This window comes from Morus notabilis, unplaced genomic scaffold (assembly GCF_000414095.1).
Source record: "Morus notabilis unplaced genomic scaffold, ASM41409v2 Scaffold539, whole genome shotgun sequence".
Lineage (NCBI taxonomy): Eukaryota > Viridiplantae > Streptophyta > Magnoliopsida > Rosales > Moraceae > Morus > Morus notabilis.
In genome coordinates this window covers 141,165-197,814 of record NW_010360293.1, presented here as the reverse complement: position 1 = coordinate 197,814, position 56,650 = coordinate 141,165, and the positions used below count along the sequence as shown (strand labels likewise).

Below are 56,650 nucleotides of genomic sequence, written 5' to 3'. Positions count from 1 at the left end.
TGGAATTTTCATTGATATTCATAAAATATTCATAAATATATGCACATAAAATAATGAATAAACTCTTTTATTAAATAAATAATAAATATCCTATTACATCTCATGTTTCTAGGACACCATTCCCAACATTACTTTGTTCTTATGAGATTTAATTTCTTCTCTAGATGGACCACCACTTGTGTACAAGCCGGATATTAAGGTAAACTCATTGAGAGAGAACCTTAATGGTTTTCCCTCTGCTGAAAACCAAACCTTATGGTCCTTATTGTTGGTTGCCGAATCGAATCTGGCTGCGGAAGCGCGGTGGTGCGGGGGGAAGAGGCGGATCGTGTATAACAAAAATTTTCATAAAACTTTTGAGATACTTTATAGATTATATTAATTTATGCACGAATAAATTAATCTCATTAACTTATATATATATCAAGAACTCAATCAGGAAAAATACCTGGAAGCCGACTCGGATGATAACTTGAGTTCTTTGACCACGAACAGTCCTTGCTCCAATCTTTGTGTTTAGAAAACCAATGTCTTCCACGTCAATTCCTAGAATCCATGAAGACGTGTGTGTGGGCACACATGAGACAAAACGGGTTACAATAAACACTCAAATTTCTACAAACACCATCGCATGCACGATGTGGAATTTTTTAGAAAAATTTTTTTTTCTTCCTTTCTCTCTTAAGAATTTCGGCCAGCCTTAACTCTTAGGGCTGAAAAATTGTTTCCAAAATTTCTATAGAGAAATTTCGGCTACCTCTAAAATTAGGGCAAAAAACCATTCCGAAAATTGTCTCAAAAATAGTATTTATAGAGTAGAAGTCAAACTTCTAGAAGGCATCCAATCTCTATCTCCAATTTGAATTTTGAACCAAAATTCTCCTCTATCCCTTATCTCTTGTGGCCGGCCATGCTAGGGATTCCCATCCCTGTGTGTGGCGCCAATACTGGATAGGGAAGGAAGAGAAAATCATCCTTTATCCTGTAGTCCAATTTTATTTCAAATTCAAATTCAAATTTAAATAATCACATTATTTAAATAATAATTAATTCTCAATTAATTATTTTCGAGTATTTAATTTTAGAATTCCGTAATTCTAAAATTCCCATTTTGCCCTCTGTGTCTGGCAGAATTACTAGGACGACGCGGGGACTAATGGACTTATAATCCCGAGCTCCAATAAAATTAATAATTAATTAAACACTTTAATTAATTAATTAATTCTATTAATTCCAATAGTTACTCCACTATAAACTTGGAATTGCACTCTCGAAATTATAGATATTAATTACTTCTAAACTGTGAAGTGTCCATTTGATATAGTCATTGCATATAGATCAATCCTCCATAAATAATTCATAATTAGAGCTAGGTAAAATCTGTTAACCTCTCTAATTACTTCATTATCCTTGAGTACCATTGATTCTCTAATGGACAGTGATTCATAAAACACATTCATGAATTGGAGCTCCTACTGGTCCAAGTACCGAATCAACCTTCAAGAGAATTATTTATCTACTTCTTTCTTAAGAAGGAATGGATTCCATCTCATGTAATAACATTCCCGGCTACCTATTTCATCATGTCTCCAAAATACAAGGAATAGGATTCAGGATCTCAGAATCTGTACCGAGTAAATCAAAAGACACAAATCCATAAATAGGAGTCTGTTAAGAACTCAGGATTAAGATCATTCTATATATGACCATCGGTAGACTCAATTAGAATTTCTATACTTAACGGAATTATTAAAAATTCATATTGGATCAGTGTCCTTGTTCCACATAATCTCATTATGCGAAATACACTCATTCAATATCTCGCTATATTAACAGTGCGGATAACACCGTTCCATTCTAAATGGGAATGACATGTATTAATAATGTTTTAATTAAAGCTTCTGAACTTTAATTAAATTCACTATGAACATTGCTTTTTGGTTATTATCGTTCCACATTATCCTCTCATATATACCACTTATATACAGTGTTTAAGGTTACATAAATAATCATGGAATTTTTATTGATATTCATAAAATATTCATAAATATATGCACATAAAATAATGAATAAACTCTTTTATTAAATAAATAATAAATATCCTATTACATCTCATGCTTCTAGGACACCATTCCCAACACTTATGGCATTCCACTCGCCTCAACAGTAAATGATGCATTAGTGCTCCTAAAAATTTCTCATCAGTAGGCAAGTCTAATAAGCGGCCAAGTTAAGGGAACCTCCGAAACTTAGCTTGTTTTTTTTTTTTTGTTAGCCAATTCTGAATATTGTTTATGACATTAAGTTGTGATCGACTCGTGATTTTACCCGGAAAGTCTTCCACGGTCACTATACGTGGAGGTAGTTTAGGAAACTCTGACGTGTGAATTGTTCTCGGTATCTGTACTAATAGAAAGAAACAATTGGTGGGAGATTGTAAATATCAATCAAATTAATGAATTTTAGTTACTCCGTTGTCTAATGTCGCGCGACCGTCATTTAGATAGAACGACCATTGTGTTTAGCGCACGACCAGAGCTTAATGTGGGTCGTGCGCCTAGTGAGAAAGGAACAATCTTGAACGACCATCTGATATTGATTAGTCATTCGGGGTCGCTCAGACAACATCGTTGGATATTAACAGCTTTCATCTAAATGCAAAATAAGAATTCTGACATATTCTCAAATGCTTTATAGATTACAACAACAAAATTTTTAATGTCTTGCATATTGCACCACAAAATTTCTAATGTCTTCAAATTTGGGCATGCCTAATATAAAAGTTGGAAGCGTAGAGCAATTTCAAGGACAAGAGAAACAAGTTATTATAATATCTACTGTCTCATCAACAATAAAGCACAATGAATTTGACAAAAATCATTGTTTGGGATTTTTGACAAATCTGAGAAGGTTTAATGTGGCTATCACGCCTGTGATATCTTTGCTAGTCATAATTGGAAATCTGTTTATTATCTGTAAGGTATGCCTTTTCTTCTTACTGCTTTGCACCTTAATACTGATTCTTCAACAACATTATTCTTGCCATGCATGTTTCTTAGTTGAAGCATATTATCAGTGTAGTAAATTAAAAAACATAAAACACAAACACACAGAATATATTGCATTTGCGATTCTTTTGCATTCATCATTGTGTAACGCCCTCTAGAATTAAACATGTTTAATTATATTAATTGTGTATATTAGTGTGCCTCAAATTGATTTTTTCTTATTAATCTTGTGATTAAAGATTAAGTTTTTAAGTTATTTTAAGGAGTTATAAATTACTTTCAGTTTTTCAATTTTCACCTCAAAAGTTTTTAAAAATACACTTAATTTTAATGTATTTTTATTTATTTTTTTATTTTTTTTTTCTATTTATTTATTTTTTCTTTCTTTTCCTTTTCTTTTCTTTCTTTTCTTTTTCTTTTTTCTCCTTCCTTTTTCCTCCCGTGGCTGCCCAGACACAGCCCCCCCTCTCTCTTTCTTTTTCTTTTTTTTTTCTTCTTCTTCTTCTCTGGTTCTTCCAGCGCCCAGCCCTCTCTCTCTCTCTCTTTCTCTCTCTCTCTCTCTCCCTCTCTATTTTCTTCCACCGCCGGCCACCTTCTTCTCCGGGCTTCCTCCCGCCGGCGTTCTCTCTCTCTCCCTTGCTCTCTCTCTCTGGGTTTCTCTCTCCCTATCTCTCTCGGCAGTTTGGCCGAGAATCACCAAAAAAAAAATGAAAAAAAAACAGAGAAATTGAGAGAGACAAAGCTCGGGCAACTGATTTGAGGTAAAACCCTTTGAAACCCACTCTTTGATTCGGATTTTAAGCTTGAGAAAGTTTAATTTTGGTTAGATTTGAATAATTTTGAGTTAGGGTTTGAGTTTGAACAGTTATTGTTGGAATTGAATGAAATTTGGGGGTTTTTAATTATTGAACTTGTTTAATTGATTAGAAACTAATTTTGATGGATTCTGGAGAATATATATTGAAATTAGACTTGAATTGCAGGTTTGATATTTTTCCTATTTATGCCGGCATGCTGCCGAAATTTCTTTAAAAACTTGTTTTTAAACTGAAATTAAATAGGAAAACCAAACCTATGGATTGGATTCTAATTTTTAAAGAACCCCCAAATTGAATTATAAAATCATTGTGAAACTTGGATTTGAGTCAAGGCACACTGATAGGAAACAATTAAACATGATTGAACTTAATTCGTTTTAGGAATGAGAAATACTTCTTAAGATATTACTTTTGTGATGAAGCTAGTGGAGAAGGTCAAGTATTAAGGCTTTAAGGAAAGCGGAGGCTAGGAGAACTGAAGGCTAGCCCAGGTTTGACATTCGAGAGGTAGGATATTATTGTCCATATTCTTGTTAGCGTCACTTTAAATGATTTTGGCCAATGAAAATGTTTTAGAACAAAACATGTTTAAAGAAAATGATTTCAAAGGAATAGCATGAGAATGCTATTAAGTTTTCCAATGATTTTGGAAATGAGATTTTAAAGAGTATCATTTCTTAAAATGAAATACTTTAAGAAATGATACAACGCATGGTGGCCTCAGAGATCGGGATGTGGGAATCGCATCCTTGGGGGCAGGTCCCGAAACCCGTACGGATCCACTTCTTGCTCAGTGGAATTATGGCTTTGCACTTTTCACTAGACAGACATTTTACCGCTCCTTGTTCAATGGTATGATGAGCTGCACACTTTCATTATACATATATTTTCTACTATGTGAGTATTTCCTTTTCTAAAAAGGATGATCGGTTTTGGGTGTATGTCTTCGGACCGTGAGTACCTTTATTTAAAATGTTTTATAAAATTATATCTTACTGAGCATTCCGCTCACTTTTATTATGTTTTCAATGTTTTAAACCCCTCATCCAGAGTTAGCGGTTTAGATTTGCAGTGTGACAAGTGGATGCCAATGGATTGAAAATGCAAGATTCGAAGCGGTACGTTTGTTTCAGATTTATGATTTTAAATTCTGAGATGTACTGTATTTCTGTATGCAAACTGTATTGGTCGACATTGTCCCTGAGTTGTACTATTTTTCTTGGACTTAATGGACTGTTTTAAATATTATTTGTGAAAGAAAGTCTCCGGAGCAAATTATATTGATATTTATGTAATTATTTTGTGATTTAGTTAAACAGTCCAGTTTAATTAAGTTAAATTTTAAAATAATCACGGTCCTATCCTTGGGGTCGTGACACATTATACACTCTGTGTCATGAGCAAAAATCTTCACCTCCGAACTGGAGGAAGTTTGGTGTTCAAAACTACATTTTTGCACCTGGTTACGTTTGGTCAATGGATTAGAATCATAAGATTAGAATCATTTTTGATTTACGTGTATTTTTTTGTGAGAAAAAACACTGTAGTGTTAGACTGGCAATCGGGGTACGAACCATGATTCGAATCGGGTACGAATCTCCCAACCAAATAACTAGTGTTTCATTGTTTGGGTGTTAGACTGGCAATCAAAAACATTATATAAGGGTTCACTTCAAAAAAAAAAAAAACAAAAAAAAAAAACCTTACTTGTTCTTGGACTTGAGGTGATAGCGGCAGTGGCGGTGGTGCCGGCGAAGTCGAAGGTGGAGGCGGCAGCTGTGGGGAAGACGACGATGGCTGCAACGAAGGCGACAACAAATGCGGGGGTGAGTATGTGCGAAAAGCTCATTCCTTCGGCATGGTCGTGTTCTCTTATTCGACGGCTATGAACTCCGGCACTGGCGTCATAGGGGAAGAGGAGATCTCGGAGATTCTGAAGGGAGAGAGAGGAGGGAATAAGGATTTTTAGTGCTAGAAGTTCGGGTCGGCGGGCTGCCCGAAGCCTGAATTTTTTCGGGCTTGGACGGGTAAGCCCATTATCCACCCGCCCATAGTTGATTTTTGGGTTCGGGCTCGGGCAGTCCGAATTTTGCATATTCTCCTTTGCTCGCCACCGTCTAATCGCTGTTTACCACCGTCCACCGGAATTTTTTTGAATTTTTCTGACCATGCCCGAATTGCCCGACCCGAAAAATGCCTGAAAATGTCGTGTGCCCGAAAAATGCCCGATACCCGATTGCCTGAAATGCACGTAATGGCTACTTTTTTGAATTTTGCCCAAATTCTACCCGAAAACCCGAGGTGCCCGAACTGCCCGAGGTGCCCCGACTGCCCGAATTACCCGAAAACGGCTAGTTCTTTGAATTTTTACCCGAATTCTACCTGAAAACCCGATCTGCCCGACCTGCCCGAGGTGCCCGAGGTGCCCGACTGCCCGAATTACCCGAAATGACTAGTTTTTTGAATTTTTGCCCGAATTCTGCCCAAAAACCCGAACTGCCCGAGTTGTCCGACTGCCCGAAAATAAAAAATAGCCGTTATATCATGATTTTTTTTGAAAAAAAAAATCATTTTTTAACCCTAAAATTTCCCTATAAATACCCTCCATCCCCCACACATTTTTCTCACTCAATCCCTCTCAATTTCTCTCAATCTCTCTTAATTTCTTTCAATCTCTCAACCCTTCTCTCAATTTCTCTCAATCTCTCTCAATCTCTCTCATAATTTTTCTAAAAACTATCACATTATCCTAATGCTCTCTCTCTCTCAAATCCAACTTATTTTTTTATAATGGATCCTTTTGGTTATAGTGGTATTCCCGTTCATGTCCAACACAATGTAGAAGAAGGGTAATTTTCCACTAATGAGTTTGTTACGCAGGAATCTACTAATCCGAGCCCTGGTGGACATACTGGAGGTCGTGGTCGCAATAGTGGTGGTGGGCATGGAGAAGCGGCGAGTGCGACTTCGTCTGCGTCTGCGTCGGCAAGTGTTGCAACCTCCAGGAGGAAATGCAAGCGTACCTCGACAGTTTGGGATCACTTCGACATAATTGACGAGGTAGATAATGAAGGTAACACTAAATATATAGTTCAGTGTAAATATTGTTTATCTAAATTATAAGGTGACACTATTCAAGGCACCACACACTTGAGACGACACTCCGAAAAGTGTCTTCAAAAGCTTAGCCAATCTAGCGAACTCCCCCAAACACAATTATCTTTTGATCGCGCAACCGGTGGTCTAACCACTTAGAAATACGATCCGCAAGTAGATCGTATAGAAGTTGTGCGAATGATAGCTGCTTTAGATCAACCACTTAGTTTTGTAGAGCATCCTAATTGGCAACGATATATTAAGGTTGTATACAATCCTAATGCACAGTTCACTTCAAAAACTACTCTTAGGAAAGATTTATTAAAATTATTTAAAAAAGAAAAAGATGTATTAATAAACCTTTTACACTCAATTAGCGGGTGCGTTGCGTTAACGACAGATATTTAGTCTACCGTTGCCAATAAAGATTATTTAGTTGTAACCGGACATTACTTTAAAGGATTTGATTTAGATAAGAGAATATTAGGTTTTAAATGTGTTCTAGGATCACATAGCGTGGATTTAATATATAACACAATTTTAAATGTAATTGATGAATTTAGTTTAAGAGATAAAGTAATGGCTATAACATTAGATAATGCTAGTGCCAATACAAAAGTAATTGAGTTCTTTGAAAATGATTTAAGTTTATTCGGTGACGGTACTATTTTCCACCAACGTTGTGCATGTCATGTAATCAATTTAATAGTTAAATCCGGTTTAAAAGAAATGGGTAATCACATTAAAAGAATTAGAGATAGTCTTGCATGGATTCAAGGTAGTAACCAAAGACAAGAAGATTGGTTTAGGTTTTTACAAGCATTAAATACCTCTTAGAGCATTAGCGTTAGATATGCCTATAAGATGGAACTCAACTTATATTATGCTTCAACAATGCATCCCTTATAAGGATGCTATAACAAGCTATATGTGTGCAAAATTAGGAGTATGACATATAGATGAATTTGATTGGCAAATTGCCGAAATTTGTATCAATTTTTGGGTAGGTTTCATGAAGTTACTCTAAAACTTAGTGGAACATACTACCTAACATCACCTTTAGCTTTAGGAGAACTTGTAATAATTAGTATTTTATTCCACGAATATAGGGATGACCCAATCTTAAGAGTTCCTGTTCATTCTATGGAAAATAAATTTAAAAAATATTGGTCTAAGTTGCCTTTGTTATATGGTTTAGGTACAATTTTTGATCCTAGATTAAAATTAGACGGATTAGAAAGTGGTTTAGAAAACTTAGGTGAATTTTTAGGCATCACTTGTATAGACCAATTTTTAATAATAAAGGCGAAAATATATGAGATTTATAGTAAATATGAGATTAGGTTTAGAAGCACAAACTCTAGAGTACAGGAACCGCAACAACAAGATGAAAACTCACATTCATACTTGAATGTTTTCGGGTTAAAGAAGAAGAAGAAGACAACTCAAACGGAAGCTGTGAGTGGAAGTGGATCTTCATCAACAAGTGGCAGTAGCGGCAGCAGCTTCAACGAGCTTATGGCGTACCTCAGTGAAGGCTTAGTAGTCGGCAGTGCGTCAGAATCGTTTGACTTAGTTCAATGGTGGAGGGCATGGGCATTAACTTGGACAATACTAACTCGATTGGCAATGGATATATTTTCGATCCCAGTCTCTACTGTTTCATCCGAGCAAGCCTTCAGTACGACAGGAAGAATACTTGAGGAACGCTGGAATGCATTGCAAAGGGATATTGTTGAAGCCTTGGTTTGCATTAAGGATTGGGATCGAGCCGATCAACGTCTACAAGATACAATTTCACCGGCAAGCCAAGAATGAATCGATGAATTTAATCGATTAACATTTAATTTTGAAGACGATCCCTCAGCTTTAAATTAAATTGTAAATTTGTAATTTGTAAATATGTATTTACTTTTTACATTGTATTTGTAATTTAATAAACAATGTAAGTTTGTATAATTTGTAATTCGTCACAAAATGATTGCACTCTTTTTTCCTTGCCAAGTTTTTATTCCAATTAGGTTTTTCTTGATAAGGTTTTTAACGAGGTAATCATGAATTACAAATTTAAAAATTAATAAAGAAATAATTTTTTATATAGTTCGTGTGTTCATTTCAAATTGTAATATATATATATATATATAAATTTTAACACAAAATAACTTAGTATCAAAAAAAAGTTTAAATAATTCGGGCAATTCGGGCGGGCTCGGGCGGCCTAATACAAGCCCACGGCCCGTTCAAGGTGAAATTCAGGCTCGGGCGGGTCGGGCTCGGGCAAAAACTCAGGCATTTCGGACGATCACGAGCGGCCCGTCTAAAGTTCCAACACTAAGGATTTTGAATCGTTCTCTTACCTTCTTGATCGTTCGTTCGTCTTAGGTCTTTTTTTTCCGTCTTTTTTTTGTTTTGAGCGCCCGTGAGGGAAAAAGGGGGAAGAAGGCCTCCTCTGTTGCTTTTTTTTTTTCAATTAAATTATATTCTTGATTTTTATTAATAATACTCAATTAATAGATAAATACCCATTAATTATATTATTAAGAGTTTATTAAAATAAAATAAAATAAATGAAATTGGAAAATTATATCCCAAATTTCACTTTTTTACTCGGTTATTTTAGCCAAATTCTCTACGTGCTTTTGGACAATTTTGTTTGGTCTCTTCCTCTTCTGCTCTTCCCACCCCTCTCTCTCTCTCTCTCTCTCTCTCTCTCGTTGTTTTGCTATATAAGGCAGTCAGATTTTGTGGTTTCTGCTTCCGTAGAATGAATCTGTGAATTGCTGTTGATTAACACCCGATAATGAAATAAATAAGGAAAGAGAGCAAGAAAGAAAGAAAGCAGTTTTGCTTTTGTTCTTCGAACGGACATGATGGACTGTTCATTTTCTCTTCTTTTTTCTCTCTTCCCAAACACACCAAGCGGAGATTCTCAGTGAGTGAGCAACTCGCTGACTCGCTGACTCGCTGACTCACTGATCCAAATCAATTCGCCATCGCCGCCATAATCGCAAATGATGAGGTCTTCTCGCAGCCTCCAAATTTTTTTTTTCCTAGAATGTTTTGATTTGGTGAAACGGATTTCTTGATTCGAGATCGGCTTTTTTCTTCGGCTTCAGATCATCTTAGTTTCTTTTGCGTTTTTGTGTTGACGAAGAACCCATTCCTTGGGCTGGCTTTCTTTTCATTTGTTGTCAAGCAGTCATTCAGTAGTGTCAGTCTCTGCATACTTTCTTCGATCCTCATATTCGTAATTTCAGATTGATTTCGATCCAAAATCAGCCACTTTCTCAATAACACTCTCTACTGATCTGATGATTCTTTTGGCTCGCTGGTGGAGATTTATTCTGACCTTTCTTTTTTTTTTTTGCATTTGAGAGTTTTAGTTTTTCTGAATTTCCAGTTTTGGGTATTCGATGATTTTGTAATGCGATGTTGTTTGATCGTGAATTTCAACAAATCCGATCTCATTACATCTTTTATTTTTGCTTCTCCACTTGTTTTTCTCTTAAGCGGCTCGCTGGGTTTTTGTGGCGTATTCGATTTTGTAAATTAGTTCTGGAATTTTCCAGTTTTGGGTGGTGGAGGTTTTGTGATAAATTTCGACAAATCCTCAATTTTCTCTTCATTTTTTGTTTCTTTGTTCAAATGTTAATTGTTTATTGTATAGTCTCTGAACCAATTCTTAATGTGAGTTTCGTTTTTACAGATATCAGAGAGTAAGTCCAGATTGTCTCCCCTTAAGCAATGGGAAAAAGCCGAACGGCGTGGAGAACGCTATAACTTCATCTTCTTCTTCTTTTGAACAACAGTCCAAATCCTTCAGATTCAGATCACCGTCAAGAACAACAACCCAAGATCACCACCACAGCAATCATCATCAGCATACTTCTACTTTTGACAACAACAACAACAACAACAATAACAACCATTTCCACCATGAAAGCAGCCTCAGCCCAAGCCCCAGCCCCAGCCCCAGCCATGGCGGCGATATTCTGCTGCAATGGGGTCATAAGAAGAGGTCCAGAGTCTCGAGGACCGAGATCCGAGCCCTCACCGACGACTCTTCATCATCATCATCTGCCAAACAACAACAACCACAACAAGCTCTTAAACCTCAAAGGAGAGTGGTGGGTCCCACCACGGCCATGCCTCCGCCGCCTCCTCCTCCACCGCCTTTGCTTTCATCTTCTTCTAATGGCAGAGCCAGAAAAGACTCCTCTGGGTCCCACCCCGGCAGGTAATAAGTAATAACTCAATCGATCATCTCTTAATATTGTTTGATTTTTTGTGTTCTTTATTTTTATGTAATGATTTTTGAGAAAGGTTGAAACTTTGGAGAGAGATAATCATAATATGGTTTTTCTGGGTCTAATCTAATCACCTCCTATTCGATTTAGCTATTATTTAGTTTACCTTGTTGCCCCTAGAGATGTTACAAAATCTCATATGTGACCACTCTTTGGCCACTCACAGTGACGATCTCTCAGATATCTTGTGATGATTTTTGAGAAAGGTTAAAACTTTGAAGCGTTGGATAGATAATGGTTTTTCTAGGTCTAAATTACTCACCTTCTATTCGATCTAGGTTGTGATTCTGCGAAGACTGCTATTTTTAGTTTACCTTTTTGTCCCTAGAGATGTTATGAAATTTCGTTTATGACCTTTCTTTGGCTCGGTTTTCTCCCCACTCATAGTGGTTATCCATTAGGTCCATTCCCAGTCGTCCTTTTCTTCCCCTGGGTTTCTTTGCTTTCTTATTATGTTTTGATCAGTTTTGGGGTTTTTTGCCCAAAACTCCCTGCTCTTTCATTTTTTGACAGATCATATTTCCAACACCTCACGATCCTTTGTACGGATCTTTAAAACAACTTTTTTTTTTTTATTGGAAGTTGTCGTATTTATAACCTTTGTTTCTGTTTTTATTATTATAATTATTATTCCATTTTTCTTGTTTCTCTGCTTGTGTTGGAAAGTTATATGGTTTTCCTGTTTTAGGTGGGTATTAAATTCTGTGTTTTCCCCGTGTACGGTCTACCTTTTGATTTATTAGTCTTGTATTGCAAGTGTAGAACTATTCTAATAGCCCCCACTTCTGTGAAACCAATGCAAAAAGCAAATATCAAGCTCAGCCATCTCTTATCTTACCATCATTTCTTGGCCTGACATGACTAGGAATTTAGAAGATCGATCTGGTGTTGTAAATGGATCACCATCAAGAAACTATGCAGGCAACAACCGTGCTGCTTCTAGATCTACGGCGGGGGGTAAGCGATCTCCGCAGCCGGAGAAGAACGAGAGGAAGAATTTTTCTTCAGGAAGGTCAGCAAATGATAAGCCAAATGGTTCTTCAACGCCAGTTCGCTCCAATCACAACGATTCCGCATCGTTGCGAACAGAACAAGAAGGTGGAGCCACCCATGCTAATCCTGCTCCGAAAGAAGAGAAGGTGAATGTTGAGATGATGGAATGGCCCAGAATTCATATTGCTTTGTCAAGAAAGGAGAAGGAAGATGATTTCCTTGTTATGAAAGGCACGAAGCTTCCCCAGAGGCCCAAGAAAAGGGCCAAGAATATTGATAGAGCACTCCAGGTATAAATTTATATTATTAACTTATTGCTTATCGTTTATCAAAACTATTCTTATATTTATATGGGAAAATTAAATAACTTTGTTGGTGGTGGGGTTGTGCTTTTGGCAGTATTGTTTCCCGGGGATGTGGCTGTCTGACTTGACAAGGAATCGCTATGAAGTTAGGGAGAAGAAATGTGTGAAGAAGGTAACTCCTGCTCTTCTTCTTCGCCTCTAGTTTTGTTGGCTTTTTATAACTAGTTTCTGGGAATTTTCTAGGAAAATTCTTCCCATTGGTCTTACCTCTCCCGGGATTCTTCTGCAAGAAATTTAGGTACACCATTAGATTGTAGTATAGATTTTATTTAGAAGTGGTAAAATTAACTTAGGAACTTTTTTTATTTTATTTTCTCCATATCCACTAGATCTTAGCAAAGATTTTAGCATATTCTCTTGTTCCTGCACAAGCCAAAACAGAATCTAGAAATTATTTGAATGGCTGCTGTGGTTAAAGTTAGAAGTCACTTCTGTTTTATTTATTTTTTAATTTTTTTTTTATTTTTATCTACACTTCTTTGCCAAATGGGTAGCCAAAACAAGAGTCAAAGTGGTTGAGAACAGCAAATTTACTATGCATATTTGTTGCTATGTCCTGTCATAATATGCCTAGTTTCTTTAGGTGTAAGGAGTAGAAATCATTTAAAGACGTTTTGGGTTTTTTTTCTTTTTTTAATTTGGTTTTTTAATTTTGGGTGCATGATGTTTATTGATTGGGTGTGGCTTGCACATGCAGCAAAAGCGAAGGGGGCTGAAAGGAATGGAAAGCGTGGACAGCGATTCAGAGTAGTAGAATCATAATATATTTGTTCTATTTGTGTAGTCTTATGGAATTGGAATCGAGGAGAGAAAAACAAAACAAAAGAAAAAGAAGAAAAAGTCTCTCGGGCTTCTCAGCTGGTTTGAATTACAATATACAAAGTGGGTGTGTGTGGGATCCACCCATGACCTTTTGCAATCCAGTTGCTTTTCGGTCCCTCTTGAATTATTTTTGTTGTGAAAATTACTCCGAATATTACCGGTTTTAAACACCATCATTAATACTTTTATGACCTTGGACTCACTTTCTATTTGCGGTGGCAGCTCGGGTGCTCTGTAGTGGTGTTGTTTTTATTGTTGGGGAGCCATTAGGCGAGCATAGGAGAGGCACTCAGACTAGAGTCTTGTAAAATTCGAAATACCATTTTTCCCATTTTGGTGAACGAGAAAAGAGCTAAAGCCCCCTGAAGGGAAATCCATTTGATTTTGGCCGACCACTTAGTGTACTTCAATTTGATTTTGGCTGAAATTGAAGCTTTGTACTTGTAGCTTGTATTGCGAATTTTGGGGTCAGCAGCTTTTTTGTTCAGTTCAGCAGCTCTCACGTGCCAACCATATGTGCACGTGGAAAGAGAGAAGACGCCACTACTCACTCACCTCACCATGATTCAGGGACCTTGCAAATTTTTATTTCGCTATTTAATTTTACTTTTGAAATCTTTTTTTTATTTTTGTTTTTTTTAGTGTCCAAAATGGTTTGTGAGAATTGTGATCTCATGAAGATCTGGTCATAATGCTCTCTATTTTTTTCCTACATTATTTTTCCACCTTCCAAATACACCAAACTTCCGTTGTCTATATGTTGCCTTGCTCTCACTCTGATCTTGTTATTTTATTTATAAAATAAAATAAAATGTAGATCACATACACCATGGCATGTCGTTATATGCATAATTGAATTGCTTTTCTCTATTGCCACTTGTGGCCCTCAATATAATGAAATAATAAGGAGTATGAGGTCCACACCCTTAATAATCATAAACATTATACATTATAAATTCTAATTGATTATGGAACGATTAGTGTGAGAATTGGAAAGGGCAGAGAAGGTCGCCTTCCCTGCTATTTTAGCCCACCACCTCTCTTTTCAGTATTTTCTTTTAAATCCGGTTGCTTAAACATGATTTCGTCAGGATACTTTTTCCCTGTGACTTAACTATGCGTTCTCCAATAAAATACGTTAATAATATTGGTTTTATAATATTTAATTAAACTAATCATGTTTTCCTTTATTTTAAGGGGTGTTGGTACGGAGTAATCATAGAGGTAGGAAGAGAATTTTTCAGATTCTCATATTTAGTATAATTATTAAACTTTTTTAAAATTTAAAAAGGAAACTCATAGGTTTTACGTTATTACATTTTGAGTAATTTTAAACCCACGTGATATTCAGATGCTAGGAATCTAACTAAACGTGGAAATCTCACGTAAGCCAATAGCCACCATCACAACTAGACCACCACAGCCACTAGCCACGCCCCGCGCCAGCCACCGTCACTCAGCCCAACCACTGTCGGACTTCGTCACGAAACTAGCACCTCGATGTCTTCCTTCACGTGAAATCCAACACCTCGCCGGCCTCCTTCGCAAAACCCAGCATCTCACCTCGCCGTCGTGAAACCAACACATCGCTCGCGTAGACAATGACATGGACGACGGCGGCGGCGGTGGTGGAGGAGGAAGGAGAAGAGGATGACGATAACGGCGAGACGTGACGGAGACAACGGCGGTTGAGGTGGCGGAGGAGGAAGCACAGGGAGACGAAGGCGATGACGGGGACGGCGAGGACGCCGCCGCCGCCTTCCGATCCACCATGCCGTTGTCAGACTTTCCTCTGTCGCACAGTAATGGAGAAGAGAAGAAGACTTGACCGGAGAAGATGGAGTTCGGCCGGAGAGAGAGACTTGACCGGAGAAGACGTGATTCGACCGAAGAGGAAGACTTCACCGGAGAAGACGTGGTTCGGCAGGAGAATAAGACTGATGAACGTGAATTTGTTTGGATTAGATCTAGTTTGAGTTTTGTGATTTTTTTTTTTGTGTGAATGATGTGGTTCAGTTTTTACATAATAATATTGTGTAAAAACATCATTTATCATATTCAGTTTTTAATTCGGTTTTTTATTATTATTATTTTTTGGTGATAAATGATGTTAAGTTTACTTATTTAGTTTAAATACGGTAATTTTATGAACTACTTTGTTGTGTGTATTTTATGCTTTTTAAAATATTAGTGCTAATTGTAATTTATTTTAAAAATAATTTTTTTTTAATTCACAACATTTTTATGCATAATTAAACACAGTAATGTCATATTCTTGAGAATTTGAGAAAGATTCATGTATAGAACCAAACACAGTAATGCATTATTCTTAAAAATTATATTACCCTCCATCACTTTCCCGGGAATATGATTCTTACTGATTCCTGCATACCAAACGCCCCCTAAAGCTTTAGCTTGGGGTTTTCCATTTCTTTTTTTTCTTTTTTTTCTTTTTTTACAATTTTAGGGGTGCGGGATTTAAACTCAAAACTTCAATAGAGGTGTGTGTGAAGTTACACATCTAAAAAAACAAGAGTTTCTCATATAAAACCAAAAAAAATAAACTGCCAATAAATCTCTGCTTTTTAACCGTCTAATATGTATTAGAAATTACATATTTTGCATACTTTTTAATCTTCTGTGATTTTTTTATCAGATCTAACGATCAGAAACTAGCTCTGACAGTAAACCGGCCTACCGGAGAAGGTCCCAAAAAACCAAAAAATAAAAACAAATTTGAACTGCAAAAAGGTATCGAAAGTAAATGTATCTACATGGAAATGGACTCTGAAATCGACCTAAAACAAATAATAATAATAATAATAATAATAAAATGATAACATAATTATGTTGATGATAATAATAATAGTAACAATAATAACACTTTGAGTTCAAACGGAAACACCATAACACTAATCGTACATGTTCACAACTAAACAAAATGTTTCTCGCTTATCTTCTACAAAGAATAAACTACATGAACCTGCATCAATCTTCTCTACACAAGCAAGGGATTTCTTGGACAACCCGTCTTTCTGAAGAACAGCAGGAGCACATCCTATTTACTTTCCGGTAATCCACCTTGGCTACTTTGGCTTACTCCGTCCGTCCTTCAGACTCTGCAACCCAGTATGTACACAAGTTCATTATATGCATGCATTTTGGCAAAGATTAGCCCACAACATGACTGCTTTATTTAAAGAATCAATACTAGTATTTTCATGACAAACCAGTCGCTTGAAGGATGTGCTATGTCCCGTTTTCTTCGATTTCTCTGTAACTGGCTTGGCACGATCCAAAGCCTAAGGAAAATGAAGTGAGAAATTTCAGCAATTTGATTTTCCGAAAAAGCCACAGAAGTAAACTGCATTATTAACACATTCAGATGATAATCCGGTGCTCTCAGAGCCATGCAATATGCATGCTGTACAAATAACCCCCAGGATACCGATAGCACATCCTCTCAATCCCCGAGAAATAAATGCAGTGTCATCACAAACTAAATCAATCTATGTCAATAGGCTCTAACATGCATTAAGTACCATAGATCAATAGGCTCCAATAATTCAGCCACTAAATCACACCAACTTCATATGAGAATCGAGAACAAACTACTTGTAGCTTAATGTTAACTTTTTATACCATCTGAGTAAACTTTTTATACCATCTGAGCAGGCTCTCATAACTCTAAGAGAGAGAGAGAGAGAGAGAGAGAGAACAACACACACACACACAAAAACCAAACGAACAATAAAAATCTTTTAACAAAACAAAACACATTCTTCTTATTATGTTTCACAAAAATTATCTTTCGAGTACATTTGGATACTAGTGGAAAAGAGAAACTTCTACACTTGCAACCTACTCTGGATGCCATCCATATCAAACTAAGCACTTATCATAGGTTTGACAACTTGAGCAGGATCGGAGTTTACAAGAATTAGCAATTGATTCAAGAAACAGAAAATAAATAAATAAAGTTAATCAACAAAAACAACCTGCTAGTAACCTCCGTGAAGACCCAAACAAGGTTCAGTCGGGGCATTTGCCCCCACTCGAAAATTTTTCAAAACTTATCATGGCATCACAATATATAGGGCTACCAAGAATTGTATGAAATAACACCCCAGTTAACAACCTGCCGACTGCAGTCAAACACACCCCAATAACAGAAGTGGCTCACACACACACACAAATTTATCAGAGTGAACAGACAATCTGTCTCCTAGAATAAGTTCTTACAAAATTAAGAATTGATGAATCCAAATAGAAAAACAAGTAAACAAAGAAGCTGTTAACAAAACAGAATCAAGAAAAAAAAAAAACCTGAATCAAAGATTCCACCCGGCGTCGCATCCTTGTATGCATGAAACCCTCTGAGCACTATTAAAGCATGCGCATGAAAAAGACATATTAAACAATTTAGAGGAAAAAAGGAATATGTTAAAATTGCATATGAAACGTACAATGCTGACAATCAAACAAAACAAGGATTACACTGATAATAGTTTCAATCAAGGAAACAATATAGAAAAGCCTAGGCTATGTATCTTAGAAAAAAAGATAACCAATAATCAGATTGTACGACGAAACAGATGAAAGAATCATAATAACAGAATACAGATTCTAAATTCTCAGCAATATAGATTTCAACCATTAACATTGTCTTATACCACTACTAGTTCCAACTGAAGCTAAATCCTCTATGGACTACAAGCGTACAAAAAACTACCTGTAGATTTGTATCATGTAAAAGCAAAGGGAGGAAGAAAAACATTAAGAAAACCATTCCTGGGCAATCTCTGAGCAAAGCATGAGTAAGGCAAAGCAAGAGCCTTATCACTCCTTGTTTCAACAGAAAATACTTTCCAATTCCTAAATCTTTGATAGGATCGTGTGTCATGGAAAATTTACGTTTCTTTTCATCTGAACCTTTTGCATGTACACGAAATGTTCAAGAAAATTAGTTTCTTTTTTTCTTCCCATCCATCTAGTTTTCCCAAGGAACATTGCTTATAAAATGACAAAATTCGTGAAAAAAAAATGTTAAACGACTATCGCCACACACCTTAAGTTTCAGAACAATGTTTTACTATGCACAACAACTAGTAGGCTCCCAAACACCAACAATATGTAAATAACAACTTACAGTCTAGCCATAATTAATGACTTACAGTCTAAACAGATTAGAATTTGTCTTTCTTTTATTGAGCAAAGAAATTGGGACAAAGTTGCAAAGGTCAAATTAAGTCTGCTGAAATAATGTCGCACCTTGACATGATAACTAACATATGCATGAAATGTTGACAAACTCCAAACAGTACGTTCCAGTTTTCTGCCTTCAACATGACGAGGAAAAATAACTGCATTTATAAAAGACATTCATTACATCTGTTATAGTGAGAAAAAAATATCTGAAAGACAGTTACCAATTTTTTAGACATACCAATAGTTACAAAACCTGCGTTTGCAGATAATGCTTCAGCAGGAGCTCCTTTCAGTTCTAAAGGAGGAGTAGGTGACCACAAGCAAAGTGGGGCATTATTGAGCCCTGCTGTCCGCCTTGCTTCCACAAATTCCTAATGACAACCAAAATTTTGATACTAAATACAAATCGAAAGAGTATATCTGAAGCATAATCTGAATTTACAACATAGCTGCACACAGATGCTATAAACATTACTTAACTATCCTTTAGCATCAAGTAAAACAAAAACATTGTTCCTATTTTCCATGAAGATATCATGCTTGGAAGTCATGAAGCTTGTAGTAAGTTGCTAAATGTAATCATACAACTATTGCTTTGTCAAGGAAAATTCAACTCATATTAATACCATACCTGAAGGAAAGAAGTGGCAAGAACAATGTCTATCGAGTCCTTAAATCTCATAGGAAACACCACTGTCGTTTTTTCTGCCTGTCAGAAACAGTTACTCATCTATGAGTCAAAACTCAAGTATCATCCATTCAGCCTCTAAAGTAGCTAAATATAGTAACAATAATACAGTAGAGAGTGCATTGGGAATGAACAGAACACAGGGTCATATTGAACAACAAAAACTGAGTCGATTTAGTTTCAAGAGGAATGAATCCGAAATACAAAATAGGCTAGGTAAAAATGCCATCTACATAGAAAATCATCATAAGCTGAAAAACAATGAGCAGCAAAATGCATAATGCTAAACAAGTTGTTCAAAGATATATGGTGTGTGTTTGCAATGTTAAATGTAAAAATAGAAATGGAAGATTGTTATAATAACAATGTAACCTGAGGAACAAGAAAAAAAGACTCCTTTGGTCGATGCAAAAGGGCAACAAGCCGATCAATATTGGAAGCAACAGTCCTTGACCCAAGTGTTTTCAGAATTGCTCTCAATGGAGCACCAAGTACCACTTCCCTCACAGATGCAATTTTTACCAAAATAGCATGTTTGTACTCTGCATAAGCATCAGTAGCAAATTTTAAAAACTTGGTCTCAACATAAATAGATGGAAGGGAATACATGTGTCTATTATCTAGTGTATCATCCATAAGAGAGAGCAATAGCAATTCCTTCAGGGCCAATAACTATTATAAATAGATGCCTAGAAACAACCAACATTGCAGAGCAAGCTTCCATACAACAATCCCGATAGCATTTGTACATAAAAATCATATCATTCTCAATCAAATTTTCACTCCCCCAATCCTGCAGAGTTAAATGTGTTTTAATTCTAAATATCAACTTTGTCAAAAATCCTCATAAATCTACTGCTGTTAATTAACCCTATCCCAAAAGTGGGGCCTTAAGAAGACAAAATGTTGCATTCTTGGGCAGCAGCTTGGAATCGACACCTCATTTTATTCTTAAAAAACTATAAACTAACTGGGTGGTTGGCGTAGCTCGTCATGTTATAACGTTAGACCGCAGTAAAATGTCACAGCTATCATAAAAGCATAAAGCCATAACCTATCTAAACAGAAACCAAGAAATTTTCTCAAGCACAATTTGGGAAGTCGCAATATAGATAAACTATTTTTCACAAGATCCCAAATGTATCAGCATTTCCATGGCAAGCTTATGATGACCTTAAGAAAGGAACTCGATGAACCTTCATGTGGAGGGAGCTTTGCAAGATTCAGCTTCAAAGTCAGATTAAAGCCATCCCTTGGCGGATCAAGAATTTGTACAAATCCAGTATATGCAGATTTTATGGCTTCTATAGCGCCAAAGGGAAGTCCACCATAGAAAGCGGTTTCCGGAGGTGGTGTGGGTAATGATACCGATAGCAAAACATGGTATGGATTCTTCATTGTCACCTGTAAATATAACTCTTAGAAACATCTTCATATTCAAGAATTGAGAAAAGTTGAAAACATCCACAAGGATAAATAGATTGATTCTTCCTAATGCAGAAATGTCAAACAAAAAGCTGGTAGATCACCTGCATATGGTAACGGACGTCATCAAACTCAACCCAATGGTAGTCCAACTCAACTCCTTTTTCAAGACTGTTGAATGAACAAGATGAAAATAAAAAATTCTGTTTGACATCACTCGATTGAAAATCGGTGCAGCATTCCAAGTCAGACACAATTAGCATTATCATATATAATAACAAAGCAAGCCCTATATAGCATCAACTTTGAAAATGTGACAAAGGTGAAAACTAATACATGATATATTTATTTATATTTATGTGCGTAAACACACTCACAGATAGGAAAAGACCAAGGTCGTTATTAAAGGACCAAGAAAAAGAAAATCACTTATTTCGGAAAAGTGTAACACCTTTCCAAAGTCATTGTTACATAAATACATATATATATATATGTATATATTATTAAGAAAAAAAAAAACAGTCTTCACACCATAAATGTATAAATTATACTGGATGGGAGGCAAGTCTGGTCCTTTTATATGAGAGCACAAGTGGCTGAGCTTGCCATAATAAGCCTTTTCTGATTTGGGCATTTTTTTTTTTTTGGAAATGATGATATGACTTGGGCATTAACGAAAATTATAAGCAACCAAAAAGGTACTGAGAATATTATACTCAAGTCACTGCCATGGAATTTAGAAAATTGTGGTTAAATGTACTTAAGTTTCCTATGCATTTCCAGGAAAGAAAAAGAAAAGGACATTGTAAATAGACCATAGATTGCTTTAGGGCTTCAGAAATATTTTTTTTCTTTTAACTTAGTTACAAATTTCCCTATTTCATAAATTAATACAGGCTAGAAATATATATATATATATATATCATTATTGAACAGAAAGTAAAGCTTTGAATTTAGACTAGCTTACTAAAATTAAGAGAAGTAATATGGATTTTAGCACATCAGAGATATAGAAAACCAAGTCTGACTCCGATGATACAAGAATGCAAAATCGAAAAGCAAACCCTAATTCACACAGAAAACTAAAGCAAAAGACAACAATAAATGCAATTGAAGAAGAAGAAAACGAACTTGTGGAGACGATTGAGCAAGGTCTGAAGGAGAAATCTTGAATGGGACTGCAAAAGAATCATTGATTTCTTTCTACTTTCCTGTGATTTTCAATCCAGATTCCAAAACCAAGCAAGCTTTTTTTTTCTTTTCTTTTTTCCAGATTTTAGGGATTATAATGTGAAATAAATTATTTGTAGAAAATCATTATTTAATTCGAATATATGATGAGTCTCTCAGCCAGAAAAACTTGCCATCACGGAAACTCAAAAGTCGTCTGTTGTCTTCTTGTTATTGTTTTGTTTTGGGTTAATTTCACTTTTGCCCCAAACTTTGTTTGATGTCTCATTTTGATACTAAAACTTCTAAAATTTTACACTAACTAGCTCTTAAGTCTCATGTTTGACTCTTCGGCCTCAATGAAATCAATCATGAAAATCAATAAAAACTCAATGAAATCAAACTTTTGAACCTTAAGACTCCATTTAGTTTAAATTTTGTGAGAGAACTCATTAGCGAGAATCTTTTAAATTTAAATTTTTATGAGAGAAAACACCGTAATAAAATTAAAATTATGAGTTGAAACTCATAAACTAAACGGAGCCTAAATTACTTTTTAATGAAAAGCATTTTAAACATGCCATGCCTTTGTGATGAATTTAAACGAATTTAACTCCCACATTTTTAATTTGCCAACGAACTCGTGTAGAGATGTATATTTCCTTTTTCAATTTATTTAACTGTGGTTCTTCACTAACTAAGCATACAGTTAATTTCTATGAAGTTTTAACGATTTTGTGATTAAATGGCGAACATGGGACAAAGAGTATAACTTAAGATGCAACGTGTATCAGAAGTTTGAGGTCAAAATGGGATAACGAACGTAGTTCAGGGGCCGAAAGTAAAATTAACTATAAAGTTTCTTCTTTTTTTTTTTCTTTTTTAGTGGATTTTTCATCATTATACCATGTATTTTTAGGTTACTAAAAATTCAACCCCGTATTTTGAATCGTTTCATTACATGTGTGTATATATATAAGCCTTCAAATTGTAAATTTATGCTCAATCCATACATTTTACTCAATCATAGTAAATATTTTTAAAAAAATTAATACACATATTATTACCCTTAGGAATTAATAAATGTTATTAAAAAATACAATAAAGAAAATAAAAAATAGAGAACAATAACGAGGACGAGGAGGAGAGACTAAACAATGACGTCCAAAAAATCTCTCCTCTCCTGCATGGAGGCCCTGTACTCAAAACTCGTTCAAGCCACAGTTGGAAGGTGGCTGACTTTTCTGAAGATGGCTGCTTTTGCAACGACTCCAACAGGTTTCTGCGACCGGGTGGCATGGTCTTAAATTATTGTTAGAATTATGCCAAAGATCTAGAATTAAACTCTAAAATTAATAATGGGCGTTCGCAAGGAAAAGAGCCCTCCACAGAAAAAGCAAATTAATAAATATATATTAAGGGTCACTGATTCAATTTTTTATGTAAAAATTTTTTACTGTAGCAAAAAAATTGTAACTATTTCTGAGAATTTTTTACTATAATAAAACTCAAATTCTAAACTCGAATCGATAAAATGAACAAAGCCTAAGCTCAGAGGTTTTTGCATTGTGGGTATTTGCATTTAGTTGTTCGTGTAACACCAACACGCCATGCATTAAACATATGATCAAAGATTGTAGATACCATATGTGAAGAGATTCTGGATCAAGTGTTAGATCATCGTGGATTCTATTCTAACACTGTGAACCCGTTTAGAAAATATACTTAAATCGTAATTCTTAATTTTAACGTTTGAAATTTAAATTTTTTATTAGAGAAAAACACTTTAACGAAATTAATAATTTGAATTTGAGTATATGAAACAAACAGACTCTATATTATGCTTTTCGTTATTGGTATCACAATTGTCTTTCCGCATTATTAATATCAAAATATACTCTAATTTTTTGTGAATTTCATAAAGACTTTTCTTCTCACTAACTTGTATGGTTTTGAAATTCAGCATTCGTTTGGTCTGCAAATTGAACTACATTAATCAAGTTCTTATGATGCGAAGGAGGATGTCCAGGAATAGAGATCGATAGTTGTAGAATAGAAATTTGTTCACATGTCATATTTTCCAACTTTTTTGCAACATCGTTTTAAAGAAGTTGCATCTGTTACTAGCTTTGCTATGTAACATGTGTTAAACTATGGATATAACAACGTCCTTCATCTCTCTTTTCTGGTTCTTGTAAATATTTAAAAGCGAGAAAAGCTTTGCAGCTCTTTCCTACATAAAAAACTTACGTGGGGCCTTGCAGTTTGGTTAAGGGGTGGTACAACTCTTTTATGATTAAGCAAAGAATGTTGTTGAGCATCTTCTTTTTGTTGCTTGTACCGCGCAATATGTTTGCGATACTCTTCTAGCTCTTTCTCCAACTTTTCAATGAATTGACTTGTATGCTCAAGCGATTGCGAGTACCTATACTTTTCCAACGCCTGCAATTTTAGAGCAACTTTATATCATGCCACTAAAGAACTAGTCTAATTTTTTCCCGAGGAAAAAAAAAAAAGAAGACGAAGAACTAGTCTAATATTACCTGCTCTTGGTTGGTTTGAATCATATGCAATGTGTTCTTCTCACAACTCAAATCAAAAATCAAACTTTTTCATGTGAGTGAAAATACTGTAGTAAAAAATTTAAATTTAAATTTTCGTGAGAAAAAACATTCTAGGAAAAACGAGTTGCGAAAAGAACAAGACTATAATTTCATGATGTTGCAAACTGAATTAGATGTAGAAAATATGTTGCAATCTGAATTAGATGTAAAATGAAATTTCGATGACACGTTACTAAAAACAGTTTAATGCCCCCCATAATGATCGAGTTATAGAAGCTTAACAGAAAACATAAGTTAATCCAAAAACAGTGGAAAGATTAGAGCTTGCAAAACCATCAGTAGCAATGGCTTCTGAGCCAAAAAAAAAAAAAAAAGTAGTACATTCGGAAAATTATCACTTCAACAAGAGATGAGTTTACCTTCGCTTTCGATAGTGTATCTGGAGGGGACATTACTTTTGGCTGCACATAATTCTTTCCCCGATAAAAAATTATAGTATTATTATGTTTTATGTCAATGACAATGCCTTTGCTCAGACGAGCAAGCTCTTCAGCATATTCTTGAAGCTGCCCTGGCTTACAAGGACGGCAAATAACCTTTATTGTCTCATGATTCTTCCAGTGTAGATGCATATTGAGAACAACCCCTCCAAACACTCCACGTCTCCCAACAGGAACATAATGCTTCTTTTTCTCACCAGTACGTTTGAGGTAATGCTTCTCTTCCTCAGTTAGAATTTCAGGATCATATACTTCAATCGGGGTTTTGGGAAACTCAAATTTCCTTAACTTCTCAATCAACCATGCTTCTTTGCGTTTTGCCTGAAGAGTTTTAGGAACAACAAGAAAAAGCATATATATAGTTAGAGAAATTGGTTGTATAACAGTTGAAAATGGTTATAAGAAAGGAGAATTCAAAGCATCAAAAGAAGAAAAAATATCATCCCAGTGTTCCAGACCATTTCAAATAGAAATTACAAAGAAAACGACCATTTATACGTTATTTCAAACTTCCACTTGATCAGCAAGGTAATCGGAGAGTAAAATTCACAACAGTGCCAGGAAATGCTATTTACATCACTATGACTGCATGACAATTAATAATATACAACAACAACAACAACAAGCCTTAATTACATCTTAATTGGGGTCGGCTATATAGATTTCACTTTTTCACGCAACTCTGTTCGAAATTAGACTTTCTTGAAGGCCTAAATCTAGAATGTCATTCCTAACTACTTCGGTCCACGAAATTCTTGGTCTACCCCTCCCTCTCTTAGTATTAGATATAAGAATGTCCTCTCAAGCACAAACTGGTGCTTCTAGCGGTCTACGTTGGACATACCCATACCACCTCAAGTGGCATTCGCGCACCTTATCTTCTATTGGTGCTACACCTACTTTACTACGAATAACTTCATTCCTTATGCGATCCATTCTCGTATGGTCACTCATCCATCTTAACATACGCATTTATGTCACACTCATCACATATATGTTGTCTCTTAATGGCCCAACATTCACTACTATATAACATAGCTGGGCGGATTGTAGTCCTATAGAACTTTTCTTTCAACTTAATAGGCATCTTGCCATCACATAAAACTCCCGCAGCATTCTTCCACTTAACCCACCATGTCTTAATCCTATGTTGAACATCCTCTTCTATATCTCATTCATACTGCACTATAGACCCAAGGTACCTAAACTTCCTAGACGCCCCAATCTCCACATCATCTAAAGAACTTCCATCATTTTGATTACTTGAGTTACTAAACCTACAATGCATTTATTCAGTTTTCGTCATACTTAACTTAAATCTCTTTGTCTCGAGAGTCTGTCTCTACAGTTCTAACTTACGGTTAACTCCTTCTCTGTGTTCATCAACTAAAACTTTATCGTCCGCAAAAAGCATACACCAAGGAACTCTATCTTGAATTTCTCTTGTCAGCTCATCCATCACAATGGTGAAAAGATAAGGACTAAGAGCAGATCCTTGATTAAGGCCAATACGAATGGGGAACTCTGCCGTGTAGCCTCCAGCAGTTCTCACACTTGTGACCACCCTATCGTACATGTCCTTAATTACCTTGATATACCTCACATGCACTCCTCTCTTTTCTAGCACCCACCATAAAACTTCCCTCGGTACCCTATCATATGCTTTTTCTAAATCTATAAATACCATATGTAAATCCGTCTTGGCTTCTTTGTACCTTTCCATCAACATCCTAAGAAGAAAAATGGCTTTTTTGGTTGGTCTGCATGGCATGAAGCCAAATTGGTTACGTGAGATGGTAGTTGTGGCCCTTAATCTCCTTTCAATAACTCTCTCCCAAAGTTTCATAGTGTGGCTTATTAACTTTATGCCCCTATAATTGTTACAATTTAGCACATCTCTTTTATTCTTGAAGACGGGGACAAGAATATTTTTCCTCCACGCATCAGGCATATGTTTCTTCTTTAGTATCACATTAAAAAGCTTAGTGAGCCACACAATCCCAACATCTCCTAACTCCATCCAAACCTCTATTAATGACAATTAATGATATAAAAAAACACAAAATGTGTGATGCAGCAAGGCACACGTGACATGCCAATAGTAAGATTTGAAAACCAAATAATAGTAATAATAAATAAATAAATTAAGAAAGAAGAAAACAACAAAGAACTAAAAAAACATCTTAAACTACGGAAGCGAATACATCTATACACATGTATACAGTGTATCCGTGTTTGTATGTGTTCGTGTACCCGCATATAATTAACAAGCGTCCAACCTTTTCAAGTTTATATCTGATCCGAACTTCTGGATTTGGAGAATTCATTTTCTTTCTTGCCATCAAACGATAGAATTTTAACTCATTGACTTTGGCCTTCTTGGACTTTTTAGCCCGTTTGGATTTTTCCTTCTTCACTTCGCGTGAGGAGCCTTGAGGCGGTTTACTGACAGAAAACCTGACAACATCATTCTCCGTCTTGAGTTCAATTGATGCTTTACTCATGTTCCTAGCAAGTATCTCTTTTCTATAAACAACACCCCGGGATTCAAATAGATCTGATCTTCGCACCAAAGGAAATTCAAATAATGTAAATGGCACTTCAAAGAGAGGCCTTGATACTCTGTAGCTGTGCTGTTGCATAGAGATGAGATTGAGAAGAGACCGGGTAAAGCAAGTGCTTGTCAATAACGATTGCACTGAAACCTTATGAGACAAACAACGCCATAAAACTAAAGAGTCCCTGCATAAAGAAGATGCATAATCAATCACTAGAGGCCTTCAAAACGAAAGGGCAGCATAACCAAAAATTTCCTCGAGGGCATAAATTAAAAAGAAAAATGTTTATGGCTGAATTGCTAGGATGAAGAAAACTGAATAGTTTCATCAAACTCGTACTAAAGCCAATTCTTTTCTAGATTCAGATTCCGGCTCCCTTTAGATTCCAATTGTTCATAAGTTCACCTTTATTTACAAAACGCAAGTGAGAACATTAGAAACAAAGAATACTCTTGTAACTATAGTGTAAGACTCATTAGGGCCCGTTTGGTTCACTGACTTGAACCCATGATTCAGATTCTACTCTCTCACAAAAGGTATGAATAAAAAAAGTTCCTGCCAATGAGTTCTCTCACAAAATTTGAATTCAAAATCAAAATCATTGACTTGAACACATGAACCAAACGGGCCATAAGCAAATGAAGTCATATCCAGCTGGAAACCTATAAACCATCTCAAGTAAACTAATTCAGCCCCACTTCTCTAGCATTAACTAAAGGCCCCTTTACTGAGCTTCATTACAGTCAAAACTATACTAAATAACGGAACTTATGTTGAACAACATAACGGATAAAAGAAAGACCAGGGAAAAATAATAAATTTCACATTTCATGTTACTAATTTAAACTGAATTTCAGTCAAGGTAAGAATTGCATTTGAGCTCCAATTGAAATTAATAGAAACTAATAATTAAAAAGAAAAAAAAAAAGGAAAGATGAAGGAAAGGGAGGTAAAACCGAAAGAAAGAAAGTACCTTGTGGCAGAGTTGGAGAAAGAACGAGCCAAAGCTTTGATGGAGATGGAAGGAAACATATTTGTAATTGATTTGGCCTGCCACAATGGTAGTGTAGGGGAGTGATTTTTTTTTTTTTTTTTTTTTTTTAGAAGAAAGAAAGTATCAAACGATACAATCCATGGTGGAAAGAAATCCAACCAAATACTGTCTTTTTCTATCCAAAGAGCAAGTAAGAATAAATCATGTGATGTTAGGAAAACAACACATAAGATTTATTTAACTGCCTGGAAGAAGAATAAAGACATAAAGATCATAATATCAAAAGGCTGTTGAAGATACCATTTCGAAACTGCAAAGTATATAAATACCATTTTGAAACTGCATAAAGACATAAAGACATAAAGATCATAAGATCAAGAAGCTGTCGAAGATACCATTTTGAAACTGCAAAGTATATAAATACTTGATCTATAACATGTTCAGGTCAGTATCGATACTACTATACTATTATAGTATAGACATAAATTAGTCAAAAAAACATAAAAGAAATTGTAGAACTTCACTACTTTCTAAAGTAACGGGAAGATGATCAATACATCATACTAAAAAATTATGCAAAGTAGTACCGTACTCTAATTGAATTACCCAAAGAAAAAACAAATTTACATAAACAAACTTCTGAATGTGAAAAACAAATTCTTAAAATAAAGCAAAATATGAACAAGCGGTGATAAAAAATACTTGTAAATCCATGAGATGAGACTCAAACCGAGAGGATCCAATTAGTGATTAAAGACAATGCTGCGTTAGAACCGTACAGAATCACTTCCAATCAAGGGAGATCGGAGTAAACACTCGGCGCCAAACAAGAGTTGAACACAACTATCAAGATAAAGTAAAGGATTGAAAGGTAAAGTAGCATATATATCTTCCATAGGCAGGCAGAAGAGAAACAAAATCGATTAGACAGACAGAAAAACCACCACAAAGGTTATAAGAAAACGGTTACAAAGGATTCATATATGGAAGAATTAAGGTCACATGATACACCTAAAAGGAGAGAATTTGTTAAGATTTTCCAAACAAACATATCAAAAGTTTCAATAAAATCAGAGAGAGAGAGAGAGAGGAGAGAGAGAGACCTTTTAAAACTCAGGAACGCAGGGACCAGAATGAGAGCAATCGAAGGTGATGTTATCAAAGATGAGAACTTTACCAGATTCTTAGACGAGAGCAGCGAAATCGAAGAAGATTTGCTGCTGCTGTAAATGTAATGGGAACCTTTGTGAGTTTGGCTGTAAATGTAATGGGAATCCCCCGCCTCCGAGCAGAAGCGTAAGAAAATTTATAAAAACGAATCACAAAAAAGAACAAAAAACAAAAAAAACAAAAAAACAAAAACAAAAACAAAAATCCATCGCAGCAAGCCACTTCACTATCTATATATCCTTGCAAATACAACAAGCCATATACACAATCCAAACGCATTTCAAATTAAGAATTACTATCAAATGAGAAGAACAAAGAATTCAGCAGTTCCATACGATTTTTCAGTGCATTAAAGACAAACTCTTTTTGGTGTTATACGAACCAAAATTCAAGACTGAGCAGTACAAAGAAATTGAAGAGATGGAGGAGTACCAAAAGCGGTGTTGTAGTAGCATCGCCGAAGAAGGAAGAGTCAATGCGTCGCCACCGACGGCGTTCAAAGCGCGCTCCGCAAGGGGAGGGAGGTCGTCACTTGTCGGGCCTTGCCCCGGAACGGTTTTTTTTTTTTTTTTTTTTTGGGTTTTTATTTTTGGGAAGAATGTATTTTTATTCTAGTTTTAAGGTTATTTTGGTAAATTTTGTTAAATATTTTGTATTGTGCGAGTTTTTTTGGGGGAAATAATGTAAGGCCGTTTTCGCTGATTCGAGTTTAGAATTCGAGTTTTTCTACAGTAAAAAGCTCTCACAAATAATCACATCTAACTTTTTTGTTACTGTAAAAAGCTCTCACATAAAATCACATCTCAACTCGAATTATAAACTCGAATCAGCGAAGTGAACGGATGTTTTTTTTAGGGTTTTTTTAATAAATGGCCGAATTTTTTTTTATTTTTAACCGGAACGGTTTTTTTTTTTTTTTTTTTTGGGTTTTTATTTTTGGGAAGAATGTATTTTTATTCTAGTTTTAAGGTTATTTTGGTAAATTTTGTTAAATATTTTGTATTGTGCGAGTTTTTTTGGGGGAAATAATGTAAGGCCGTTTTCGCTGATTCGAGTTTAGAATTCGAGTTTTTCTACAGTAAAAAGCTCTCACAAATAATCACATCTAACTTTTTTGTTACTGTAAAAAGCTCTCACATAAAATCACATCTCAACTCGAATTATAAACTCGAATCAGCGAAGTGAACGGATGTTTTTTTTAGGGTTTTTTTAATAAATGGCCGAATTTTTTTTTATTTTTAAAAAGTAGTCTTTTTTTTTAAATAATCAATCAGTAATAATTAAACTATTATTATAATTTATTATTATTAAATATATAATTTGTTGATTAAAATTGATTAATTATTAATTAATATTGATTAATAATGAAAAATCATCGAATAAATTAGTGGTTGACCTCTAAGTTAATTAATAATTAACCGCTAAGTTAATCCGTGATTGATCATTAAGTTAATAAAAGAAACGACTAGTTTACTAATTTTATAAAACTTCGGTATTTTTAAAAAAATCGTTGAAAAAGTCATTTGTCTCTATATCTTTTTCTTTGGGTATTTTATAAGTCTTATTTGGTTAACCATTTAAATTGTAGTGATTTAGTTTGAATTGTGAAATTTAAATTGTTGTGATTTGAATCATAAGTTTAACCGAAATTTGGATACGCACATAAATTATAATTTGGACTAACAAATTTAAAATGTGTTTAAATAAAGTGTTAAAAATTGTAAACAAATAGAACAAGGTATCTCTGTTATTTTTTTATTTTTTTAAAGTTAAGAAGTGTTAGACGTAAAAGTGTTTTGATTTTATATTTTGATAAAATGAGGGAGGGTAGTCTCATAATCGAGGAATATTATAAGAAATCACTGGTGTTTAATATCATCACTGATAAAATATGAATCTCATGTGAGACACTTTTTATTAGTAATGATGATGCAAAATAGTTAGATTAGTAATGATGATGATGCAAAATAGTTAGATTAGTAATGATGATGCTTAATAGTTAGCTGCGGTGGTGTGTCTAAGCTTTTTTTTTTTTTTTTTTTTTTATAGAGAAAAATAAAATGAGCCTGAGATAGCAGAAGAGAAGAGCGACAAAGAATGGAACCGGAAGGGAGGCGGGTAAGAAGGTTTGGGAGTGAAAGGGAATTTAGAACAAATCACTCTCTCCTACCCCTCCGCAGTCGCACCACTCCTCCTCCTTCGCTTTCCAACTCCATCTCTTTCTCATGTTGGTATTGTGACTACAAGATCTCCACTCTCAACCAACCCCTCTTCCACCTCGGACGACGATACGCCGCCATTTTCCGACCATGGTTCTCCGTCGGCGTCGGCTTTGCCCTCACCGCTCTCCTCTCCGTTTCTCTGGTTTTTACCTCCTCTCTCTCTCTCTCTCTCTACCCATATCACCCCCCTTTTTTTTCATTTACGCCCTTTTGCCTAACATCAAAATGGGATTCTCTCAGATTCTCCTCTGGGAAATAGGCAGAGCTCTGCGTGTTCTCCCGGAGTGCTCGTTTGGCGATCTTTCCAGCTCCTTGTTGTTCGGGTTCTCTTCTTTCCCTTCCTCTAAGGTGGGTCTTCGTTTTTCAAGCTCATAGTGCTGTATTGTGAATTGGGTTCTTAATTGTCTTGTGCGTTTTTCAGGGAATTTCACTTGCTGATGCTGGATACTTATTAGTTTCTACGTTGATATCCGTATCTCTTCATGAATTCGGGCATGCTCTTGCCGGTGCAAGGTCTTTTGTTTCCTTTCTCTCTTGATTGGGCTTCGTTTATCATATATATATTTTACGTGTTGTGCTGTCTAAACTTGACATTGTTTAAATAAGCTCTAGTTATATGACCCCTATTTCTGGTTATGTTTAAGTCGTAAATTTTTGTGACTGAATCCCTTATTAAAGAACTTATACCTATGTGCTCTTATTGTCTTCTTTGAATTTTAGTTGAACGGATAATATGTAAAAAAATTTCTTAAAAAGAAAAGCCGAAGTGGATTATGAAAAAGCATGACAAAAGGAAGTAGGTCCTATAAGTCTTAGCAAGAAAAAAATTTTCCCCTTCCCCTTCTCCATGTTTCAAGTTCTAGATAGGGTCGTGTATTGCCCAAGGGAATAGCTTTACCATAATGTATAACCAACATATTTCTTTGGCTTTAGAGGACCTGTATTTTTCCTTTTTTGCATTCATTAAAAGCTTGCCACTTTGATTTCTTTTAGGCTTTGAACTTCCTTTTTGCGTAACTTCTTTGTCTTTATTTTTTTTTTTTTTTTTTTTTTTGGGGGGGGGGGGGGGGTATTGAGTGCCATAGGGTCCGTTTGGTTCACACATTCAAGTCAGTGATGCTGATTCGTTGGTGGGAACTTTGTGAGAAAACCATTGATGGGAAATTTTTAAATTTAAATTCTTTGTGAGCGGCGCAGAATCAGAATCATGGGTGTAAATACATTTTCCAAACTGGCCAATACTGTTAGTTGTATGGCTCTGAACAATCAAATTTTGTTACTGGCTTGACCATGTTATTGTTGAGTGAGGTCCATAAGCTGATTGGGGTTGTTAGTTTACCTCCTCTTTTTCTTTGTGGGTGTGTTTCAAGTGTTTGTATGATTTCAAGTTATAGATACCAATAAACAAATGAATAAGTGAAAAAAATGAATAAATAGATAATAGATAAACAAAAATAAATCTAGTTGAAATTAATGTTTGAGTCAAATGCTCAATTAATTTAGGCATTTCTCCAAAATTATTACAGATCCCTTAACACTTACTATCTTATGAATCCTGTTTCAGGTCCATTGAGTTTAGCAAGTTCTATTCCTAGTATAATTTCAGTCATTTTCATAAAACTATGATTTCAGTCCCTCAGACCTTGAATTTATGTTTGTGTGTCGTGTGTGAAAATTAAATAAATAAAAAGAACTTTGCAGATATATGGATATGTGTGTACACCTATAACACGAACGTGCACTTTTGGATCGGAATAAAGATAAGATTAGTTACATTTAATAAGATATTGCTCCCAAAAGTATCAACACCGAATTCCCTCAGACCGTGAATCCTTATCATTCTAAATCCCGACTGGGCGCTCCATCATATAGACTCAAAGACCTAAGTATCTGTGAACTAGTCTCGATATTTTAGTAACTAATATCCTCTCAACTAAAACTTATATGTAGCTGTTGTCCAAGGATCGAGGAAACAGAACAAAGACAACGGCTTCAGTATCTCGAGATACTTCAGGTCATATTAGGCTTTTGAGATCTATGTAATCTTGTCCGACAATTGCTTGATCATTCTCTCTTATTGAAGACAGTGACTCACTCTAATAAGAGTGTACTAATAACTTGCCATATGCCTGTTAAGTTTGTAGCTTTCAATGCTCAAGGCAGCTGACAAAATATGTGTTCAAGAAATTGTAAAATGAAACACCAATAGGTTGATAAGTGTCAAATTAGATTTCCTATATGAAATGCTAGATTCTCATGGTCGGTATGGTAGGAAACTTTTCAATGGAAAGCAGTGAAGGCATTCAGATGGACTACATTGCTATCTTTATTGTGGTTCTATTTCCTGGTGCTTTGGTGGCTTTTAATTACGACTTGCTGCAAGCATTACCGCGTTTTGCTTCCCTTCGTATATATTGTGCTGGCATTTGGCACAATGCAGTGGTAAGATCATTTTCTTCTTGTTGTGTATTTAGTCATTAGCATTTTATGCATTTAGTTTTCTTGTTTACATATATATAGTTAATTGTTTGGACTAGATCATAACCTTGTTGGTATTTTGCTAATTGCCGTCACATTTTGATCCTAGTGCTGTGCAGTTTGTGGACTGGTATTATTCTTCCTGCCTATGATTTTGTTTCCCTTTTACCAACACGGTGAAAGCCCCATGGTACATTACTACCTGCATTGCTATTTAAATTGTAGGTCAAAATGTTTTTATATTCACATTCCTTTTCTTGCTTAGCGTGTGTATTATGATTAACTAAAATAGGTTTTGGCCATACCTTCTTCATCACCCTTAACTGGACACTTGTCTCCTGGTGATATAATTGTCTCGTTAGATGGCATACGTATCAATAGCGCCCAAGAGTGGATGGGGATATCATCTTTGCTAAATCAATTGGCACTTGAAAATATGAATAATGCTACATCTGTCGAAAGCATCAGAAGAGTCAATAGCAGTAAGGGGTACTGTGTTCCTGATTCTGTTTTGGAAGAAAACAAGAAGATTAAGGTAGTAGAAAATCAGTTTGGTTGTCCTGATGATCTTGCTCCATTTGTTGCCATTCCCTGTCCCGATACAAGGTTGTTAGATGGTAATCCAAAAAGGGTTGAGGAAAACCACTGCTTGAATGCTAAGGAAGTCGTTAAGTTCAATAAATGTGGCGATGGTTGGATGGGAGCTGAAACAGAGGGCGGTAGTTGCGCATGTTCACAGGTTTGAGATCTGACTGTGCTTGTATGAAAATGCAAATTTTAGCATATTCTATTGCTTTTATGTTTTCCACGACTGTAGCTTGATTGAAAATTTTCATGCATTTTAAATGCAAATGAATTAAATTTTTTTATTTGTTACAGGATAAGTCTTGCTTAAGTCCAATTCAAACACCAGACATGCTATGGGTTGAAGTCTCATATTCAAGCCCATATTCATCAGAATGCTTGCAATTTGGAAGGAAATTACCTTCAGCTTCAAGGACTTCTGATTTTGTAGAACCTAATTGCGGCGGAACTTTTGTTTTCGTTGGTGACATAATATCCATGGCGAGCGCGATTCGATTAACCGCGTATCAACCTCGTTGGGCATATTTTAGTCCCTATCTTCCAGATGTATTAGAAAGAATTTTTATGTGCACGTTCCACGTCTCTCTAACACTAGCTCTTCTCAACAGTTTGCCGGTGAGTTTCTAGTACCAACCCATTATTATAGATTTTTCATCCACGCAGCATATTATTTCATTGGCCTCCATCTTGGCTTTATAGATGTAAGAATTGTATAGAGATTATCACGGTCAGCTTAGTCAGCTTTTATGAAGAGATTACCAACCTCTGCACGTAGATAATTAGTTGGGAAATACTTGCACAATTGTATACTTTACCACAATTGTATATCATAGATGAGTTGCTTTCTAGAAATGTCCATGCCACCAATTTACCAATAAACGTGAATAAATTTTAAGTAGAGTTCTGGTCTCCTCCTTGATTTTTACTACGAGTATAATTAAATAATAAATGTGTATGTCGAAGCCTGGCCTTTTTGGTCCGAGTTTTATTTATATTTTACATACATTGACAGATAGGGAGATGTTCAAAGGACTTGAAGTTCTTTTATAAAATAAATAAATAAATAAATAGAGGAATGGCAGAAAAAGACCCATGTTTCTTTCGTTGTTTTATGAAAGCCATTTTACTTTCTTTTTATGTCTGTTTTATTGTAGACCACCATGTTTTATTGTCTGTTTACTGATTCCATGAAAGTCCTTTTGGACCTTTCACTGCGAATAATATGCTTACATTTTGAATGTGTCACTTTGCCTGAACACTTGGAAGATTATTCTGTTTTTATGAAAGCCCTTTTGGACCTTCCATCATAATTATTATGCTTACATTTTGAATATGTGTCCCAACACTTGGGAAAATTACAAGCCTCAAGATAGTGTTCGGTACTAATGCAATATATGACTTTTGACACTGTTTTTGTCTAATCTTCATGGCATTCACTAGGTGTACTTCCTGGATGGAGAATCTCTTTTAGATGCGGCTCTTTGCCATTTCACAATGTTGAGTCCAAACAAGAGGGGGAAAGTTCTCCGGATATGTTGCTTGGCCGGGACGCTCACTTGCTTGCTTACCCTTTTCAGGATCTTCCTAAAATTTTTGTAATTAGAAGGTAAAGTTATAATCTGTAAAACAGTTACATGTTACTTTATCAGCTCTAATTTAAACAAAAAATTATGTTCTTTCTAATTCTGTAGGAAGATTACATTTGACCTTATCAGCTCTATTTTTATTTTTATTTTTTTGTTAAACCTACTTCAGCTTGAATAACATGAAGCATTCGACTTTTTTAGTAGTGTGACAGTTGAGTTGTGCTTTTCAACTGGTTAAGCTACTTTTTTTTTTTTGGTTACCAATCGAAAAATGGCAACTTCCTAGACGGGACGGTATTATTATAAAAAGTAAGTATAAAAACATATTAGAGTTAGACAGGTAAATGCATTATTCCTCAGATTAGGCAATACTCCATGTACAAAGATTGCTAAAACGCAACTAGTATGGTTTCTGAGCTTAGGAGGTATAAAACAAAGTTATATGCTAGTTTACTTGTACCAATGGACCTTTTTTTTTTTTCTTCTTGAAAGAAATGTCTTAGGATACGGACCTTATTCCGTGTGCACTTTTGTATCAAATATATATCTATGGTGTATGAGTTTGTGGAGGATCCAAGAAACGTGTTGTACGCACATGTATTAAATCTAAATATTAAAGTCTTGCTTCACGGATTTAAATTTTTAATTTGAGTTGATACGTGATATTTTTTAAGAGTTTTTAACTGTAGCATAAAAAATTAAATGTAATATTTTTTAAAAATTTTTAATTATAAATTTAAAATTAAAAACTCAAAATAATTAAAATGAACGACATTTAAGATATATATCTTGTGAGGGGTGAAATTAACGAGGCTTAAGGTATGACATGTGAGGATGGGCCAGCAAAGCTAACTGTTATTGTTGAAACCATCTGACGGGATATCAATGCAGTTGACCAAGGACAGACAAGGTTGTTCTGCTTTCATGTTTTCTTTCTTCACTGCTTTGCCCTTGCTTTACATCTGGCAGAAGTGGCAATTTTCCCGCTTTTTTTTGGCTCATTACTTTTTTAAATATATATATATATATATAGAGAGAGAGAGAGAGAGTTTGATACTACCCTGGTTGCCTCCCTACTCCTAGCCTTTGAGTTTTCCGGAGCGTTGATACTTTTGTTTGTTGGTCAAACTGTCATGTGTACTGAACTTCAGCTGTGATCTCTGTCCTTTTTCTATTCGGCACAATTCCGAATCGTCAAACTTCGTTAAATTGTCTTATTATTATTTGTTTTTTAAACTGATATCATTCTAGTATGATTTCGCGGTTTAAAACTGTAGTTTACATGCATCCTACCGATGTAATTTTATGCGATGTTTGGAAAAGAGATTTAGGTCATAATTTGAATCATAATTCATAATTCATTATAATATTTTTTTTTATAAAAAATATACGTAAAATGAAAATAATTTTAAATCCATAAATTAAACATAACCTGTTTATTGTTAATCCATGATATATGTCATCGAGTTCATACCAGAAGGAGAAGAGATTAGAAGGTTGGGATGCTAACTAATTCAAGTTCAAAGTGAATTGGGCTAAACTCAGCTGCACTAAAAACTTATGTTTTTGGATGTGTAATCCAACAAAAACAGGAGAGAGAGAGAGAGAGAGAGAGAGAGAGAGAGAGAGAGAGAGAGAGAGAGAGAGAGAGAGAGAGAGAGATGAGGACGGAATATTATGACGGAATATTATGCCTCGGAATCTTATCTCATAATAAGAATTAGTATGTCATGCATCAATGCATGTGGTTTGCCTAATTTGGTCTCACATTAGACCTTGGAAGAATTTATAACTTATTAATATAAGACACTTGGACGAGAAAAACAAAACAGAACAGACAATTCCATTATAGGGAATCTGATAATACTCTATCACATAGCTCTGAATTGTTGGGTTACACAAAATTATGTCAGATTAAAAAATTGTGAACATCTTACGTTTAAGGATTGTTTCCGTGTGGTTTTCTTTCTTTTTTTTTTTTTTTCAATAAACACTTCTATTCAACTCAATGAATTAGATGGAGCTCTCACGGATTAAATTGGATTTTTCCTTTTTCATAAGTTATCATAAATTCTAAGCAAAAAAACGAGATTTTTTTCTTTTACTAGTAAAGCTCCATTTCGAATTATACATAGTTTTGTATAATTTTTTTCGTTTCAATATGATTTAGACCAAATTTAATATTCAAAAACATACTCTACAGTGGTGTATATCAAATCTTAGAAAGCCCGAAAAAAGAAACGAAAAACATATCAAACACTTGGGAATCATTCGGTGGTTAGTTGCGCGTTTTATCTTAGTCGGCTGCTTCCTTGCCCCTTTTTTCCATTGATTTTATACGCAACAATGTCTGGTCCTTGCCGCAGGGACAAGCACAGAGAGAGAGAGATTTCAGATTTGAGAGAGATTTGATATTATTGTATCTCTATCGTTACTTTTTTTATCATTCTCTATGTTCATTGCTTGATATGTAGACTTCATTATTTCATTTTTTATTTAAAAATAATATAATATGTTAGTATAATTTACATGTCAGACTGAAAATATTAAGACTGATAAAAAAAAATAATGTTAATAATTCTCATCTTATATATATTTATGGGTCCAAATCTAATAGAAGGATCATTTTCAAAGGCATTTGGATAAGGTCAAGGTCCCCTCTATTTCCAATTTGCCTGCTGCCTTCCCCTCTTGTCCCTTTTTACATGTGAACTGGTTCTAAGACAAGTCTCTTTTCCCCATGAATAGAAACATTGCTCTTTGACTATTAGGTCCGGTTTAAAACACCCCAAGTATGCAGAATATAAGAACTATTAATATAGATCTTATGGTTCAAAAACAGAAACCTATCGATTTCAAGTTCTATCGAAAAAACTTCTAAAGAGAATGTTAGCTCACTTTTTTATTACTCTCTTGTATTTATTATTTAACACATAAACTCTATTATCTTATTTTTTATTTAAATAATAATGTGTTACGTTAGTAGAGTTAGGTGACAATAAAGTGCGATGAAAAAGAGTAGCTAACCATCCTCAAATCTTTAATAACATAAAGGGTTTAAAGAAGTGTACCTAATCTTTTAACTGCCAACAATTATGGTTTGAGAACGTAATAGGAAATTGAATGCTCTGGTCTGTTTAAAGCCACGCCCACATGGGGATCGAAGTGGGACCCTTTTAGTGGACCAATAAATCATGTGGTCTCATGGGGTGAGATAGACAGTAATTAGTCAGACCTTCTCCGCCCTAATTAATGACATGCTCATACCTGGGGCTGCCCTGCATTAATTACGCTTAACCCAGCCAATAACACAAGATTGAGATTAAGCTTTCAAAACGTGGCCCTTAAATTACGTCAAATCCCTTTCTTTCTAACTTCTAAAAGTATACTAGATCGAATCATATCCTAAATATCATATCATTTTTTCTTTTTTTTCTTTTTTTTTTTTTTGTCAAAAGGTCCATTTGGCGGGAACCCTTTTTACGTTTCTATTTATTTCAAGGTGATTTAATTTAATTTAATATCTTTGTGGGCACTGTTTTCCAACTTCCAGTAACTACCACACCCCATGACTTTTCCCACCAGCATTGGTATTCGATCACATGCGCTTGCCCCTTCTCTTTTTCTGACTCTCCTTGTCCCTGTCGGCGCTTATAAAATTCGGCATAAAATAATTAAAAGGTCGTGTTTGCTTGGAAGATATAAATATATGATTATTGTATCTTTTATTTTACCAATTTAATTTTTTAATTTTAAGTATTTACAGTTAAAGTTTTTAAAAAATATTACATTTAATTTTTTTTTCTGTTACAGTTAAAAGTTCTCAAAAATATTAGAGTTGCTCTTTTACATTTTTGAGTTATGGTGACTTGAGTGATGATTTTAAATTGAGTTTGAGTTATAACTTGAGTTAAAGTTATAACTTGAGTTTGTGTTTGAATGTGCACATTTGAATTATGATTTGAATTGACAATCTTTTTGAATTTGTGTTTGGGTGGGTCAAAACTTAAATTTGCATTTAGATAGTATTTTAATAAAAACTCAACGGTGATGAAAATTTTTAATAAGGTATATGGGTGGGGTTTTATTCGTCTTTTCGTTGTGAATGCATAGACAAAAATCATCTCAATTAGAATTAAAACGAAAAAGTTATGACATTTTTCATAATAGAAAAATACTATTCATTAACTTGAGTTCGAATTTATGAACTCGAGTAGAAGGGAAAACTTGAACTCGAGTTTAGCTCCGAACTCGAGTTTAGCCCTAAACTCGAGTTCAAACTCAAATTTTATAAAAGAACATGAACTTAAATAAAGTTGTAACTCGAATTTAAATTTTTTCTGAGTTTTGTTACAAAAAAAAACCTCATTACATCTCAACTTGAATTAAAAACTCTCGTAAAGTGAGCCATGACTATATATCTATTTTTTTATAAGTGGGGTTCACCCATCACTTATGTATATTATGATATTATCTTCTTGCAGAATTTTGTTGTTGATCTGTCTGTGGCTTTTATGCGTTTTATTTCTGTGTGCTTTATAAAAGAACAAAAAACAAAGAACGACACGGCGAGGAGTGAATTTAACATGATGTTACCTTCTCTCAAAGATCCTTGTGGTTGATTTATTCATTAGTTTTATATGTTCTGATTTTGTGTGTTTTACAAATGATAAAAAGAAAAAAAGAGTTTATCCGGTAGGCCTCCTTATCAGTAGGACTTGATTTTTTACAATTAAATTTAATTAAAATTACATTAGATTAAAAAATATATGCAGAGTAAATAATTTTTGATACAGATGTATTGATGGTTGAAAATAAATCCTATATGAGAAATTCCCAAAAAAAGATGGATACAAAATTTTTAATATTATATATTTTATAGTTGTATGCATAACTCAAGCATCGTTCACTTCGTGGATTCGAGTTTTCAATTCGAACTGAGATGTGACATTTTATGAGAGTTTTTCACTGTAACAAAAAAAGTTAGATGTGACATTTTTTAATAGCTTTTTACTGTAGAAATTTAGAACTAAAGACTCGAATCGGTGAAATGAATGAGACCTTAGTAATTCTAACACTTGACTACACTAGAAGATGTATGAATGAAGCTACATTGCAACAAGTGGTGGGTCAAGCCACCACTCACTTTTTTTGTTTTTTTAAAAATTTACCTATAGTCTTATTATTTTAACAAAGAGCCCCTACAACGACGGAGAAAAACCGTTTTATCACCCCCTCAAATCTTCATATAATTTAATTAGACCTACAAGAATTGAGAAAAATTCAATTTTACCCCTACTCAAATCTACATAAATTTACATTAAATATGTCCCTTTTAAAATTGAAAATTCAATTTGTCTCAATAAAATACATAGAAAAAATTTAAGCCTCCACTAACTAAAAATCCCGCCTCAGTCAATGACAAGATATAGAGCTCATAAGTACAATCTATACATTCAGATAAAAAAAAATAGTAAAATATATACATATATATACATTATACACACTAATATTAGTACGAAATTGTAGGGCAAGAAAGTAGAAACGAATACGAGACTTTTTTCCATCATTTTTGTTTTTTTGAAAAAATTTCAAACGGGTTTAAGTGCATTGATGTAACATTCATCCTATGAGCTACTGCGCTTTTTCTTTTTATTATTTTCTACAAAGAACATGAAACAAATTGGCCCGTTATTCCTCAACTTTGTAATCTTTTGTGTTTTGCGGGTGTCAAACGTCCCTTTCAACTTTTTTTTTATTTTCTCTTTTTAATTTATCAAAAGGAAATATAAGAAGCTGAAACTACAAAATTTTTCTTAAAAAAATGTTTAGGAAATTCCTTAACAAAATTCCTTACATGCCAATTGTATTTGGAAACTTTTTTTTGATAGAAAATTCTATTTGAATTGTTGGATTAGAATTACTGCAAATTTTATGTGGCAATATGCTTAACTTTATTTACTTAATTCTCTTTTTACACACACACACAAAAAGGTCGAAAACCCCCCCATTCAAGGAATAAAGTGCAATTTGCTCTCTCTCCATAATCCTTCTTATTTTAGAGGGACAAAAAAATGAGACTCAATTGCTTATTTCAAACCTAAACTCCCTATTGATCAGTCTTTCCAACAATTACCGTCAAACAAGCACACATCCCATAATTCATCTCCAACCCCCTTTTCCTTTTTGCACTTTTTACCCCACCAAAATGGACTACTAAAAAGCATAAACTTAATTTTGATGAAAAAACAAAAAAAAAAAATCTTAGGTGGGAGATTCGGAGAAGCTTATAATAATGTTGGAGAAGGGTTGAGTCACTGACTAGTCATCTTGGGATGACATTTAATGAAATGAGAGGTGCTCCGAATCACGGCCACGTAGGTTGTCGACATATTACCCTTTTGACTAGACAAACCCTCTTACTCTTCTTCTCACCCTCACATCATTTTGCCAAATTTTCTCATATTCGCATTTATATTTAGGAATATTATATACATTTTCAAACTACTCCATCACACTTCGCCAATCCCCCATCTTTTGTTTGTTTCCCTTCTAATTGGCAACAAATTCTCATTTAGGTCATGAAGAATTCTCATTTCATGCCTCACTTATATATATATATATATATATATATATATATATATACATACACACACACACACACACACACACACACACACACACACACACACACACCTGGGTGGCAGGACAAAGGATGAGACAAATATATATAACTATGTGGATATTTGGGATCAAACTCTTAATTATTGATTGCCTTCATTGGTATTTTAAGTTCAAGGTCACAATCCCAATTAATTAGGATTCCTTAAGTAACATGGTCTTAAAAAGTTCTATATAATATTGAATTACTTTGGCAAGGGGAATTATTGTTCATTGGTCCACAAATACTATTGGCCTTGTGATCCTTATATATAAACATATATATATAAATATATAATTCATCTTTTCAAATTATATATGGTCATGTCATGGCTGTGTCTGCTGCAATGGAGACCATCTTCTATAGCAAGGACAAACCACTATTATGTCTCACGGACTACTGCTGTCTTCTACGCATATACTTTCATATATTAATTTTTTGTATACTGCCAATCTTTGCCCAGATCAATGAAGTTGGTCTGGTACTTAAGTAGAGACACAAACGAGTTGTACGTTCAATACACACACACACACACACACATATATATGTATGTATATATATATATATATGACATACATATTTACATATATAAATTACAATAAAAATTCCCCCATGCTTCGTCCCCCACCGTCACATGCATGGAACTTGAAGAACCTCCTGCATATGAGTTAAAAAGGAATATTTAGAACGTACGCCAGCCCCATGTGATTTGATCACACCATATATAATTTCAATAATATTTATAATATCTGTGCACTTGGCCACTCTCTCTCTCTCTGGCCACTCTCTCTCTCTCTCTCTCTCTCTCTCTCTTGCTGGTTGACCTGAGTCTTTTTATTACCCACCTAGCTAATATTATCAAATATAATATTATGTTATATTTGTACATGATTTTATTTGTTTTATCATCAAATGTATTTTAATTTGACAATCCATAAATATTCATGAGTACTAGTAGATTGATGTTTTCTCATGCTCTACCATAGATTTCTGACCATGTCATCTTATAAAGTGCTTCTCGTAGTGAGCTTTTTGTTGATGCGTGTCTATTTAGTGAATTCTGTTGTAGGGTAAGAAAAGGCAGTAGTCTTACCTAGGAGTGAATTCCCCTAAATTTTTTTTTTTATTTTTTTTTATATTTTCATCAATTTCTTATAAATTTAGATACAATTTGATTCTGATATAATAAGATGTTTAGACAGCTAATTACGTACTTGTTATTACATAAAATTAAAATCCTCGTGGTTTCTAACAAATTGAGACCAAAACTTTTATGATAATTTCTTGTGGTGTTTAATATAGTAAATAAGTTTGGTGGTAAAAAGACCGAATTATTAATTAATTAATTGAGTGAACATGTAACTTTCAGAGAGTGAGCAGCGATGCTTCCATACGTAACGATATAATAAACATTAACAACCAGAGTCCCCACATTTTTATTAGCCAAAAAAAAAAAAAGTGTCCCCACATGAAAGTGGGCATAAAATCTTCTACTGTAGTGGGATAAGGTTAGGTATGGAAGTTAGTTAGTCCAATTTCACGCTCTCTTTCCTTTGAATGGATAGGATTAATTTTATTTGTACAAGGTTAGGTTGGGAGGAATAATAATAATAATAATAATAACATGAAAGTAAAGCCTTGTAGAAAGCCAACACTAGCTACTACTAAACCCTTCACAAACAATATTCCTATATATAAAATATAATAATATTGGAAATAATTATATACATAAAAAAAATATATAGATAAAAAGGGCCGAGGAAAAGAATAAGTGATAATCATCAAAATAAGCACGGCAACGATTATGTTGAAAAGCATGCATTTGTAGCAGAGCAACTGCGACTATGGGTTGAGCTGCGTTGTTGCTGACAATGCATGAACCCCCACCAACCCGACATTTTGTTTTCACGTCATCTCATTCTCTCACGCGAACACTACTATTGATGCGGTGCGGAGAGATCTAGCCTTTATAGCACGTTAAAACCTTCTCAAAATTAAATAAGACAAATTTTTCGACTTTTATAATATCTTTTAGTGATATTAGATTTGTATGATAAATATATGTTTTTTGGTGGAAACAGCCCAATGAATAAACTCGTTGCTTTGCCATCACGTACAACATTTTTCGGTCTAATTCTACCATTTAAGCCTTCAAAGGGGCATTCTTACCTTTTTTAATAATTTTTCTTTTGTTATACATTTACTTAGGAAATTCAAGATTCTAGTTTCGATTGCGTTTATTTTGTGTGAATTAGTCAACACGAGCTTAACTAATTGACTCTTAAAATTTTATTATTTCGTTCTCTCTAATTAAGCTTCCGCTATATCAACTAGTTTTTATTTTTGTGTGTGATATTGGTATAATGATTTCACGTAGGACTTTCCGTATCTAACATTTCAACACACCATGTTATCACCGTCCACGGTGTCCCATCTTTTCAGTTTAGTGACTTCGTAGATCCCGCCTTCTGTCACGCAGTGACCCTTTGGCGGCTTCATTCGACTTTTAGATCCAACTTATGACACAATCGACTTGAACTTCTGATTTAGGTAATGTTTGGTAGATGGATTCGTTCTCTGATTCAAATCATGATTCGTGGTTTGCTACAGTATTTTTTCTCACAAAAAATACACGTAAATTGAAAATGATTCTACTCACATGGTTCTAATCTATGAACCAAACGGACTCTTACTCTTAATAATTATATGGGAACAACTTTTAGTGGTCATGAAATTAATATTTATGATACTAAGAGATATCTATGTATAATTAATTTGAATGAATGCGATTATAGATGAAAAATATATATTCATATAGTTACAAAGTATTTTATACAATATTCAACTACATATAAAAGATAATTTGACTTTTATGTGATATCTGTGGGTGTGTTTAATTGCAAGAGAAATAAGAATTATTAAAAAACAAAAAAAAATCGATCGATGATCTTTTTGTATCTGATTATAAGGAGGCAAGGGATTAGTATATTCAATCATATAATTATATATCTCTTGAGTTAACTATTTTCTAAGATAAGAAAGATTTTGGATCTTGGAAAGCCCGGGAACCAAATTAATTTAAATTAAAAAAAAAAAACAGAGAGAGAGAGAGAAGAAATAGAAAATAACGGAAACTCATCATCAACCCGATGGCACAAACTAGGTTGCTTGCTTGTTTAGCATCCTAATTTTCGTATCTCTTATTACAATTAGAATATTCAGAGATTTGGATGATTAATTAAAGTTCCTTATCGTCATTTATTTTTTATAATTTAATTATATATCCGCCTCTATTGTTTTCTAAAAATAAAAGGGTAAAGGAATCAAAAAAAGAAAAAAAAAGTTTTGATTACATGTGTTGACTAACGGTTCACCAACGGCCGCGCATAGAAAAGAAAGATCGAGTTTACGTGTATTAATAGTAAGAACACATAGTAGCAAAGCTTAATTAGTATACTGGAGAAGATGATAAATCATATTCAAAAGAGAAAAGGACTAATTGTCTGATACTATAGTGCATAAATAAACCAATTTAGTCAATTGATATATCTCATCTTACTGGATATTCAAAACACGTGTTCATTGTTAGACTCATACATAATCTGACTTTCAACTTGAATTTGGGACACTACTTCCTGTTGTATAAATATACTTTTCAAGCTTGAAAATGTTGATGACATTATTAATTTTGTTGGATCTTCTCCAATCTAAATGTGAATATCAACGATATTATATTTGATATTAAACAATATAAAATAATATATTTAATACGTCATTCGATTTTAGGCTCCTTTATTTCAAATGTTATATCTACTTTTTGACATTATTAAACTCTCATAATTATAAAAGTAAACATTGGATTTAAAATTAATTCAAAAAATTTATATACCAATTTTGTAACGATTACATGAATAAGTCAACACATTAATCAACAACAATTAAAAGCCAAAATCTAACGTTATAATTGGTGTTAAACTTGACATCAAATATAATTTTATAACACATGTCAAATATTTTAGCACAAAAAATAATGTTTTATTGAAGAGTGATTTCATACTCAAATAACAAAACTTGATATCTATTCGGCACTATATCGGAGATATGCTCTTAAACAAGGCTAGCTAATTGCTTCTTTTTTTTATTGCTTTTAGATTTTTAGATGAAGATTATAATTTCATTCAACCAAAACAAATATGATAAAATATTGAGATCAATATAACAAAATATCTATAATCATAAACAACAAAGTTAAACCATTTCTTCAACTAAGGAACATGATGAAACTTTATACATATTTTATTTTCTCAATTTGTATGGACAATTGAACTTCATAATCAGTAGAATCTTTGGCTCTTTCAAAACTTCATTTGTAGGTTCCTTATACAGATATGATTATAACACTATTTTTAACTTCCCAAGAGCTAGCTTAACTCTAAACGGCTTAAATAGTTGGTTAGATTACCCGCCGATAAAACACCTTATTAGTTATTGTAATTAAATTCTCTCTCTATTCTTAACGGAAGACCCAGGTTAGTTAAAGCAGTTGTCTTCTCGGAAAACACGACTGCATGGCCGGCAAAGAGGTTAAGAGAGACACATTTGATGAAAGCAGATTTATTGCTTCACAAAGGGCAACCCTTAAATCATGGTCATAACATTTATATTACAAAACTAATAATAAAGGTAATAGATAATTGTCACAAACAAATTAAATTCAGGGATTTTGTGGCTTTATTGATCAATTCTCCCGAAATTAGGGGCCGCCGTGTGCCTGCTGTTTTTTGCTTCGTTTTCTATGAATTCAACATGTTTTTTTTTTTTTTTGTCTTATTAGTTTCTAGATTTTTTTTTTTTTTGGTTCTAGATTAATATAAGAACGAGATGCATGGATTGACAAAATCGAATAAATTAAAGAAGGGAAACAAAAAAAAACAAAAACAAAAAGGCGCATGAGCAAAAGTCATTCCTCATGAGAGCCGGTCATGTGACGATTTTGACCAATCGTAGAATCAATTTATGTGGCGTTTTCTACGCTCTCTAACCTAAAACCGAGACACCACCCGAGAGAGAGAGAGAGAGAGAGAGAGAGAGAGAGAGAGAGAGAGAGGCCATTCCTTTCATTTATCTACACGCACATGCATATCAATCACCAACACATGCAACATCTCCTTTCATTCAAACTGATTCGTCACATCACACTTTTCCTTTCCACTAGTCTCCATTTATAACATTCATTTTTCATTTCGTAACTCAAATTTTATTATTATAACGAGATGTGACTTTTTCGTTTCACTTTTTCTTTCCACGTGTCTCTATTTATTAATATTGAGATATAATTTTATGTGAGAATTTTTTACTGTAATAGAAAAAGTTAAATGTGACTTTTTGTGAGCATTTAACTGTAACAAAACTGAAATTAAAAACTCAAATTGGTGAAATGAACGAAGCCATAGTGTTTTCTCTCACAAAAATTTAAATTTAATTTTTTGTTACAGTGTTTTTCTCTCATTTACACAACTCAAGGTATTATGTGTTTGGTATGAGGATTCGTGTCATAGTTCGAATCATATTTTGCGGCTCACTACAGTATTTCCTCTCACAAAACACACGTAAACTGAGAATTATTATGAATCCGTGAACCAAATGTCTAATAATTTAAGTTATGAAACCAACATGCCCTTAGTTTTTTTTTTTTTTTTTTGTATTCTTTATTATTTAACTCAAAGTAATGTTAAGAGTTTCCTATTATAAGTTTTATAGAAATTAATGGGGGGTTTATCTTATAAGTCCTTATTAGAAAAGTCAATTTTTGGTCGTTAGATATGATCGAAATCACAACAGATTGAAAAAAGTATATAGAATAGACAATTTTTAAATCAGTTGAAAATGGAGACTTTTCAATAGTTAATTTTTTAAGACCTACCAGAGAAACATATCAAATTAATGCAGTTAAAAATATATAATATATGTATAGATATCACCAATAAGTCGATGTCTTCTTTCTTTATTCTGCTGCAAGGATGTATCAAGAGTTCAATACTCCACAGCTCTACTTTGGGGCTAATTTATTATGCGACCTTAGGTGTACGTATTATTAAAACTGGGCCCGCCTTTCAAATAAAATTGAGTCATGTTTTTTCTAATCTATTAGTAAGTCCCGAAATTTTTAAAGTGACAATGAGATAGGAAACGCGATGAAATGGCACCAAATATATATATATATATATTGAGAAAAAAGTATTATGTATTACACAATTTGATTGAAATTATAATAGTTTAAAGATAATCATTGTTTTCATACCTTACCTTGAAAGTTTTCTAAAAAAACAAATATTAATTTTAGTTATTTCTGGCTGTAGATTCTCATAAGATTCTTCAATTCTTTAATGTGTTTTGAAAGATTAATATACTAATTAAATCTATCTAAAATTCATAAATAAATGTTACTAGTACTTTTCATAAGAGGATGGAAGATCAGATTTGAACTAGATACCTTAGCATTGAATGCAAAAAATGTTATTATGACAACTATGGGTAGGACGTATCTATTCCAACATCTGTAAAATTGATTATCTTCAACCGAATCCTCTCAAATTAATAATTTCCCTTTTTTACTTTCGATAAACTTTATAAATTATGTAAATTATCTATGAGATTAAGGTGATTAATTTAATCATAAGCACGTATAATCAAGTTTAATATCAAATTAAGATAATAAAACACGTGTCAATTAAGTGTGTTGCTCGAGACAAGGAGGTGTAGAAGACCAGGATCGTGAGATAATACAAATTAATAGAATTAATAAAAATAAAAATAAATGAAGAAGATAAATAATAAAGGATTTTTTTTAAAGTCTTCCTAAAAATAGAATATTAATAATTTTTTATTTTTCAACCGTTAAATTTATATCAATATTTATATATAATATATTTTTTAAATTTAATATAATTTTAATTAAATTTAACGTTTAAAAATTAAAGACGCGTTCATTTCACAGATTCGAGTTTTCAGTTTTAAGTTTTTACAATAAAAAGTTCTCAAAAAATGTCACATCTAACTTTTTCTGTTATAATAAAAAATTCTTAAAATATATCACATCTCAACTCAAATTAAAAACTTAAATCTGTGAAATAAACGAGGCCTGACACTGTCGATAGAGTGAGAAGAACTCCCAATTCCCAAATAATAATAAAGTAAAAGAGCGGGGATATTGTCGGCAGAAGATGGAATAGGTGGGGTAAAGCCGCCGTACGAAGGGGAACGGTCAACCGTCAGACATATGGTGGGGGCGCACCTAACGGAAGAAAAGATCAGTTAGCACGTGTCCCTAACGTGGCAAACTGCCATAACCGACAATAACCGTGACTTCGTCCTTTTCTATTTGTTTTGTCATTACTTCTTCTCCCACTCAACATCTCAATTTTATGCCACGCCCATGACCCTCTCTCTCTCTCTCTCTCTCTCTCTCTCTCTCTCTCTCTCTAGTTGAATTTCAACCCACGTCACTACGTTAATTAATAAAATAACATAAACAAAGACAATTTAAATTGACAAATCTATGAAGATATTCAAATTACATTTCCAATTTTATTTTATTTAGAGAAAATATTGAACTCACTTTTTAGAGTAGATGAATATGGATTTTTATTTTTTTATTTTTAATTAATAATTATTTGATAAAAAAATAATATTAATTAAGAGTAACGAGTAAACATCTAGCTTTATGAGTATTTGTCTTTTTTTTTATAACAAGTTTAGTACTTGACATCCTTAATTCTAAGGTCCCGTTCATTTCATCGATTCGAGTTTATAATTTAAGTTTTGCTATAGTAAAAAGCTCTAAGAAACAATCACGTTTAACTTTTTTACTACAGTAAAAAGCTCTTATATAAAGTCATATCTTAACTCAAATTAAAAACTCAAATCAGCAAATTAAATAGGCTCTAAATTAGTTTGAGAATCTCCGTCAAAACTGTAGGTGAATGTAACAGAGTTGAAATCAATCAGTTATTCAAAATCTTATGGCCCATTTGATTGAAAGATTTGGACAAAAATTCAAGTTTAGTAGAAAATAATTAAAACTATGATTCAAAGTCACAAAACAAGCAAACCTGTAGTTGGTGAATTTTAGCATCTCTCTAGAACTTATGAGGATATATATCTAAGGGTATGTTTCGAATATGTACTCAAACTACTATGATTTTTAATTATGATGTTTAAAATTTAAATTTTTTGTGGGATAAAAATACTATAACAAAATCAATTATTTAAGTTCGAATATATGAAACAAAACGTACTCTAAGTGTTTTATAGGTGTTATTTTATTTTATCACTGCTTCACTAGGCAAATAGCAAGTAGTTACAAAAGAACGTTTGCGTAGATTATCTTGTACTTAAAAAGGATGACCATTTCGCAAGGAAATTTGAAATTTTTTTTTTCCTTTTTGGCTTGAAAAGAGATTTGAATCCTTTAAAACTATTTATGCGGCTTTTATACAAGTATCATTATCAATTATTTTGTATGTCTTAAGACACCGACAAAGGGAAAGGTTTGGAAGCCACAATATTGTATTCTAGTTGACTACGTCTAACGCGGTGTTTTTTTCCTCTGTCTGATCACTAATTTAAAAATGAGTTTTTGGCGCTCTTAAGCCCTTTCAAGAAATGAAAATTTAGGTATCGTTCATTTCATTAATTCAAGTTTTACTACAATAAAAAATTATCAGAAATAGTCACATTTAATTTTTTTATTACAATAAAAAAATTATCACATAAAGTCATATTTTAACTCGAATCAGTAAACTAAACGTCCATTTAAATTCTAATTATTTTAGTTGTGAGTTCTTAAATCTAATATTTATAGTGATTGTGGTCCATAATCTTTAATTAGCAAAATTTTTTTAATTTAACGAAAATAATCATGTGTCTATATATTGAATGCAAGCCATAAATTTTAACAATGTTAAGATAAAGTACATAGACCAATCGGCAAAAAAAAAAAAAAAATTGAAAATTAAACGGTCATAATACTAATTTAGAGACTCTAATAGAGGGAAAGAAATCATTTATAAATAGCATTTCAACTGCAAACTTTTCCTCTTCCAAATTCTCCACCCCTTAATTTAATATAATTTATTTGGTAGAACAATTTAATATAAGTAAACTTATGTATAGTGTAGCGCGTAGACCCCGTGTGCAAGTTAGAAAATTGATTCCGTCGAGTGTTTGACCACAAATTCTAATCTCTAGAGACAAGGTGGAGAAAAGAAAAAAGAAAAGAAAAGCGAAAAACTGTTTACTATTCATGAGCTCAACTGCTCATGGAAGTCAACTGTTTTGTTATTAATGATAAAGCTTAAATACGTGGTCTACTCAGAAAAAAAAAAAAAAAAACGCTTAAATACGTGTTGACATGGATGACGTGTCAAGCTTGTATAGGGGTGATTCACTCAAATTAATTTATTTAGTTTGCCATCGTAAGCATAATTTAACGACAATTTTACATCAAATTTTAAGATTGAGGTGTAGTTTAAAGACTTTTACTTTCGTGTTTTTCTTTCTTGTCCTTATTTCTTATCTTTATTTATGCATCTCATATCGAAATATTAATGTTATATTTTAAGATAACAATATTATATGATTAAACAAAAAAGTTAGTGCATCAACAAATTTTAGCATTTACTATAATTGATGTTAAACTTATCTTTAAATATAGTATTTTCCAAATTTAATATAACACATAACATTGTATTGAACAATATTAATTTTTCTACTTAAATATTAAAATTTAAAATTAACATATCAATTTAACATCGCGTTGTCGATGTCCCGAGATAAAAACATGACATATCAATTAAATTAGCACAAAATAAGATAATAAAATATTATGTGAAATTTCAATTAACATGACTTAAATTATTATTTGGGAACATTAAAAGAGACATGCATGGAAAAGATAAAACAAGAGCTGGATTAAAGTTCAGATCTCCTACCCCCAAAGTTCAAAAGAAAAAAAAAATGTCAATTTCTGTGTCATACCATGAATACGTGGTTTATCGTGGATACATGTATACCTGAGGTGTCAAGTTTCTCTTCGATAATGATGTTACGTTTCAACATAAATTGCATTATTTTATATGCAATCAATATGTTATATTTATATATATGTATATATAAATATATATAGTATCAGATAAAATATGCTTCACATAAAAAAGTTTACATACTTTTCCCTAAAAAAATCACGTAATAGTACATATTTTATAAGTTACATGTTTCCTCAAACTTATATATTACATGTTTCAGGTGATTTTGGGAGTTTCTTGGTCTGAACAAAATATTAGCTCCTATTTTCGATTCAAATCATATGACACTAATTAGGGGTTGTTGTCAAAACCTTACAGTAAATAGTATTAGGCTTGTTATTTGGTTGTAATCAAATATGCTGAGCTGGCAAGTAGTTTTGTAGTGTTATTTGTCGTTTCCAGTTTTAGCTTCTAGTAGAAGCTTCTCTGTTTTCCAGCTATATATATAGCTTTCCTGTAATTATTAAAGATTAAGCATTATCATTTTTCCTTTTCTCGATCTTGATATGGTATCAGAACTAAAAACACGCTTCTTTTATTTCAGATTTTTGCTTCGTTAATTCACGATTGATTTGTTCAATCATTCTTTTGATTGATCGTTGCCTTTTTCTTCGATTCAATCGTCTGTTTCTTCCTCAGCTTCTCTTCGTTCCGATGGCGAGTTACAAAACTACTTGCCAGCTCAGCATATTTGATTACAACCAAATAACAAGCCTAATAAATAGTACAATTGATCATTTCAGACATGAAATAATACAAAATAAATAAATTTAGAGTACTCATTTAATATTCGGTTAATAACACGAAAATTAAAGATCGGTTTTGTATTAGCCAGCTTAACACGTGTGTTCAAACTAAATAAGAAATATTCATTTGATTGTATTATATAATTTGTATTATTTGCTTTAGATGGTTTCTGCACTCCAATGTCTGGATGTGGATGTTTGGTTATGTTTTTAAACTTTTAGTATGATGTGCTTAGATACATTTGCATACCTAGTGAATATGTTTTGTGGTTAATTAGATATATTTATGTGTTTGTTAATCATTATGGAGATTTGAAGATTTTATCTTCTTGTTATCATATGCTTGCTTGATTTAGCTATAGCTAAAATTTAGTAGTAAATTAATGTTAGTTTTTAGTATAAATAATTAAAATTTTCACCACTCTTGTTAGTTGGATCATAAACGTCTTTTTTTCTTCTCATGTCAACCCGTTAAGACCTATTTAATAAACTTGTGTGTGTCGAACTATCCATGTAAGAAATATTTTGTATTCATGTTTGGATTCTGAACACGCTTATTTATCGGGTCGTGTAGGTGTTCATACTAACTGTGTCATGCCATAATCTATTGGCTATTACGTACGTGAACGCGAATTACCAGCCTTATTAAATACACGCTTTATGTATAATATTAAAGTACTGAAGAATTCGAATATTCCACTCTAGATTAAATAGATATATATATATATATATAATAGGAGAATTTTACCGTAAAATATAAATTTATGTTCTTGTTATTATATACTTGTTTCATTTATTGAATTTATATATGTTTCTTTTATGGAATTTATATAGGATTTTTTTTAACAGTTAGATTTGTATCAATTTAAATGTTAGTTTGCAAACTCCTTTTGTTCCTTATGTGATTTTATCAGATGTCACGTTAAAAAAAGTTCACTGTCAAACCTATTTTTATTTGATGTTTCTCTTATGTTTGCATTATGTCACGCCACTGGCTGATCCTAAAATATTTTCCCATATGACCTACACGCTCCGTTTAAAATTAACACAAAGGGCTCTACGACACGTTGATTATTTTGCCTTAAAAAATTTGTAACAACATCATTTTTTTTTTACTTTTTTAAAATATGAACCTTTTCCGGTACGTCAATATACCGATAGGTAAGATTTTTTGTTCCTCAGATCTGCATAAAATCACGTAAAAATAAAAAAAAAATGTATAGATCTAACGGTTAGAAAAACTTAATCTACCGATACATCAGGCGTACTAGAGAATCTCCTTTCAAAATAAAACAAAAAGTGGTTACTTCATGTATGTTTTGTTCTAAAAGATTAAAAATTGAAACTAGAAAGAAATCGTTACTGAATGGAGCCATAACGAACAGACTATATTATTGGCCTATTATTTTGAATTGGTTAATTAGTTTACTAATTTGTAGTCGGTATATAATTTTAATTAATATCCGTAACATAATGGGATGAATAAACTTTTTAAAAGGGACGGCTAGCTTATCCATGCTAGGGATAAAAAAGAAGACATCGAATAACAATATAATAGTTATTTACGTTTACTTTTATGTGGATAATCTGATCTTTTCTTACTAATTTTCTTGCTTTGCACCAGCCACGAGGTCGTTAGTTCAGTCTTAAAGAGCTGGGAGTTTTCTCATTTAACCTTGGAAATTATACAAGATTTAAAAAACGATTAGACTCGAAGATTCATTTTGGACGGAAGTTTTCTGTAATATCCAAACAAAAAGCCTTTTGACTTTTGACAAAAGATGTTTAGTCTCAACCATATATACGCTTTGAATGTTTGGCGGGTTAGAAGAATTTAGGGGACCTTAGAATATGAACAAGCAAAAAATCCTTGCGTTTTATATTATATAAAAAATTAAAAATACTGTTGTATTATATAAAAAATTGAAAATAGTTAAAATTTTTTATAGTGTAGGATTAGTTTATATATACATATATACATATAGTTATATTTATATAATATTTTATTTAAAAGTTTCTTACAATTTATTATAATTTTTGTTTTCTTTTTTTGTTTTGTTCTTTTTAACTGCAAAATACAAATTTTTTTAAAAAATTAATAATAATTATTAAGGAAGTTGAAAATCTTTAATTATATGTGGTGTAAATTAAAAAATTTAGAAGTAGTTATATTACTTGGTCCTTGGCCGTTTTCTGAGTGGGTCTGTTGCCTTTGATTTAGAACTAAAATGATAAAAGATGGGTAAGATATATATTCATTTTTAATAAATGTTGATTTTCATTGATAATTGATATAAATTAATAAATATATCTTACCTTGTGGTTAATCTTTTTAGGTCTGGTGTTTTTAGATATATTGTTGTGGCAACTGATAATTGTGGAGAAGAAAAGAAAAAAAAAAAGAAAGGGCAACAAACTCGACAATTCAAATTCAATGGGCAAAACCGATATTCTACTGTACTATGCACAATAAACTATACCTCTTCTTTAGTGTATATAGAAATATGTGTGTAACAAGATCAGCAGAAAAAAAAAATAGTGTGTAACATGTATGTATAAGAAAAATACAAAATATAGAATGAGAACATGAAGACACCACTG

General features: G+C 33.4%; 4 protein-coding genes across 5 annotated transcripts; 2 read left to right on the top strand and 2 right to left on the bottom strand.

The window, feature by feature from the left end:
• The first annotated feature begins 9,588 nt into the window (after nucleotides 1-9,588).
• On the top strand, nucleotides 9,589-13,877 carry LOC21393182 (putative uncharacterized protein DDB_G0285869). 2 transcript variants are annotated; one of them, XM_024164386.1, is made up of 6 exons: nucleotides 9,589-9,941; nucleotides 10,629-11,159; nucleotides 12,095-12,512; nucleotides 12,622-12,699; nucleotides 12,771-12,825; nucleotides 13,285-13,877. In XM_024164386.1, exons 1-6 carry the CDS (start codon nucleotides 9,934-9,936, stop codon nucleotides 13,347-13,349), a joined length of 1,155 nt encoding a protein of 384 aa, XP_024020154.1. In that variant the 5' UTR covers nucleotides 9,589-9,933; the 3' UTR covers nucleotides 13,350-13,877. The 2 variants fall into 2 exon arrangements, with proteins under 2 accessions (XP_024020154.1, XP_024020155.1); XM_024164387.1 differs by lacking the exon at nucleotides 12,771-12,825.
• Nucleotides 13,878-16,265: 2,388 nt separating this feature from the next.
• LOC21393181 (actin-related protein 2/3 complex subunit 2A) lies at nucleotides 16,266-22,084 on the bottom strand. Its single transcript, XM_024164395.1, has 10 exons — nucleotides 21,862-22,084; nucleotides 20,835-20,901; nucleotides 20,502-20,709; nucleotides 19,678-19,847; nucleotides 19,249-19,326; nucleotides 18,856-18,988; nucleotides 18,681-18,772; nucleotides 17,736-17,792; nucleotides 16,640-16,711; nucleotides 16,266-16,528 (listed from the first exon to the last, which is right to left on the bottom strand). Exons 1-10 carry the CDS (start codon nucleotides 21,921-21,923, stop codon nucleotides 16,496-16,498), a joined length of 972 nt encoding a protein of 323 aa, XP_024020163.1. The 5' UTR covers nucleotides 21,924-22,084; the 3' UTR covers nucleotides 16,266-16,495.
• Nucleotides 22,085-23,098: 1,014 nt separating this feature from the next.
• LOC21393180 (uncharacterized CRM domain-containing protein At3g25440, chloroplastic) lies at nucleotides 23,099-30,238 on the bottom strand. Its single transcript, XM_024164396.1, has 8 exons — nucleotides 30,119-30,238; nucleotides 29,694-29,739; nucleotides 28,817-28,855; nucleotides 28,496-28,572; nucleotides 27,244-27,706; nucleotides 24,884-25,285; nucleotides 24,151-24,342; nucleotides 23,099-23,182 (listed from the first exon to the last, which is right to left on the bottom strand). Exons 1-8 carry the CDS (start codon nucleotides 30,139-30,141, stop codon nucleotides 23,114-23,116), a joined length of 1,311 nt encoding a protein of 436 aa, XP_024020164.1. The 5' UTR covers nucleotides 30,142-30,238; the 3' UTR covers nucleotides 23,099-23,113.
• Nucleotides 30,239-31,750: 1,512 nt separating this feature from the next.
• Nucleotides 31,751-36,683, top strand: LOC21393179 (membrane-bound transcription factor site-2 protease homolog). Its single transcript, XM_024164390.1, has 8 exons — nucleotides 31,751-32,050; nucleotides 32,149-32,256; nucleotides 32,330-32,421; nucleotides 34,203-34,350; nucleotides 34,496-34,576; nucleotides 34,679-35,125; nucleotides 35,266-35,586; nucleotides 36,412-36,683. Exons 1-8 carry the CDS (start codon nucleotides 31,784-31,786, stop codon nucleotides 36,568-36,570), a joined length of 1,623 nt encoding a protein of 540 aa, XP_024020158.1. The 5' UTR covers nucleotides 31,751-31,783; the 3' UTR covers nucleotides 36,571-36,683.
• The last annotated feature ends 19,967 nt before the right edge of the window (nucleotides 36,684-56,650 follow it).

Bases quoted from the DNA above. Each gene is read 5' to 3' on its own strand.
- LOC21393180 (XM_024164396.1), bottom strand. From the start codon at position 30,141: ATGCTACTACAACACCGCTTTTG. The intron at 24,343-24,883 runs GTAAACTCATCT...CTAAAATTGCAG, and splicing joins ATACACTATCGAAAGCGAAG to GCGTTGGAAAAGTATAGGTA. The intron at 23,183-24,150 runs GTAAGTTTTTTA...ACCCGGTCGCAG, and splicing joins ACCAAACTGCAAGGCCCCAC to AAACCTGTTGGAGTCGTTGC.
- LOC21393182 (XM_024164386.1), top strand. The intron at 12,700-12,770 runs GTAACTCCTGCT...GGAATTTTCTAG, and splicing joins AGAAGAAATGTGTGAAGAAG to GAAAATTCTTCCCATTGGTC. The intron at 12,826-13,284 runs GTACACCATTAG...TTGCACATGCAG, and splicing joins TTCTTCTGCAAGAAATTTAG to CAAAAGCGAAGGGGGCTGAA.
- LOC21393179 (XM_024164390.1), top strand. From the start codon at position 31,784: ATGGAACCGGAAGGGAGGCGGGTAAGAAGGTTTGGGAGTGAAAGGGAA. The intron at 35,126-35,265 runs GTTTGAGATCTG...TATTTGTTACAG, and splicing joins GTAGTTGCGCATGTTCACAG to GATAAGTCTTGCTTAAGTCC. The intron at 35,587-36,411 runs GTGAGTTTCTAG...GGCATTCACTAG, and splicing joins CTCTTCTCAACAGTTTGCCG to GTGTACTTCCTGGATGGAGA.
- LOC21393181 (XM_024164395.1), bottom strand. From the start codon at position 21,923: ATGATTCTTTTGCAGTCCCATTCAAGATTTCTCCTTCAGACCTTGCTC. The intron at 20,710-20,834 runs GTGATCTACCAG...TTATATTTACAG, and splicing joins ACGTCCGTTACCATATGCAG to GTGACAATGAAGAATCCATA. The intron at 16,712-17,735 runs GTTTTTTTTTTT...CATTTTCCTTAG, and splicing joins GGGTGGAATCTTTGATTCAG to GCTTTGGATCGTGCCAAGCC.